The sequence below is a fragment of the Miniopterus schreibersii genome (genome assembly GCF_964146895.1).
Source record: "Miniopterus schreibersii genome assembly, chromosome: 7".
Classification (NCBI taxonomy): Eukaryota; Metazoa; Chordata; class Mammalia; order Chiroptera; family Miniopteridae; genus Miniopterus; species Miniopterus schreibersii.
Genome location: NC_138108.1, coordinates 13,375,285 through 13,436,232, shown reverse-complemented (window position 1 = coordinate 13,436,232; position 60,948 = coordinate 13,375,285). Strand labels below are relative to the sequence as shown.

The following is a 60,948-nucleotide window of genomic DNA, read 5'->3' as shown; positions in this document are numbered from 1 at the left end:
CCAGGGGACACTTTTTATTAAGAGCTACCAAAGGGTCCCGTCTAGAATGCCCTCTGGAGACAGTCCTGACAGCGAGACTCCAGATCTGAAGACTTCAAGGTCACAGGCTTTCAGTGCTCAGGTGCTTGGTTTAACCTTTGGGGGAGCCGAGGACTACAATTCCCAGGGTGCACCACTCCAGCCCGCCTCGCCCACCACGTTGCGTCTCTCCTCATTCTCGCCAGGCTCCCAACCCAGACTACAAATCCCAGAAGACCCTGCAGCACCGCTCTGGTTTCCGGGTGCGTCGGTCCCACTTTTTGAAGCTAAACTGTGCCGGTTAACGGTGCTCGCTGGGAAGTGTACTCAGCCCCCTCGCCTTTCAGGCCCAGGCGCTGCGATGAGGCGGACGGGCTGGCAGCGCGCGAATGCCGGCTGCTGACTGCTCGCTCGGAAGCGGAACTGGCTCCCGAGGAGTCTCCCGGGCTCGGGTCCAGGCCTTGCGGGCCGGGAAGGTAAACGGGAGAGGGAGGCGGAGGCGGACGCGACCACGCGCCGGCCTGGAGCGGGGGGCAGGCGGGGAGGGCGAATTCCAGCGGAGGTAGTAGGGGTGGAGGTGCAGCGTGGCAACCGGCCGGCGTGAGGCGCGCCCCCAAAATTAGAGTTTTAGGATGACCCAGCAGGGAGGGGAAGAGGGGCGTCCGTGTGGTGCGAGGGCTTCAGGGCGCGGGGCTCATTCGTGGGACTGCACCCCATGGCCCGGCCAGCCCTGGCCCCTGGAGGCAGTCGGCGCCCAGGCCCTGGCCGTGGAGAGTCCGGGGTGCGGGGAGCCCTAGCTGGAAAGTTAGGCCGGCGTGTTGGAAAGTTACCAGGGAACCCGAGGGCTTCTGCTGCGTCCCCGGAACAAAGCCTCTCCCCCCGGCGGGTGGAGGTGGGAGGCCTGTGGGATAGATGCTGTTTGGGGTTCTGGCTAAAGGGAATCCCAGCGGCAAGGAAACCTTTGAACCCCCAGAGACCTAAACAGTGCTGAGAGAGTGTCCCCCCATGGCATTATGAGCATTACGTGCCATTACATCGGGCGGGGGCTATTTCGTCTGAACCAATCCAGAGAAATTGGTGTCCAGCTCCCTGGTTCTAGAATATTGTAAAAGTGGCTCAGCTCATAGAAAAATGATTTGAGTAAGTCCATTTAAAAAAATAATCAAGGTACAAAACGGAGTGTATATAATGATCCTACTTTGTAATAAATACATATGTTTCCCAAGTATGTGACATGTGTCTGGCTATGGCTACTGTACTGTACTCTAAAGTATGGACAGTGGTTATTGATGGATGGTGAGATTACAGATTAATTTTACTCTTTACATCTTTATGTAGAATTTGAATTTGTACAATGAGCATGCATTACTTTTTCCCCCCTTTGTTTTTCCAAAAGAGCCACTGGGTTACTCTGAGGGGGTGCGTTTTGGTAGGCGGGCGCTGAGGCCAGCTGCTCTGTGGCTTGCGTCTGGCCACCTGCAGGTTGATTTGCCAAGAACGATGAGAGGGTTGAATTCGAGGGGTGAATTTAATGGGCAGTCTATGTGACGCTGATGCTTTTTTCCTTCTTCCAGGTTGGAAAGGGTCTGTGTTAGCAAGTGTCACACCATGGTATGTGGTTTTGATCTATGTCAGTCTAATCCATTATGCTCTCTAGTTTGGAGAGTTCTCGTTACCTGGTGGATTTGGCTTGCACTGCATACCTTCCTTGGGATCTGATAACTCAGTTGGCTTGGGGATGAGAGGAAGAAAACTATTGTAGCTGAGGTGCCTCTTCAGCTTTGGATTTGATCTTGCTTTTTGTTCTTTTGTCAGGGTCATTGTTCTAGCCTATGCTACTTAGTATTCCTGTGTGTGTGTGTTTTTTTTTAATTATAAAAGAAACTTTAATATATCCTTTGTTGTGTTCCTTGTGCATTTCCTGGGACAAAAGCTTGTTAAAATCAAGGTGGGCATGTGATAAATAAATATATTTCATGTTTATTTTAATTTTTTTTTTCTTTCTCAGCTTTTGCCACGTTTCTGATTAAAGTTTGACGTTCCTGCATAGGCATTTTCCTGTTAAAATGTCCTTGCCCCTTACAGAGGAGCAGAGGAAAAAGATTGAAGAGAATCGACAAAAGGCTCTGGCTCGTAGAGCCGAGAAATTATTAGCAGAACAGCATCAGAGCTCAGGCTTGGGCTCCTCTGTTGCTGCCCTTCCTTCCCAATCCAAGCAGCATCCTTCTCACAATCTCCCCAGCGATTCTGCTAAGCCAGTGGACCATGGTGTCGTTTTCAAGCAACAGAAAGCCAGTAGTTCATCTCATGGTGACCGAATACCTCAAAATCCCCACAATTTTCATCTCAGCACTCTGGAGCAGGCGAAGGAGACATGGAAGAAGCCAGAAGAGATGCGCGCAGCCTGCCCACACCACACCCCACCAAGTCACATTACTCTCACTGGGATCTCCCCTCCCTTGGCACAGAGCCCTTCAGAGGTTTCCAACCAGCAGCTCATGGGTTATGAGTTAGGTCCAGGTCATCCTCAGGTTTCACACGGGACCAAATCAACACCTTTTCCTAACACAACTCATGAACCTTTGGCCAAATCAAAGAGTTCCCAGGATACACCAGCTTCTTCCTCTGGACAGCTTCCCAGGGATCCTGAATCAGAGGCCAAGGCAGCCAGACCCACCACCTCAGCGCAGAACATTTCTGGCATCCATTGTGGCTCAGGGAGTGTGATTCCCAGGACAGAAGGGAGACTCCCACAGAAATTGGGGGCCTCACCCCACAAAGCATTAAGCTCCCAGGAGGGAACATGTGTAAGGGATGGAGACCGTTTCCAGGTGAAGATTGGGTACAACGCAGAGCTCATTGCTGTGTTCAAGCGTCTGCCCAGCAGACGTTTCGGTAATGAGTCTTCATTCAGTCGAGTTCTTCAGATATTTTGTGTGTTTTTTCTATTTCTGCAGTCACTTTTAATCTAGCAGTTTCTCATAAATATGAAGAGGGTGCATTGGCACATTCTGTCTAACCAGTTGTTAAAATTTCTCTATTTTAGCCCATGTTTTCTTTTGTTATAGACTTTCCTTCAAACAGCTGCCAAAATTGGGGGCTGCCACATGGCCATATGGAGAATGGGTGAATGTTTACTGAGAGGCCAGCTCCTCTGCCAGGTGCTTTGTAGGCACTGTAGCATTTAAGCCTGACAATTTTTTGAGATAGCTTAGATGTTATTTTAAAGGCAGTGGAACTGGCTCAGCAAGATGAAGTAACATGTTCAGGTTGGTTTGTCTGAAGGGCAGAGCCAGGACATGGCTAGGATGTGGCTAGGCTATGGCTAGCTCTGCCCTGCCTCAGTGCCCACTCCTTCTTGTACATGAGCTTTGTGGGATTACACAGGGTCCCACCTCTGCCCTCAGCCCCTGCTGAGGTAAGGCCTATAACATCCCAGAGCCTGTCTTGAATTTCTCGACATGGGATAAAGAGCATTACCCTTATTTATATTTGCTATTTGTCCTCTACAAGGAATTTGTAAATCAGTGGGGGTTTGTTCAGCCAACTGTTTTGAATTTAGAATTCATTCATTTGTGTTTCATTGCAGATCCTGACACCAAGACATGGAACTTCAGCATGACCGACTACAGTGCCCTGAGTAAGTAGGTGTGTCTTCACCCCTCACGTAGGAAATACTGGTATCAAAGATTCTCTGGAGTAGCAGATGTGGTCTGCTGGTTTGGATGGCTTTGAGGGCACCATCCCAGTGCTCTTCTTCCTTCTCACTATGGCCAACCTAGTGAGGCAGCTCCATGGGTGATAGTCACTGGTAATGTTAACAAAAGCTAGCATTAAATGGAGCCTGCTATGTTCCAGGCTGTTCTAAGCCCCCTTACATATGCTAACTCATTCCTTATAGGAACCATTTTACAGATGGGAAAACTGAGGCCCATAAAGGGTATGTAACTAAATAGGGTCACGCAGCCAATAAGTTATGCAAATCGGGTTCAAACCCAGACAGTCTGATTTCAGGGTGCCTGTTCCCACTGGATTGCTCGCTTCAGCCATGGCAGGCAGCCAGGCCAGCCCCTGCTCCCAGGATAGTTTACAGTTCAGCAAACAATGTAAACCCTCACAGCACTCTTTGTGCGGCTATGTAACTAGAGAGTGCAGGGAGGGGCATTGCCCAGGCAGGCTCCAGTCAAGGCCAGGCTTGGGGAGGCCAGGACAGTTGTTGGGACCCTTGGGTCCATGCACTGCTTCTGAGATTTTGTTGACTAAACCTACTCCAAGGTTTTTGTCACCTCCTGGTGCCTGAAATCTGCTCCTCTGCCCTGGGTGTTCTCACGTCTCCCAGCAGCCATTTCTGTCCCCTCTCTTTCCTCCCTTCCCCCCACTTGAAAAGGGAAACGATGAGGATGCATGGTGAGGTTGCTTCTCTGCAGATTTGGGGCATGGGTAGAATTCTCTGGAATCATAAGTTTCTGGGGGGTGATGACTCAGCTCCCTGCAGAAGTTCTTGTTTCTCTCCTTGGCCTCCCCCTCTTGAAATGTGTGACATTAGGTGATATCTTATTCTTTGGTAGCTGCCGGTGACCTTTTGGGGGGACTCATTTTTACTGTTATTTTAATCCATTTATTAGGTGTTGGGAGGGGGAGGACCAGTGCCCTAAGTTAAGATTGCAGGACTTGACATCTAGTGTTTTCATGGTTGCTTGGAGGAAGCCAGTGGTTTCCACTGTCATGATTTTGTTTGTTTTATTGTCTTTTTACCCCTGTTCTCCGACCACAATGCATGGGGACCTGAATGACTTCTGTGTTTGCAGATTCATTAGTTTTTCTGTGTGGTGTCGTTGCTTTTGGTAATGCTCCACAAACTTTGAAAACCATTTAATGGGTACAAAAATCTATTCATAGCTTTTAGATGAATTTTACTGATTATGAGTTGTTTAGCCCCTTTGTGTCCTTACCAGTGTTTTGCACAATTAATCTGCTGTCTACCGAGATACGCCTTGAACACTCTTGCAACAGCTGTGGATTTGTGCATTTATCTTATTATTTTTTAAATATATCTTTATTGATTTCAGAGAGGGGAAAGGAGAGGGAGAGAGAGAGATAGAAACATCAATGATGAAAGAGTCATTGATCGAGCCCACAACCTGGGCATGTGCCCTGACCGGGAATCGAACCTCTATTGCCTGGATCCCAGGTCCACGCTCAACCGCTGAGCCACGCCCGGCTGGGCTATCTTATTTTTAAATTTTTAGATAGGTTCATGATTGTTGCTAGTAGATTATACTTTTCATTGGTATAACCTATAAAGGCTGTCTCTGCCAGTCTTTCTGTCATTTTGCTTTGGGTATACCTCTGGATTTTGCCTTTTTAATTTTTAACCCTACTACACACTCACCATAGAACATGTGGAAAGTATATCAGCATGCAAAGAAGAAACACTATCCCCATAAATTCCCCACTCAGTTAACCACTCTTAACATTTTGGTTTTGTACCTTCCAGCCTTTTTTCTGTGCATTAAAATATAAATTTTTATATATGTAATGTAATTTTTATCTTGTGTTTTTCATTTAGTGTTCCAGCATAGCATTTTTATTTTCATGGTGAACATTAATGCTGAGCGATGAAAATTATTGGAACACTTTGACCTCCAAAAAAAATTTCATACTGTTGAACACAACTTTTTTTGATATTTTTGTCTTTTCCAGAATTTCTTCCAAAAATAATTATTGATTATATGATATATTTCATTGTATGAGTGTGTCATAAATTGCTTAAATCATTTTCTTTTTGTCTGTTTTAATTTGCTCCCAGGTGGGTTTTTTGGTTTTTTTCAGTATTAAAACTTTAAGAAACACCTTTATCCCTAAATTTTTATGTTTTCAATTGTTAGTTGGAGGAAATTCCTAGAAGTTGGATCATTATGATCATTTCTTAGGGCTCTTGCTGTATATCACCACATTGTTTTTCAGAAGGTTTTATTCCCAGTTGTCAATGCAGATATCTGTTTTTTATAAATAAAAAAATCGCTTTTTATTTCTGATTATTTGTGAAGTTGAATATTTTTCCAAATGTTTATTAGCCATTTTCCCCCCTCTTTTCAATTGATTATGTCTCTTTTGTGGTTTTAGTCTTTTCATAGAGTGTGAGCTCTGTTTGCCTTTTTTTGCATTTATCTGTACTCAGTAGTTTTGCCTTTCAGTTTGGTTTGTGTTTTTTGACAGTTTAGTTTTATGCAGTCAGATCTATTAACCTATACAGTACATCAGTAACAGATAAAGTGAGGTTCAAAACTGTGCTCCTGTAGCCTGATGGGCCTTTGTCTCTCTCCCTGGTTCTGCAGGCAGAGTAGGGGCCTGGAATGGGGTCAAGTGGACAGTTTCTGGTGTGTTGACTTCAGCAACAGAAATTATCTAATAAACTTGGTCATTCTGATGAAATCCCTCTTCCCCCTGTAAATTTCTGACTTCTAAGTGTTTTAATTTGAAAACATAAGGAGCAGAAGAGTTATGTTCAATAAATACTGAAATTTCCAAAGCCTCAATTAAAGCCCGCTTGCCAAGCTTCCCAGTCCAGCAGTGCCTTTTCTTGCCTACCTGCCACGTGCCATTCCCTTGGACCCTGTCCCTGCCCTCCTCCCTTGCCTGCCTGAGTGCCCCAGGGCCATGTGAAAGTCATCCACTTTGTCACTCCTGTTCTCTTCTTCTTCGGCAGTGAAAGCAGCTCAACATCTCTCCACAGTCACCCTGAAGCCTTTGGAAAGGACCAGCGGTGTGGCGCAGACTGGCCTGCCTTCAGCTCCCTCCCTCTCCTTTGTCAAAGGGCAGTGCATGCTCATCTCCCGGGCCCGCTTTGAGGCAGACATCGGCTATTCACAAGAGCTCATTGCATTGTTTAAACAGATGGATTCCAGAAATTATGGCAAGTAACTGACCTCTGCCTGATTCCCAGGGTGGGTAGTGGTCTGTGGTCTCAGAGTAGGGTGGTTTTCTCTCTGTTTGAACACTCAAAAATGACTTTCTTGGTAGAGCCTTCCTGATCTGCTCCTCTTATCATAGAAAGTTGAGGGATAAATTGTTCAGATAGTAAACACATAGGGGGCCCATTTTGTCCTCAAAGGCCTCCCAAAGAGAAGACCCCACAATTTTCCCCAGTTATCTTGTCAGTGTTTTCTTGGTAGAAGCAGAAAAATTCCTGCTTTAGCCATTTAAACCTACCTGTTTATATTTTGTCCTTAGAAGAGCTTGAAAAACAGATGGTTGCCAAGAAATAAATGCCTTTCTATAGACTAGGACAGTAGTTCTCAAACTTGAGCATGCATAGAGCCACCTGGAGGGCTTGGTAAACACAGACTGTTGGGCCCTGCCCCAGAGTAAATGCTGATGCCTGCTTCCCACCCAGAGATGTTGAATTCATTGGGTTGGGGTGGGGACTGGGCATTGGTAGTTTAAAAAATCTCTGTGGGAGTCTAATGATCAGCCAGGATTGACAACCACTAGCCACAGCCGTGCAATTTTGCTTTACTTTTTGCGAGGTCCTTCAAAAGCTACCCTGTTGGAATATGGGGCAGAAGTCAGCTCCAGAATTCTGAACTCCTAGGTTTCATTCTTAGCTTGGGCCATGTTTTATAAAATGGTGTGGCTTTTATAGATTGATATTCCCATTTTTGAAATTGTTTTAGCCTTCCCCTAGGCAAGTAGAAAATAAGCTCTTAAAACCTCTTGCCTTTGAGACAACTGGTTCCTGGAAGAAGCCTCTGCAGCATCTCTGACCACTGCATTGAGCTTTCATCAGGGCCTGAGGCTCCGTAAGGTGGGTGGTGCTGGCTATTGCATTGTTAACCCTTAGGCAGATAGTTTTAACTGGTGAGAGCGGCCGGTGAACAGTGTTTAGATGCAAGGTGCTGGGCCCAGCCTGAGCCATGGGACGAGCTTCTCACACAGGGGCCAGGGTTCTTTGCCTCTCCAGCCCCGTTAAGATGTTTGGCTTCAGTTTGGGGTGACCCTTAATAGGCAAGTACAGATGACCTGTGTCTTCTGAAAAGTATAACTTTGAAATTACTCACCTCACATAGTCTCCTGTTCTGGGAATGTGAACAGCTAAAATATTGGCCCTCAGCCCTGCCCACACCCAGACATCCAAAACCCAGTGTTAGATGTTTCGCCTTAGCTCCTATTCACATACTTTCCCCTTTGCTGCTCAGCCGCTGCCAGGGTCAAGCTGTGGTTAGGAAGGTCTCCTGTGCTGTTCCCACAGGAAGAGTAGTCTTTCAGCTTTGGGGCTTTGTCAGATTACACCTAGGCTGCCTTGCTGTCTCCCTGAACCTGACTCACTGTGTCCAGAATGCTCTTCCCCTGACCATCTTGCTCTCTCGGTGGCCGTGAAGAGAAGAATTAGCTTCTGCTGTCAGAAAGCATTTACAAGTTGAAGCTTTCTTGATTTTCTCAAGGCAGATTGGTAGGGAAACTTCTCTTAAGTACTTAGCCAACACTGGGTAGTGAGAGGCTCACCCTTCTTAGTTAATATTGTGTGTAGTTTATGCTGCACGATGCTAATCAGCAGATGACATCATAATAATAACAGTAATCATAACTTATCATTGCTTTTTTTTTTTTTTGAGTACTCATTGTTTGCCAGGCGCACTTTAATAAGTATTTTACATTTAAATTTAAGGTAATTGTCACGAGAACCCTGTGAGGTGGGGGTTGTAGTATCCTCATTTTTCAGGTGTGAGAACTGAGGCACAGAGAAGTTATGTGACTTGCCCAAGGTCACAGAGCTGGGAAGAGGCAAAAATGGGATTTGCTTGTAGGCTGTGTGATCACTCCAACCATGCACAGCTTATTTCTCCTGTATAAAATGGAGCTAAAAATAGTGCCCAGCTTAGAGCATAGTGAATCCCTTGGCACCACGCCCAGCTCAAAATAAGCACCGAATAAGTGAGAGCTACAATTATTTTCCCCTGTCCTGGAAATTCAGGGCACTTCTGACCTGCCAGGCCATCCCCAGTCACGTGTCCCTAGAGCATGGTTTATCCCCACCCTTACAACCCAGTATTGTTGTCATGACTGTTTGTCCTTCCTCCCTGAATTCTGTGAAAGCCTCACACGCAGTACTCTCAATTTCTGTATCCCCCGTACCAGGCACCGGACTGTCTGCCACACCATGCGAGCTCCCTGGAGGTTTATGAAGCCAGAGACTGAGTGAGGGTGAGGGCACAGCAGAAGGCAGGCTGTCATGTTTGCTCATGTGTTTCTTCTCATTGCAGATGCCAAGACCAGGAAGTGGAACTTTCTCTTGGAAGAGCACAATAAACTAAGTGAGATGCCCACCTTGTTTTATGTCATACTGTTGTTAAGCTTCAATTATCTGCTTTAAATTTGGTGTATTTTAAAAGATTCTCCTCCTTCCATCGTGATGACTTCACATGCTGTGTACAGGACAAGTAAAGGTGGAGATGTTCTCAGGCAGCCCCATCCCCATCTGCTGAGATGGTGGCTTTACGACAGCCCAACGAACACGGGGCCTCTGCTTCCATCAGGGGGAGGCGGTTCTAGACAGATTCCTGGGGCCAGGAACCCTCCCGCCCATCATAGAAGAATGGGGATCAGAGGTGAGCCAGGATTGCTTAGCTTAGATGGAAGCTGCTTTTACTGCTTTTACACTCCTTCTGAGGACAGGCTCTCAGATTGCTTCTAGGACCAGATGATTAATGAAGGTTGGAGAGTCTCTGCGGTACCGGGCTTCAGAGTGGGCTGAGTTCTGCCAGAGGCACAAGCCTAGGCCAGGGTGCATAGCATTTCATGAGCACTTCGGAGCCAGACCAAGGAAAGGGATATGTGTACAGATATAACTACAAGAAGGAGAAGCCAGCTTAGACTTACTATTTTCTTCTCTGCCCTGCTTGAGTAGGACAATAAATCCTAATATGCCTGAGAAAGTGAACATGGTTTAATCTCAGCCTGTCCTGAATGTCAGTCTGTCACCTGTCTTCCAAGCTGTCACAGTTCTGCAGTAGGTGTGGTGCTGGCATAACTTCCTCCTGCTGGACCCTGATGACTTGTGGGGCCTCCCAGCCAGTGTTCTCACCGGTTAGGCCAGGAGAGGCATGGCCTAGCCTGGGAGCTCTGAGACATTGGCCATCTTGTCCACCAGGCTGGGCTTCAAGGTAGAGGGAAAAGCTGGGTGTCTTCCCTTTGTCTCCTTCTGTGACTTACTATGGAACATCAGGTAGATAATTCAACATTCTGGGACCCATTTGCCCTTTTAGTAAAAAAAAAAAAAAAAAAAGGGCGGGAGTCTTTAATCATATCTGCCCTACTGCCAGAAATTAAATACAAGGGAAGGGCTTTTGATTCCTTGAGGAAAGACTTGTTACAAACTCAAGGTTAAGTTTGAATATGATGAGATACTTAGTATCAGCATACAGTAGCTGAAGCAGAAAGGATCTGAGACCCCATGGCTGCTGCTATTTGGAACTTATGATTCAGAGCAAACTCTTTGGCCAAAGCTGAATTTTTGGTGAGCAGTACGAGTGAGTTTTCCCCTCTCATCCCTTTGTCTTTCAACCACAGAAAGATAAATATGTTAGCTTTAGAGTCTTGACTTTCATGGAATGACTAAAAAGCAGGATACTTACAGCATCAGCAGGTGAATGTAATGTTGAAAACCATGACTTGTGACTCACAGCATTATATATAATGATTCCAGGTCTTTAGTGGGCCACATACTCTTTGGAATATCTGATGAAAAGGATGATTCTTCATCCGGAAAAATGCACATAATGGCCACACATAAAGTTTGCGTTTGTTATTGATAATTCCGTGGATCTGGAGTTAAGAATTCTAGATTCAGAGTTCAGATGGCTTTTTTCCATGCTGTCTTGTCATTCCAGTGTCCTGTGGAAGCTAAGACTGGTTCTCCCCATTTCATAGACTGGGAAAAGCTTAGACCCAGAGAGGAAATGGTTTTCCTTATTGGGAGCATTGCACTGATGTCCTATTGTAGTCATGTTGAACTCAGACTCAGACTCAAATTGCAATCTTGAGTTTGTAGCATGAATCATCTGGAAATATAGAAGCCATACCTGTGAACCAAGAGGCCGAGGAGACAAGCCCTGCAGAAAGAATGTCACGGGCCCCAGCTGAGGCCTGGTTCCCGCAGCAGCAGACAGCACTCTTTCTCATCCTAGGGCTGGTTCCTTGTGTTCAACGTTAGATTATTGACACTGAACCAGTGAACTTGTGCATGTGAAACTAACTGAAAATGACAGTAAGACCTTCTGAGTATATGAATGCTTGTTGATGACGTGGTGATAATTATTTTCTCCAGATTAGGTGACTTGAAGAGCTTTTCTGTTTCTTTTCTAAGTGACTTAAGGCCTTTTGCCCACAGTGAAATTGGCATCAGGCCTTATGTTTTCCCCTGACTGTCACAGTCCAGAAGGATTCTGCATCCCCCTCAGTGCTCCTGTCTTGTCAGCTGCTATTTGAAAACATTCACATCTCTCTGCTAGGTGGCTCAATAGTGGTCTACCAAAAAGATGTTTCATGGAAATGACTTCTAGATGACTCATGAAGCCAGATGGCACAATGCTGTTTCTCCCAGCACAGGGACGGGACAACAGCCACAGTTGTTGACTCAATGGGGACTTTCTCAGAAACACACCCAGTTGGTTGAACTGGCAGCATAGGGTTTTGGATACAGTAGTTGGTGGGAAACAGAGTAGAGGCTGGTTTTTTCCTCTCCAGGGGCCGGAAGAACATAAAGCTTACAGAACACCGCATTTCACACTGGCTGGATTGTTAGCCATGTCTTCGTATCGTCAGGTATTTGAGTTCTGAAGATCACTAGGATTGAATGAAAATGATTTCTGAAAGCCCATGGAGTGCTCAGTCTCCTGAAGTGTGCATGCTCAGGTTTAATTTGGAGGCATAAAGTATATTTCTGCATCAATGTGGACAGTCTCTTTTATACTAAAGCTGTCAACCTTACCTAATTTCTTATTCCAGTGATTCTGCTCTTGCCAACTGTTTCCAGAAATAAATGGTACTTACATTTAGTGAGGGACAGAGTGGATTTAAGTGTATTGAAAATACAGAGCAATTTAAGGTAGCAGTAGATGACTCAGTCTTCCAAATTTGCATCAGTATTTGCAGTGATAGCCAATAGGTGGTTGTGGCAAAAGACTTTGTAACACCTTGTGAAGACAGTAAGAAAAAACATGACCATGTGGAATAGAGAACTAACAACCTTAGAATTTCAAATAACATTGGGTAGAAATGAAATATACCCAGTTTCTCTTTGCTGGATTCCTGAGGACTACGAGCCCCTGTTTTACTGTGACTCTCCCAGGTAAAGGATAGAGAGGGTCTGTAAACAGTGGTCACTCTTCTAACTTGATTTTTCAAAGGACAATTCTAAAGGGAAGAACATTAGAAAGCTACAGCCCACAGGACAGCAGGCTGTGATTAGCAGTTTAATGATGATTCTACCGACAGTGATCTCTAGGTCTGTCATCTTTTCTCTAACTTTGTAATTTTTTAACTTGTCTTCCCCTGCGCACCCTCCCCCCCACAAACTGTATGTTTTATTGTTGTTTGGAAGTAGCACTACCGTCCTACTGGTCTTCCTCAGATGGTCTTCCTCAGAAACACTGTCCCAATTTCTCTGGAGACGTAAACGCAGGTGGTCTAACTCCCAATACGTGGCTATACCACCGTGAGGGTCGAGAGACACTTTAATAAGACCGAGCCAATAATTCAAGTTTCAAGAAGGGAGACAGAGACAAACATGAAGCAAATCACACAGGGTTTATTTACCAGTTCCCAATGGTTGTTGGCACCAGCAGGCCACCCGGAGGATCCGCTGAAAGACACGCACAAGGTCTGGGGGTGCGGCCGCGACGGCGTCGGTCACTGCAGCCCTCTGGAAGTTCTCCTAGAGAGGTGCAGGGCAGAGCAAGGCAGGGTCAGCTTTCCCGGAGCTGGGGATGAAGTCTGTGGAGGGCAGACAAGCATCCAAAGATGTGGCTGAAAAGCCCCTGCTTTTAACAGCTGGGTTGAAGGTGTGGTGCGTCTTCAGTGTGTCTTATCAGGGTCCCACAGAGCGCGGGCCTGCTTGGAAGCCAGGGCTACAAAGTGTTAATCTTATCGTGGCACGCAGGCCTCACAATTACACTCGGTCACACAAGATGAAGTTACTTATTTCAAATCTAACACACACATCAAATTTATATTCCTGACTCTAATACACACACAAATCTATTTCTATAACAAACACATAGCAGCTTCTCTGTACGGAGTACAGTGCTTCTTTACCTGTTGACAGCAGGTGACCTGGACTTCTCTGACTTCCCAAACATTGAAACCAAAATAAAACATAAGGAGAGTGGAAATGAGACAGAATTTTTTCATTCTAAGTCTTACTTTTTCTGGGCTGATTTTTTTTTTAAGAATATAGGTCCTTATTTATTTGAATAGGAATACTAAAATAATTTTTAAATTACTTTAGATTAAAAAAAGATTGGTCACAAAATCACTTTATAGTTCTTTCCAGTGTTTGTGTAGTATAGAAAATCCATTTTGTGTGACAGACTGCTCTCATATTTGCAGAAATTAGGGAGTACCGAGGGAAAACTTGTTCTCTAGATGCATCTGTCAGCCCCTGATTTTCTCTGCAGTTAGTTTTTTGAGAAGATGGCATGTGGCAAAATTTCAGCCACTGAACTTGGTATTTTGAAGCCCCTCTCTTTCCCTAGATCTTTTGGACATAACACTCCAGTTCATAATCCTCTGTTCTTCCTTCTAGTTGAAAAGGTGCGCTGCCTTCCACAAGTACAGCTGAATCCTCTGCCCAAGACGCTGACCCTGGCCTTCGCTTCTCAGATGGAGAAGACGTCTCTCAGTCTCACAGCGGACATCCCTGAGGCGGACCTCTCCGGAGTGGACCCCAAGCTTGTGTCCAATCTGTTGCCCTTCCAGAGAGCTGGAGTCAAGTAGGTTCCTGATCTTCCTCTTGCCCTCTCACTCAGATTTCACCCCTTACCACCAACCAGGTTCAGATGCCCCTCCTCATTCTCTGAAGAGGTGGGGGTTGGTGTTGAGGGAAGGGGGCTGTGAATTCCATTGGGTTTTTGTTTTGGTTTGTGTGTAAGAACTTAGTCGAAAACTCCCTTAAACTTATGGAGCAAAATCTCTTAGATACATATCAGCTTCCTCTAATGACTGATCTCTCTCAAGAGACTAATGAGTTGAGGCTCAGAAAGACAGCCTCCTGCCTAATGTCACTGGGCTCGCACAAGTGAAACTGGGGCTTAAATCCTGTTTTCTGGTGAGGAGTACAGTGCTTTTGTTATGCAAATGCCGTGTAGAGGAGGTGTGGGCTCTGTGATTGTTTTCGTTTACCCAGGTGTTTGCTTTGCTTTGTTTTCATTTTGGCCACTTGGTTCCTTAGCTGGGCTACCTACAAGGCAGTGAAAAAGGAGAGACTGTGAAATTCAGGGGCCCATTCTGCTTTGAGAATGACCAAATGGACTGAACCGTGTGGACATTGTAAATGGTTGCGCTGAGGAGGCCACAGCACAAGGCACTGTGGGTTTGCTGCTTCCATGCTCCCTGACTGCCTGGCCGCCAGTTTTGTAAATCGAAGTGAGATATGGAATACATCTTTTCACACTTGCCCTCCCTCCATCTGTCTGGGTCATGGGTTGATCCCGGAATGGTTTAGGTTTAACCAAGGTAGGTGTGCCAAGAGGAGGCTGGGCCTGTTCAGAGAGGTGAGGCGGCAGGCACGCCACTGGGCTCCCTGCTTTTCCATTAAAGGAATGTGGTGGCCACAGGCTGGGGGATGCCGGCAGGGATGCTCCCTCTCGCTGGGCTATTGTGACTGCTGAGAGGGCAAGGAAGTGTCATGATGTGACACCCATTGTCTCCATGAGGTGCTGGCCTCCTGCCACCCACAGATCTGCATGTTGTTTTCTACCTTCCTCGAACAATGGCCTTTGAAGGGTAGAAACACTATTTCCAGGGAATTTCAGAAAGGCCATGTGCAGCCTAGAATTTTTTTTTTTTTTTTTAAATATATCTTTATTGATTTCAGAGAGAGGAAAGGAGAGGGAGAGAGATAGAAACATCAATGATGAGAGAGTCATTGATCAGCTGCAGCCCGCAACCCGGGCATGTGCCCTGACTGGGAATCGAACCCTGATCGCCTGGATCCTAGGTCAATGCTCAGCCGCTGAGCCATGCCTGGCCGGGCGCAGCCTAGAATTCTTGTCAGCCATACCAGCTGCTAATTAGAAGAGGGTACACTTTCTGTCTTTACTGTGTGAGGAAATAAAAAGAGCCAGGCATCTGGCTTATTATCAGGTTTCTGAACAAATGATCAGTTTTTCAGGAATCAGGTAAAGAGGGACTGGTGTCTGGAGCAGGAGACCAGAATCTGGCACTCGGGATCCCTTCAGCTTTTCGCTGCGTCATCGGTGACCCGAGCAAGCCATCACTGCTTGGTCTTGATTATTTTTCTCCTTTTTGTCAAATAATAACTATAAAGGAACATTCCCCTGGTCCTTAACGATGCTGTCAAGCACTGTTTTAAGTGCTTTACTTTACTAACTTTATTAACCCTTGAAACAGTCTCTGGGTAGATCCTGTTGTTATTCCCACCTGTGGCTGGGGCACAAGGAGGCTAGATAACTTGCCTTTAAGTGGTGGCATGGGGATTCCAACCCAGGCCAGCTGTTCCCCAAACTGGCAGCAAGAGCTGTTGCACTGGAAGGGTTTGGGACCCTGGAGACTGCTGGCTAGTGAGAGCCTCGCTGAGGTTGCTGCTCCCTCTTAGACATCTGCTCCACCCTTTCCTCTGGCTGTCCCCCTCCTCCTCTGCAGCATTTCCTGTCTTTGCTGGCTCCTTCCCTCTGCCCTATGCTCACAACGTCCTCTGGTCTTCATCTCTAATTTCTCTCCTCCCCTTCTAGGCAGATCTCTCATGTGAACTAGACTGCCCCTGCAAGCCCCCACTAGAGACTATTTCCCATTGTCCTTTCACACCCCCGGACCTCGCTTGCATTGGGCTGAGGTGACTCTTACTGCAAACGTCCTCCCTTGGCTTCTAGGTCCTGATTGTCTTATAGAGCTGCTTCCTCCCCTTTAACCACCATTTCACATTTTCCCGATTTTGACTCCTTTTTAAATTTTATTATTCTGTCCCCAGTCGGCTCCTGCTTTTCCCTCTTGGGGATCAGGTGTCTTCTCATGAGCAGGGCCCATGCTGGCTGGTGCAGCAGCCCTCTCTGCGCCATGTGTATCACTTTACCTGGTGGCCCGTAAACTCATGCCCCTGGGAAATGTGTTGTGTCACTGTCCTTACCTTGCCTGCTTTCAGTTTTGCCATTGCCAAAGGAGGCCGCCTGCTGCTTGCTGACGACATGGGCCTGGGGAAGACCATCCAGGCCATCTGCATCGCGGCCTTCTACCGGAAGGAGTGGCCGCTCCTGGTCGTGGTCCCGTCATCTGTGCGCTTCACCTGGGAGCAGGTCTGTGCTCTCTGGGTTGTGTTTTTAACAAAGAAGGTTCTCCTCAGGGTTAGAGGAATCAAGTATCAGCTTGGGGACAGGGCCTGGGATCCTTAAAGGTCCTGTTTCAGCTGAAGGCAGGAATGGAGAGGAATGGTCTCCTGAGCTGGGCTTGTGGTCTCCAAGGTAGAATTCCGTTACACCTCAGGGGGGAAACCCAGGGAATCAGAGAGCTCAGACTTGCTTCATTCTGTCGGTAGACACTTCCTGAGCACCTCTTGCACCCTTGTTAGTAGCACCTTTCATCTCTACCACACCTAGTTTTCGAAATATTCCTCCTTTAGTTCCCCTAATCCCATAGCCGTGTGCAATAGACACAATAGATGTTAACCCATTTACAGATGAGAAAACTGAATCTCGGAGAGGGTCAGCTCCATACTTCCTGCTAATGCAGAGCAGTACAGGGCCTTGAGGTCGCGTCTCCTGACTTCTTGGCTCAGGGCTTACTCTCTCTGGAAGGTGGTGAGGACAGAATGTTCACTGTCTACCAGATACCTTTATGGCTAAAGAATCTGACACAAACTCAGCCTTATTTTCCTTTGTCTGCCATAAATCCAGGGATCAGAATGGTTCTGTGAAAAATCCATATAAGCAAACTTGATGAAGAAGGAAGCCCCATGGTTTATGTTACTGCTGGCAGCAGGTGACCTCACTCCTTCATGTCTTCCTAAGCCCCCCATGAGCTGCCTGTAGGGAAGAGGCAGCTCTGCCTGCAGCCGCTCAGCCTGGTGCCCAGACGTGCTCTCCCAGCTGGAGAGAAAACAAAACTTTAAAACTGTGCGTTGAAACAGTACCACATTCTTTTCCCGTCCTGTAATCTGAATTCTGCCAGTACCTCTAGAAACTAATAATTCAACAAGATTTGTTTTGTGTGTTACATTCCCATAGCATCCTCAGAAACTCTAGGGAAGTGCCAGATGGTCAGATCAGGCTGGAGAAGGAACCAGCACTCCCTGTATCAGCACCGCGTCAGCCTGGGCCCGCGGGAGAGCACCCAGACACTGACATGGAGGCCGGTGGCTGTCTGCTGACCCTAGGCACTGACTTTGGCTAGAGATGGCAGCATTTCTGGAGAGAGCAGGTGCTCTATAGAAAGTATCATCATTAGTGCCTTCAGTGTACCAAGCTGTGCTCAAAATTCCTCCTAAAAGAGTCATATTCTTTCTCTGCGGTAACTCGCCATCTAGTTGGTGGTCACAAAAATGAAGTCCACAGGCACCACAGAGTAGCTGCTGTGACTGCACTTGCTGGGAAGGAAAGAAGTGCTCTGCTAGTGGGAAGTGGAGGGAGAGGATGGGCTAAGAGGAAGATGGAGATGGTTGCTGTTTGTGGGGACAGGGTTACGGCCAGTGTGGGAAGACATGGAGGAACAGAGGCCAAGTTGATTTTTCAGGGAACATTGACATTGGTCCACACTGAGAGAGTGCAGTTAATGGGTCGGCTCAGGTCACAGCTTGTAGCTGCCGGGCCGGGTCATCATTCTGGGTTTGTTCTCTCCTGTCATCCGCAGGCCTTCCTTCAATGGCTGCCATCTCTGAACCCAGAGCACATCAAGGTTGTGGTGACCGGCAAGGACCGCCTGACAGCTGGCTTGGTCAACATTGTCAGTTTTGACCTTCTGAGCAAGTTGGAAAAACAGATAAAAACTCCTTTTAAAGTTGTCATCATTGTAAGTGACTTTGTGGATTCTTTAACTACTTTATCTCGGTGGGAACTTTCTTCTTAAAAGCCCCACAGACTTTCACATCTGTTCTCTCATGGAGCCCCACTCGGGCTCAGAGAACAGAAATCGTTTTCATTACATCTTCACTTCTCTCAGTTGGTGGTTCTGAGCCCTGGCTACATGTTAGAATTTCTGGGAGACCTTTTTGAAAAATGCGATTTAGTAGGTCTGTGCTGGGGGTTTCTAGCCCATCTCTCCCTGACGTGAGGTCATATGTGGAGGCCCAAGTGTGGTCTCAGGATGCCCAGGGCTCCAGGAACTGAAGCCCTGTGCCTTCATCTGGTGCCCTCTCATTAGAAGGGCTCAGACATGCTGTTCAAACAGTAATAAGTTTTCTTCCAGCCGATGGAAAGGCACTCTGTCCCCTCCCAGAAAAGCACTCTTTACTCCAGTCATTTTTTTAAAAGATGGCCTTTACTCAAGTCCTGCTCCCAGAGGTGACGACACACCTTTCAGGGACTGGCTTTCCTTCTTTCAGTCTAGAGAGACTTGGTGCCAGCCCCTCTGTCAGCACTCACTGTGTGCCATGGCTCACAAATGAAAGTTCTGGAAAGTGTGCAGCTTCTTCCAATCTGCCCCATTCGTCCAGTTCCCACCCTCAGTTCAGGGAACCACTAACAGACGTTTAGGGCGAAGTCTGTGGTGGATGATTTCCAATGGAAGTTTGCCTGTGGTTTTCCTTTTGGCAAAACAGTGAAACCCAGTGCCTCCAGATGATATGAAAGGTTCTTCTTTATTCAAATGTGTGAATTTTAAAAGCCAGTGTTGTTTTCCTTCCCTTAAAATAGAACTCTCTACTGACTGTGCCTTCTCAAATCTTGATACTCAAGGTTTGAGTGCATATCTTATCTAGAAGGAGAGAAAGGAAAGAGCCTTTAGGAGGCCCATAGAAGTGGAGTCTGAGTTGCACAGGTCAACAGGATTGCAATAGAGACTTAGTGCTTTGAGTTTCCCAGTGTGGGGCTGACTGTTGGGGGGAGAGGTGCATTCATCCGTGTGTTCACCTGACTGACAGTTGAGTACCAGCTCCGAGCCCTGCACAGTGCTCTGCAATAGGGAGGGGGGGAGGATAGCCAGCCCCCATCCTCCATGGAACCACAGTCCAGTAGGACAGACGTACACACACAGGTCACTAGCATACACTTTAGTGATTTCATAGACTTGTGAAACAAGTACTGGGGCAGCTCAGAGAAGGCTCTGTTATGATTTGGACACGAGAATAATGCTGCGTTCATAGCATAAGCAAACTTAAATGCATATATTTTCTCAAAGCTAAAAAGGTAATGAATCTTTGGGGGAGCCATTTCTGGTTTGGCACAAATTCAGTGTGGCCTTGGAAAAATGTGAGCATGCATGTGAAATGAAAATGTTAAAAGAAGTACCTCAGGCTGATGGTGACGGTTCTGCTATGTGTAGGAAGAATAGTCCCTTCAGTTCCCATGTATGTTCCTGTATCAGGTACTTGCTATATAATCGCTCATCTTCCAATGGCCCCTAGGCAGAGACTGTCCCCATTTCTCAGCTGATGAAAACCGACAATGAGAGAGGTTACATAATTGGCCCGTAGGCATGAAGCTGGCAAAGTGGAGTCACTGATCAAAGCTGGATTGCTCTGGCTGCAGAATTCCTGTGTTTCTGTTTCTGACTTAACACTCAATCTGCCATGTGATTTTTAGCAAACCATTTGCCACCATCGATGGTTTGTTCTTCAGTTAATTAAGATTCCTGTCTTCTTCCTAATCCAGAGAAATATTGTAGAAGGGAATAAAGTGACGTTTCTGAGATGTCACACTTCTTAGATGTCACTTTTATATATGAAGGTACAAGCTATTCCTTGTTGTTAGTTATCAGTGGTTGGTTATAATAGTGGTACGTTGTTACCCGTTGGTTAGAAGGGCCCATTCCCTTCCATATTCTTTGGACTTTGTGCTGTTTTCTCTATAAACCTCCTTTTCTTGGCTCTCATGTGGGCTTATCATCGGACAGGAGTATGAATGTTACACCCCGGGTTTCTGGGAATAGATACAGTGACATTTGGGGATTCATCTCACATTCCTCTATATTGTGCTTTTTGAGGTCCCTTTTTTGGTTCATCTTAGCTGAAATAAAACCAGGGTGGTGGGTCTTATAGGTCATCTTTAGTGATAGAGCCAGGATCTTCCTGGTATCCCTGTCCTAGGGCGACTGATACCATTGAGTGCTTATCAAATGGCAGGACTGTTCTAAGGGCTTTATGTGTGTTAGCCCATTTAAGACTTATGACAACCCAGTACATTGGGTCCTGGCATTATACCTATTTTACAGGTGGAGAAACTGGTACTGTAGAGGTTAAGTAGTTGCTCAGAGTCACATAGCAAGTAATTCAAATGTGACCAAAATAGAAAAATTTTCCCCAAATACTAAGAACATATTAGTTCCTCATTGAGTTTTAGAAAACGTGACATTTTCTAATTTGCTTATGCACAGAATGCAGAGCTATAAATAATCAAGCTCCATGTTTTAAGCATGGCAGTTGGTCCCATGAAGACAGGAATCCTGTCTTCTTCCCCTCTCCAAGGTCCCACAGTACTTTGTCACACCTGCCTCAGTGACAGCACTCATAGCATCGTCTGATCAGTTGTCAGTGTGGCTGACGTCCTTCCTGCACTGCAAGCCCCTGGGGGTGAGGGCTGAGCCCCAGCTGCAGTACACACACATTGGGTCTGCAGGGCACACAGTAGGTCTGCAGGGCACAAAGTGGGTATTCTGCACACTTTGCTTTAGTGCTGGGCAGATGTCAGGTGTGTGTTACAAAGGAGAAGCCACCTTTCAGCAATTTGTTCAGTGTAGCCTGTGGGTGGGTAGGGCAGGGAAGTTGCTAACCCCGCTCTGTAGATAGAAAACTGTCCCAAAGAGAGGAAGTGACTTGCCTGGCATATAGTGGAGAAACTCACCAGAGCCTGGGTCCTTTCCCAGGCCCACAGCTGAGGGATGATCCTCAATGTAACACCTGCCAGAGTAAAATTTACCATGGGCTCTGTTTCCTTCCACACAGGATGTGATCTTGTTCACCTTTGTGACTGTTTCTTTTCAGGATGAGTCTCACTTCCTCAAAAACATTAAGACTGCCCGCTGTCGCGCAGCTATGCCCCTCCTCAAGGTGAGTCCTGCAGAGAGTGGACTTGGAGCCAAAGGCCGCTTGGCATTGAGATCCTGCTGTAGTTTGCTCCGGCTGTTAAGGGGTCCAAGGAGAGAAGGGACTGCAGGTTGGGACCGTGGGCCATGAATGTGACTTTGTGTCCATTGAGGGCATCTCTGCTCAGGGCTGTGGTGCTTGATTCCATTTCCTTCTGGCCATCCTGCTAAGGAACTCGTGGTCAGTGCAGGCGTCCCTGCCTCTCAGAGATGAAGTCCTGTTGATGGTCACAGGCCAGGCTGGGACTGCACTCCAGATCTTGCTGGGCTCCTCCTGGACAAGGTGGAGGGAACAGCTCTAGCAGCGTATCCCTGACAGCTCAGTGGAAACTGCCTGTCTTCTGAGTCACTGTGGGGCAGAGCTCTCACAGTGCTCTGGAACGGAGGGAGATGAGTTATACAGACTTAGAACTAGGCCAGTGGGTATCAGCAAGAAGCGCTGGCAAAGCTGGGGCATGCCCTGTAAGCCAATGCCCCTTCCTCAGCTACCCTCAGCTGTTTTGTTTACAGGAGGTCAGCTGGTGACATCCCTTTCTGGGGTGGTCTGAGCTTGCTCCTGAGCCCTTTGGCTGGTTGAGTCCTGACTGCCGACCCTTGTTTTGGGAGGCTTTAATATGCTTCCTTTTGAAAAATGTTAAATGACCTTGGTACTGTGGTTCCAATATTACAGACATAACTAAAATTAAATCTGTACCCCTGATTGTTTAGACAAACTGCACATGGATAGATTATATCATTAAAGGTAGAATAGAAAAGCTTTTTAGTAACAGTCTTGTTAATGCAGTCACTGCCTGGTCAGGCGTGCTGGACCACATGCTGGCATCTGAAATATGTGATTCTGAGCCAGACCTTTAAAGCAGCATTTACATCTTTAATATCTGAAGTGTCATATTTAAAACAAATCTGTTAACTGCTAACTAGTATATATTACTCTGCATTTGCTGTAGAACTTGGATGGATTAATAATAGAATAGGAGCCATGGATCCAGCCTGTTGTTTGTGAAGGTGTCTTAAAGCCACTCTCTTCTGTAACGTTGACTACAAATGATGCTGGACTATTGTCAGGATTGGGTGCAAGTGGGGATGAGGCATTTTGTATTATTCTGTTAACCAAACCTTTCATCTCTCTACTGTATTTTCATCTAGATCAGAATTTCTCAACCTTGGCACTAGTGACTTTTTGGGCTGGATCATTCTTTGTTGTGCAGAGCTGTCCTGTGCATTATAGGATGTCTAGCAGCACCTCTGGTCTCTACCACTAAGGGCCAGTTGTACCCCCATGTTGTGACAACTAAAATTGTCTCAAAATATTGCCAGACATCCCCTGGCTGGCAAATCACTTTTTCCCATCTCTGTTGAGAACCACTGATACTCTAAGGAAAGGACTCAAAATATTTTTGGAACAAGAAGAGAGTTGGGAAGAAGTAAAATATGCCTTTGAAAAGCCATACAGAAAGGGGTAAATGGAGTCAGCTGTATGGTGATGGGTAGTAAGTAGACTTTTGGGGATTGTCACGTTGTAGTGTGTACAGATGCCAAATTATAAAGTTGTACACCTAAAACTTATATAATTTTTAAAAAGTCATGTGAAGACCTAATTTAATACCACCTGATTGCTCCTCTAACTCATGCATCTCTTAGAACTATATTCTGGTAATATATTTCAAAATTTTTAATATTTAAAGTTTTTTCAGCAAATGTGCCTGAAGTGGTAATTAGTTTAGGCTGTGAGATAGCCGGGCCAGATCATGACCAGAAAATGTGGGTTTCGTAAATGACGGCAGCAGCCACTTGCAGAGGAACTGTTGCTTAGGTTGTAAAAAACTGTTGTCATTGTCCCCTAGGAAGTGTGACAACTCTCTCCATAGCACTATTTGCCTGGACTACTAAGCAAAGTTCTATTTTTATATGTAAATGTGATAGGCAGGACAGAAAGCTATAAAGAACACTTTTATAATCATCGTTAATCCCTCCAACAGTGAAAACCACTGTTAAGAGTTTAGCTGTTTTTCTAACATGTCAGTCATAGGATAGGATCGTCATTTTTTAGTGGCTCTTGGGTGTTCTGTTCCATGGACACTTCATAATTTGTCCCTTAGTGTTGGATATTGTTTTGCTATTATAAATAATCCTGCAGATGAACATCATCCATATATTTGTAGCTTTCTTACTTTAAGACAAATTCCTCTGCTCAGTTGCTGGGTCATAATTTTACCTTCTGGTAGATGCCTCTGAAGTCGAGGCATAACTGTCTCCACTCCCACTCAGCCTGAATTATGGGGTCTTTTTCTCTACCGAGCACACTGAAGGTTAGCAGTGTCTTCCCTTTTGAGCAGTAAGGTGTGTTTGGGTTTTCTTTAACTGTGTTTTATTTACAGTGCTTTTTATTGTTGCAACACTATTATGACATTAGTAACAGTATACGATTATTTCTTTAGAGGGAAAAGGCCCCCAGAATCTCTGTTCTTTCCTAATAAATAACTTTTTTTGTGTGTGAGTAGTCATCTTTACCATTTAATCTATTGATTGGCTAGAAGAGATGAGAATAGTGGTCTAAAATGTATGAGCTTTTTCTTTTTCTTTTTTCATTAAAATAGTTTAAGTAGATGATACAGGCAAATAGTACAAAAGGGTATAGAGTGAAAAGTAACTCCTTTTCCCACCCCTGGACCCCCAGTCCCTGCATCTCTCTCCCCAAGGGCAGCCATAGTTACCACATTTTCAAGTTTACCTCTAAAAATTAACCTGTGCCCACGTGAGTCCACAAGTGTGTTTGCTTTCTCCCTTCTTAGTGTTCTACATCCACTTGTGCACCTGCCTTTCCCCCCTTATTAGTGTATCTTGGGAATCATTCCACCTCATTCCAGATGGCTTGGCCTTATTCTTCCAAATGGAATTGGGTATAAGAATGAGACTGAGCTTTGGGGACCATGACTTCTTTCCTAGTCTGGGGTCTTGGTGAAATCTGTTATATAGCCAATCAGAATACTTATTAAAGCAAGTTACTGGCTCAGCTGGAAAAAGTAGAGGTAACAACAGAAATTGATGAAGAATTCCCAGACTGCTTCTTGTATGAACTTAAAACAACTTCAGCTCTTTTCTCTGCAATAGAACATTATCTTGGCTCATATTTTAAAATCTGTATGTCTGATTTTCTTTGGCAAATTGTATATTCCAACTTGTCCTGCTATCTACCTGCAGGGCTGTCCCATCCCGTGACCCACAAGGAAACTAAACCTGGCCTTGAAGGTCGTCTGCCCCCAACTCTGTCTGCTCATGTGAATCACATCATTTATCTCACACTAAATAGAAATTATTTTTACATTGTTCCATTGTGGGTTTCTTGGGTGCTGCTTTCTTTCCTTAGAGAAGTTGACTGCAAAGTGTTCAATTTAGTGTCGATTTATGTAGTTTAATGCATTTATATCTTCCTAGCATAGAAGTTCTCAGAGGTGGAGGGTGACATGTAAATCATAGCAGCTAGGCATGATTAAAAGCATTATGGGTCAGAGCAGTGACAATACGAAAGTGTTGGGGCTGAGCAGGGAGCAGGCTAAATCATCTTATAACAGATGAGACTCTATTCTGATTTCCTTTCAAAGCTGGACTTTTCCCAAAATGCTGCCTCTGCCTCCTAACAACCACAAACGTCTATTATCAATGGTTCCATCACCCCCTCATGTGGGCAGTGTGTGGGAGAACCGAGTCAGTATTAGTCTGTTCTGTAAAGATCTGACAGAGGACCCTGGAGTGAATTTCCATCACCTGATCTGAAAGCCGCTGCCCAGGCTCCATCCCCAGGCAACAAAAGCAGTGACCTGGGGAATAGGTTTGGGATGATGGGCTGATTTTCTCTTATTGATAAGACTTTTCATTTTCCCTGTTTCATTAAAATAGTCTTGAACTAAGGCAAGCGATGCTATAGACTTCAAGAAGCTCATTGTTATTTTAATGAGTCTGCATTAAACTGTGCCGGAAATTAGAGGGCCTGGGTAATTGAACTGTGGAAAATTATAGCTGGAGAAACTCATAGCTCTTCTGTCATAATGGAATTCGGTATTGGCGGCTGCTGAGAGGGCAGAAGTGCATCTTGAGAATTGTATATACTGTATATTTATAAGGAATCATTTCTCTTCTCTCTGTTGTGCCTTTATTTATTTATTTTTATGAGGCAAGTGTATCCATTTGAAACCTAATTTCCTCCCCTAGGTGATTTGCTGCATGCTATTGCCTTATACTACTTTACACTACTGTCATTAACTCAAGGTAACAGTGGTTAACAAGCTGTTTCTAGACAGCTGAGCTCCACAGTAGGTTCCCTTCCCAGAGCTGAAATGAATTTTACCTTCGGTAATCTTCAGCGATTACGTGTTTTAATACAGTGGGAAGTGTCTTTTTTTAAAATTCTCACCTTTTCCACCTTAATAAGAGGTGGGATATTTGGGTTTAACCCCCTTGGGTCAGGTTGGTGTTGGGTAGTGAGAAACCTGAAGTTCATCAACCAAATGTTTACTTCCACTCTGCCCATTGCTGAGCTGCTACAGACAGACCTGGGCTGAGTAGGGTAAATGAATCTGGGTCCTGCCTTTAAAGTCCTTAGTAACTGCAAAATGAGCTTCAGTCAGGGACCTCTAGGTTCAGAGCATTGTGCAGCTGAGTTAGTGGGTGACTTTTTCCTTCCTCTAAAGAAAATCAAGTGGTGGCTTATACACTTTGTCCTGCTAGTGGGGTAGGGCTGGTCCTAGGTGTCATTATCTGCTCCTAAGTTCAACCTGGATGTCAGGATCCATGCGGGAAGTTCAGGCCTGTTGCTGTCACCAACCCCCTTCCACTTCCTCTTCCAGTGCTGGATTCTTTGGGTTTACTCCATGGTCCCCAGGATACTAATTAGCTTCCTCTCAATAGTTTTCAACATATGGTGAAAATTTGTTAATTACTTACTCTGTGCCAGGCACTGCGCGACGGAAAGGAAGGTGAACACAGCCTAATCCTTGATGTCAGGAAGCTTGCAGCCTAGTGAGGGAGACAGAAGATGCAGAATTCGGTGTCATGAGCTCAGTGCCAATGTAGAGATGGGCAGTGGGTGCTACAGAGGCTGCTTAGGAGATGACATCCAGCTGCTTATACTGGTCACGCCATGAGGCTCTTGGAACATGCATGTTCTTTTTCTCTGGTCATAGTACCTTCTCTTAGAGATCCCAGGTTGTGGGCCACACACAGTTCTAGAGTGGGGCTAGTCATGAGTGTACCTGGAATCTGGATCCACCTTGGTCCTGAGATGATTAAACTTGAGGAGTGCTAGCAGTCAGAGTACCCAGGCAGTGAAAGGTGTTTTTACTAGTTTCCACGGCATTTTACTATCCTTGGGGCCCCCATCTCACTAGGGCGTTTGGGATATTCCCCATGTGCTCCTCTGTGTTCTCAGTGCCTTTGGCTGTTTGTTTTCTAGGTTGCTAAGCGCGTGATCTTATTGTCGGGCACACCAGCCGTGTCGCGACCTGCAGAGCTATATACTCAGATCATTGCTGTCAAGCCAACTTTCTTCCCTCAGTTCCATGCCTTTGGACTTCGCTACTGTGACGCCAAGAAGGTATTTATTCTCTTTCCTCACCAGCCCACCCATCTGCCACCCTGATTTTCACACTCACCTTTCTGTCTCTTCTTTTTGGCCATGGTATGATCAGAAGAGCTCTGACCAGGGAGCTGGACTAAGATTTTAGCTCTGTTTTGCCCCCAGTTCTGACTTCGGAGTGTGCTTGGGATAAGATGAGAACAATCCCTCCTAGTTTTAATGCTGATGGTGATTCTAGGTTAGCGTTTTCCAATGGAGGGACCAGTGGCTAATGTAGGTACATGGAGCTTGGAGAACCAGCAGCTCGTGCAGGAGAGAATGGCTCTGAAGTGAGCTGGAGGGGAGGCCAAGGCCCTAAGGAGAGGGAAGAGAGTAGATGAGGCAGGTGAAGGTCACATGGCATGGAGGAGTATGAAAAATTCTCTGAAAAGGTGAAAAACTTACTCTGTGCAGCAAAGGCAAAGGAAGCCTTTGAGCAGGTGGAGTGGGAGCGTGATCTCTGGCTGCTTTGGTGAGCTCTCAGCCGTGAGCCCTGAGTCACCGTGCACGTTAGTTCGGTGAGCACAGTGCCAGTGCAGCAGGTGCCTCAGGAGCTACAAGCTGTGCAGCCTCCATTCTCCAGAAATGTCAGAGGAAGCCTTGTAAACACAGAGGCCACTGCAATGAAAATCTCGGTTTCTAAAACCTCAGGTTTTTTTAAGTGAAAAAAAACAACAAAAGTGTATTTAATGACATGGGGAATACAGAGTGGAAAAAATAGGATACAGAACTTTCCCTGCCGTCCTCCAGTCCTTCCTGCCTCCCTCCCTCCCTCCCTCCCTCCCTCCCTCCCTCCCTTCCTTCCTCTCCTCTCTCCCTCTCTCACATGTGACTAGAAGGTAATATACACCAAAATGATTCTTTTTATAAGCAGAGAAAATCAACATTTTAAAAATGTTTAAATTACAGTATTCACAGATCCCACATTCCTCCTGTTGAGCCATTGAGTCCATTCATGTCCATTGATCTGATTAAGCCCAGCTGAGCATGGGACACTGTTCTCACAGGTTCCTCTGTCTCTTCCAAAGCCTCCTGCTTCAAAAGGATGGCCTGCCAGACAAAGGGCGACTGTGGAAAGATGAATTTGTCACTGTGCTTTCCTCTTGGTCCCTCAGCACCTCACTTTTGAATATAGGTCATAAAAAATCTAGCTACTACAAACATTCTCTCTTGTAAGCCAGAGGAAAAGGGTCAAGGAGGTTGACAGGAGGGAGAGGGGCCAGTTTTTCCCTTTTATCACTGGATCTTCTCATCAGCCCACAGATTACGGGTCCTGTGCATGGCGTGTGTGATCTCCATCTTTGCACAGGTGAATTTTGCCAGAGATTCCCTGTGCTGGGACTCTTTAGACATGGCACACACCTTGGCTGGTAACATGTCTGCAGTTTGAGGGCTGACTTAAGTGAACAGAGAAACACGGAGAGAATGGGGGTGCTGCATGTAGTGGGGGGCCTGGCTGTGGTTCTATCGCAGCTGCAGTTTTCTCGTATGGACTTATCAGATTTGACATCCTAGCACCCTTGGCAGTAATAATGTTGCCAATTGCCTCTTCAAAGTATGCTGGAGCTCAGTTTGGCCAGTGGATGGCCAAGGAGGTCTGCCCCACGCAGTTGTGAGGTCTTTCTCTGAGACTGTTAATACATAAATGCCTCCCTCACATAATTCTTTCAGCTCCTTTATACTTCTCTCTGCCTTCAGCAGGTTGAACGAGGCCTCCCTGCTGTGGTTTTGCAGGAGCCAGGCCACCTCATGGTGTGGTAGAGCATAACCAGAGCTTCCAGGATGTCCTCTCTGTCCTTGTCTGTGGTCATGTCTTCCTTCCAGGTCAGCAGTGTGTTCTCGGCGCACCCAGCATGTTTCTTGGCCTGAGCTGGGAGCCTCTCAATGTCAGGCAGCCATAGCCAGGTTCGCCAAAGCCTGTGTACATTTCCAGTGTTCTTCCCCAAATATAACCTGAGAAAGGATGGCCCAGTGAGTCAGCTCCTTGTTTGTGTGGGAGTTCACCTCCCCCCCCCCCCCCCCCCCCCCCGTAAGCAGTTAAACTGTTTTTTTGTGTGATTGGGCTGCTTTCTCTTTGGGAAGAGACATAGTCTAGGACCTCTCCTCCTCCTTGGCTTTAGTGCCTTCACAGTCTCAGACCCACCAGTGGGATACAGCTCATCTGTTTGCTGGTGTGCTGGGATCTTGCTTGGCTCTGACAGATGGAAGCACAAGTCCCAGTCAGTGTCCTTGCTGACAGCTGGGGTGTAGGTGGGGCTGGCTTCCTCCTTCTTCCTGAGCCCCAAGTAGCTCTCTGATCCAGTCTCCAAATTATCCATAGTCTGAAAACCAGAGGAAAGATTCACTAATTTCTCTTTCTAATTTCTACTTTCATAATGATGGCCAAGGTGATGAATTCATCCTTCATCATTATAATAAGGTCAGACTTCTCAAATGCCTAAAGTCTTCCCATGAGGCTCCATGGGGCCCCGAATTCAAACACCAAACATTGACTCCTCTCTCGAGTGCAGATCACATCTCCTTGTTCCCAGTCGTTTGCTGTGACTGTAAACTCTGTGCCACGCCCTGAGCTACCTGTGCCCTCTTTCTTGTGGGCATTGCCCTTGCCACAGAGGACTGGCTGGACTCCAAAACCTCATTAATAGAGGCACTAAGGATTCCCACTTTGTGATCAAGTCACAAATATACTGAGCACTATTTACATCGAAGACACTGACCTTGGAGAACTGGTTGCAGCTCACTCGTTGCCCATGCCATTCATGAGGGGAGAGCTTTGCAAGTTCATGATGTAAATAAGATTGTCTGCCTTATTTTTAAATACTTTTTTTAAAAAAAATAAAACTTTTCAAGTACTTTAAAAATAACCACTTATATTCAAACATAGTATTTATAATGTAAATTGTAGTGCTTTGCAAAGTTAATTGCAAACTATTTTTAGCTTGTTATTGAGACAGGAAATTTCTATTACTAAATATACTTCTTTAACACTTTAAAAAATTTGTGATACACTCCATAGATCAATCCAGATTGTATATAGTTTTCATGGTCCCTCAAAACCCTTAAATGTGATTTGTACCTTTGTCCTATTTGCAAGTAATCCACTTTCTGAATTGGATCTTCTCCTCCTGACTCTCTGGGCTCATGGGGTAGTGTTCAGCCAGTGATGGAAGGGACTGAAGATGGAATTCATTGCCTTTACTCCCAAACTGTCCCTTCCTAGTCTCCCTCCACCGTCTCCCCAGTTTCTCGTGCCATCCTCAAATTCACTGTTTCCCTTCTTCTTGCTGCCCCTTCCTGACACCACCCAATAAAACAACCAGGGACAGTGCCTTCCTCATCTTTGTGTTCTTTCTCCCACCTAGCCCAGTGCCTGGTGCATGGTAAGTTTTCAGTGAAAGTTTGTTGGATTGTGATTATTCCGAAGCCCAATTTAAAATCTTTGGTATTGGGTTTTAACCTGCAAGATGAATATTAGAACTTAGGAGCACAGTATACAGATTAATTATGATATCCTGTGTTCTCAGCCTGATTTTTACTTCATGCAGCAGTAGGCCAGGGCTCCTCTTTTGTGTGTGTGGCCAACTTGCATAAATAGAAGCCACTGGAGAGAGTGCCCCATGCTGAGCTTATTATCAACCCCATAGCATGAAGGCATTTGCTGAACTTCCAGTTGATTTCGGAGTATTTTTTTAAAAAAACAAAACAGTTTTTGATTATTTTATTTCTCTACCTTTGACTTTCTCTTTGTATTCTCAATTCAGCAAAGGTTTCTAGGACACCTACCATGTCTCCACAATTATACTAGGTCCACTGGCCCTAGAAAATGAACAAGGTTCACCTTAGGTCACAGTGCAGGGGAGGGGGAGGCAGGAGGGGAGATGAGTGGCTAAAAATTAAGGAAGCAGACACCTTGGCTCCCTGCTTTTTTATAAGTCTGTAGAGATCAGTCCTGTTTCCAGGAAGATTGTTAGTGAAAGATAGGGTTTTTATTTTAACTGGTGACATCTTCTCTAGCCATGTGGCAGGGACTAGACGGTCTTGCTCACTGCCTCCTGTGAGCAAATGAGGGAGCTGGGTATGTGAAGGACCACCTCTGGTTTCAGCCAGATGGGCAAAAACCTGGGTTCCGGGCTCCTCTCCTCAGTCCCACCACCACCACCACAGTTTTGGTTTCGACATTGCTCTTAGATGTGCTGGTGCGACCCTTACTGAGGAACAACAGGTTTTAAATCCCTATAAATCTCATCGAGTAACGACATCGGTGACATTAGGTATTACATTGTACAGTGGACTCTAGGTTAAGACGTGGGGAATGTTATTTCTGTATTTAGTGTACAGGAAAGTCTAACAAGTGAGTATCTTTTTTTTTTTTTTTTAAATATATCTTTATTGATTTCATAGAGAGGAAAGGAGAGGGATAGAGAGATAGAAACATCAATGATGAGAGAGTCATTGATTGGCTGCCTCCTGCACGCCTCCGACTGGGGATCGAGCCTGCAACCCGGGCATGTGCCCTGACCGGGAATTGAACCCCAATCGCCTGGATCCCAGGTCGATGCTCAACCGCTGAGCCATGCCCGGCCGGGCAAACACCTGACATCTTGCATTTGCTGGTAGAAAGCAAATTAGTGCCCAGTGATAGAATGCCGTGATTCGTGATTTTTGCCCGCCTCATTCCTGCTTCTTCCCTTTCCTTCTGTTTCTCATATGGGGTTTTATTCAGCCTTTAAAACCACTTCATGTTTTCTGCGGTGACAGCCCTGCTACTTGGCCCTGGGGAGTCTAAGAGGCTGTGTGTGTGTCTGTCCTTCCTCCACAGCATAACTGGGGATGGGATTATTCCGGCTCCTCCAACCTGGGCGAGCTGAAGCTCCTGCTGGAGGAAGCGGTCATGCTGCGGCGCCTCAAATCTGATGTCCTTTCTCAGCTCCCAGCCAAGCAGCGCAAGATGGTGCTGATGGCCCCGGGCCAGATCAGCGCCAAAGCCCGCGCGTCCCTGGATGCCGCGGCCAAGGCAGTGACCACCAAGGACAAATCTGTGAGTCTGGCTGGAGGCGGGGGCTTGGGCGGTGCTCTGCGGAGGTTACCCAGAGCTCTCTGAGCCTACCTTTCAGTCATCTCTTCCCGCCTCCCTGGGCAAGGACAGTGAGCCCTGGTCATTTTTCAGCCTACCTAGTCTACTTAGAAAATCTCTTAATTTGCAGTTTTATGCTTATGTAGATCACTGTTGATGGGTGGTCATAAAAATAAACCCCAGGGCAACTGTGGATGATGATATATATTCTGAATCCCTCAGAGAAAGTTGGAATTTATGCTTAGTGTATTCTGAGAATGCCTCAGTATAGGAACAGTTGTTAGAAATTAGCTCTACGTGTATTTGATATCTATCTATATATATATATAAACTCTAACCATCCCATGTCATTTGCTTTAGTCAGAATCACAAATTAACGGTTATTTAACAAAATTGAGTTATCAACCCCTCTTAATCCTTTGCCTCCTTATTATAGTCATTTATGGTTGGCAGGAAGTTGGCAGGATCCCCATTTTACAGACAGGGAAGCTGTGGCTCATGAGGGTGTGATTTGCCTGAGATCTCATGACTTCTGTGTGGGGGAGCTGAGGCTGTATCCAAGCCTGTTACCCCTATGGTGGTTTTATCTTTTCAAGACACTTTTCATTTCATATCTATCGTTAGTGCCTTACTATGTTCATACCACAAGATAATCTGCACCAGCTCCATTTCAGTCCTCTTGGGACAAAACCTTGCAATTTTCATTGCTAAGAAAATAACAGTCATTGACATTTTTTGACATTATCATAAAGCATTATCTGGGCTTTATTATCCTGTATAAAGAAACTTAGATCTAAATGAGATCTCAGCCTTCTGGAAGATTGAAAATACCTAAGAGTAACAAGAGACAGAATGTGTGTTTTTTTGTTTTTTTTAATGTTGTACCCTGTGCTTGAGCAGACTGACTGGTAACTTTGAAGAAACAGAGAGGGTAGGGTAGAGGATACACGGGTCAACAGTCAAGCTGTATTTAATTTATGCCATATTACGAATAATAATCTGGGTGGCCTGGAGGAAAGGAGCAGGCATAATCTCCTGGTGGAGTTTTCAAAGTTCCACAATGTTGATGTGAATGTACAGACCAGTGGTTCAGGAATTATACTTCAATGGAACCATGAGTGGAGCCACAGTGTTCTTTTGCTAAAATCAGTCTTGGTGGTCTTTTCTAGAGATAAAAATTCAGCTAATGGAAATTTTTTGCTCAGTTTTAAGTTTTTTCGTATAACTTCCCTAAACTATTAAGGTCTACTAATTTCTATCCACTCATGAACTCCGCCAGATAAGAAAGCCAATTAATAAGTACAGCAAATAGAACATTAGTGGGGAAAATTCAGACATGTGATGTTTTTAGATGTGAAGATCTGAATATCAGATGCTATGCTTTAGTTCCTTGTGTGTGTGATGGGAGTATGTCCATTGGTATTTTGTGGCTCCCCCAGAGGGACACCCTTGCCTGTACCCGGTCTACTTCCTGAACCAGGTTGAGAACAGCCAACATAGACAACTGAAAAGGCAGTCAGTGGGCATTAGAATTGAGGATGAAATCCCATTAACTGGCCAACAGGCAACTGTAAATTGTGCCATGTGGCCAAAAAGAAAACGAGATGTGTGGGAATTCTGTACTTAGTGCAGCAAGGATTGAAGACATTTTTTAAACTTTCTGCTAACTTGCATCGTTCCTCAAGTTAGGTGAGTGGCTCTTCCAGCGATTTCAGATGTAACCTGAGAGTTTGATTTTCTGAGTTTACCAGCAGTGCTGTGAAATTGTTCAGGCTGAGCAATGGGAATCACAGTGTTGGGTATTTTATAACTGGTAGCTATGCAAATCCCTTAAATTATTTGAGATATGTTGATGTTTTCTTACCTAAAAAAGGAAGCTATGGCCTGCCCCATGGCTTGGTGCTGGAAAATACATCAGCAGGATGCCACCTGCTCGGAATCGCACCTGTAGGGCTATTATCATCTCTGCTTCTTTATCATCCCAGAGCCTTAATCGTCTTTTGCAGATTATGAAAATGAAGGCTAAATTGAAGTATAATTCTTCAAGAATCCAGCAGAGAGAGCGCCTAGAGCTCTTCCCAGTCCTATCTTGAGAGTTGCTATCGGCTTCCATGGGGTCCTAAGAAAATGAAAAGTATGTTCCTGAAAGAGAAGTTGAGTCGATAGAGATTACCTTCAGTGTGATGCTGAAGCCAGATACTAAATTAATTCTGATAATAAGATAAATCCTTGAAAATGTGCTCCTCCTCTGTGTTCTTTCATGTAAATTCATCTTTATAATGGAAAACCCAAGTGGAAAACAAGTTTATGAGCTTTGCAGTTTGGAACATCAGAACCTTTCTTAGCCTAAAGCCACGGATTTGGCACTGCCCTAACTTAACTCAGGAAGGCGAACCAGTGTCAGCTGAGAGCTGGGCTTGATGGCATTGACATCCTTCCAAACCTTGACCTGCTATGAAATCCTGAGCCAAAAGAGTTAAAATGGGGAGTCATGTTTTTATGGTTTTGGTCAAATAAGTAGGCCCTATGGGATCTATAGAAAGTCACCCCATTTTTATAGTTACCTTTTAAAGTTACCTTTTAGGTTTCCCTGCAGTTTTGTACAATTTGGTGGCTCCAGCAAAGCACTGCTGACCCATCAAGAAGGATTTTTTCTTTGTTCCCTCACACCTTCCCATCTGGAGGAAGACATTTTTTAAAAAGCATTAAGTCACAGAAGCCCAGGTGAAACAGCCAATTTATAAAATATAATGTACAACTAAAGCCTTTTCTCATTTTCAGCTGAAATAATAGATACTCTTCAACTAAGAAAAGCTGGCTCTAATCATCTTTTGTCTAAAGACATTTTTTGATCAGCAAGACCAAGAGCAGAAAATGGAACAAGTCCATGCAGACTTCCTGGTGACAGTATCAGTTCACCCTTCTGCCGCTTGACAGTCCGTTCAAATTTCCAACATAGAAAAAGAAATTGGAAACCCCAGTGGGTCTAATTTAATAAAAGTCCAGGAGACAGGAACAGAAAAATGCAGGTAATTTAAAATTTCCTGGCCCGTGGCTGGCAAAAGAAATGAGATCACTTATGGACTAGTATTCTGTCTACTCAGTTTGGGGGAGTTTTTTAAAGATAAAACTGTTGAGCCCTGGCCAGTGTGGTTCAGTGGTTAGACCATCGGCCCCTCACACTTAAGAGTCTTAGGTTCAACTCCAGGCATATACCTGGGTTGCAGGTTTGATTCCTGGCCCTGTTTGGGGCGCATGCGGGAGGCAACCAGTTGATGTGTCTCTCTCACATCAGTGTTTCTCTCTCTCTCTCTCCCCCTCTCCCCTCCCCCCTTCCTCTCTCTGAAAGTAATGGAAAAAATATCCTCAGGTGAGGATAAATAAATAAATAAATAAAAATTTAAAAATAAAAGACCTAGAGGGAAGACACTATTTAAAAGAAGAAGCTTTTTTGGCTATTAGCATTTTTGCTAGTGAAGGAGACAGCTGCCCTACCGTCTCTGGGAGCCTAGAGTGATAGTAAATGTTACCTTATATCATGAGGAAACTGAACATCTCCTGTGTTAGCATTCTTTATTAGGATTTATTTAGATGTAAACTATAGAGAAAACATAGTTTTTTCTCCTGGGAAGTCATTTACCTTATGTGGGAGACAGTCCAAAAACATGTGAATAAGGGTTTTGAGATGATACAAGAATAAACTAGTTGTGGTCAGTTGGAATTGATTTAGCAAGTCTTGGATGGAGGTGAGCTTTATCATTTGGGTATGGACACAGCTTGGCAGAAGAAAGGGGGAGGCAAAGAACATGTGCAGTGACATGTCCTGTGTAAGTTGTCCCCAGGCTGTAGTGAATAGGTATATATGCTTAGCAAGGCTGCACTTCAGCCGATCATGGTGCAGCTCTACCTGAAACGCCTTTCCAAAGCACCTCCACGTTCCTTGCCCCCTTGGGTTCTGACACCAGTTCTCACAGGTGACAGAGTGGCTATTATGCCATGTCTCCGATGACAAAGCTGGAGCTCAGGTAGTTCCTATGACTTCGCTGCAGTGAGTGGTAAGTCTCTGTCTCCTGGCTCTGGCTATTGGTGTTAATGCTTTAGGATTTGTAATGCTCATAGTGGCGATAACTACATCGGCTTAGCCCTTAGTCCTCAGAATGGGAGACTTTCAACCCTCAACTTCTCTTTCTACAGAAAGGACAGCAGAGAGAAGCCCTTCTTCTCTTCTACAACAGAACAGCTGAAGCTAAAATCCCGTGTGTTATGTAAGTGGTCACTGAGTGCCAACCTCTCTCTCATCTTTAAAAAGAAATACCTGTTTTCTTAGTCTGCCAGAATGGTTGTACTGTGAGATGGGATCAGAGAGTCCAGTTACTGCCACCTTGAACGTAAGGGTCAGGGCACCAGAGCCTCATCACCCACAGGCATGAGCAGGCTTGCCCCTGGGGCGCCAACAGGATGTGTGTGGGTCCCTGAGATTCCATTGTTACCCAAGTGAACTGGAGTTACTGTCACTTACAGGAGGGGGGGGTGACCCAGACACTAAAGGGAACTTTTCATTCTGCTAGGAGAACTGGGATCTCTTGCCTGTAGGAAAATATCAGGGGTTTTGTGAAAGACTGAGAAAGCTGCCTTATGGTGATTCTCTGGTCTTCTCCAAAGACATTAAGTTTCAGCCATTATTTACCTATGTAAAAAGGAGAATCTCAAAGTTAGTTCTCCTTCCACCTTATAAACTAAATCTGAAATAATTTCTATTCTTAAAATTATTCACTGACTTAAAAAAAAACTCAATTGTCTTTCTTAAGAATCACCCACTCATGTTCAGATAGCACTGTGGTGGAAGCTTGAGGCTACTCTGATGACGTGCAGTTTGTCTCATTTTTTTATTGTTTAACATTCACATGAGACTCTGGCAGGATAATGGTCCAAGTGATTGAATTTCAATGAAAATGAATGTGGTGTGAGTTGAGCAGTGCCAGATTGGCTGTGGGGACCAAGATCTGTGGATAAATCGAGACACACAGCCTCCCCACCCTCTCACTCAGCTGCCAGCTCTCCAGCTTCTCCTCTGCACCCTTAGTGAGAGTGAGTTCACCGCTGTTACTCTCATCTAAAATTCTCCACACAGGCTGCCAAATGTTGGCCAGCTCTCCTTTGCCCTCTGGGCACGGCCCTTTTCATTTATGACACTGTGAGGAGACTAATGAACTTCAGATGTGTTTTTGTGGCCTGGAAACTTATCTTGAAAAAACAAATCCGAATTACCCCCACTGACCCATTTCTCACATGCTGCCGAAGAACAGATGGCAAGGGTGTCAGTCCTCTCCCTCACTCCCTCAGCTCATGACCTACAAAATTCAGGGTTTGTTGAGTGCTGGGCCTAGAACCAGTCATTTTCCTTAGAAGTTGTAAATCTAATCATTTTGCCACCTTATAAATACACTTGGTAATACCTTGTCTTAGTCTGTTCAGGCTGCCATAAAAAAATGCCATAGACTGATAGACTGTGGTGGCTTAACCAACAAATATTTCTCATAGTTCTAGAGGCTGGGAAGTCCAAGTTCAGAATCTGGTGAGGCTTCTCTTCCTGGCTTGCACACAGCCGCCTCCTCACTGTGTCCTCACGTGGTGGAAGGGGCAAGGGTGCTCTCTGGGATCTCCTTGATGAGAGCCCTCATTCCATCACCTCCCATAGGCCCTACCTTCCCGTACCATCACATTTATGAGTTCTGGGAGGGGTACAACACTCAGTCCATAACATACCTATACGTACTTTTTCAAAATTCCATTGTAAATTGTATAGTGCTGTATTGTTTCCAACAGTTCTGAGATCTGTTAACTCATTTCATATTTACAGCCTCTTTGTGAAATCAGTAGAAGAAGTTATTTTGGCCCCATTTTTTAAATGCAAACTCTGAGTAAACCTCATGGAAATCTCTGTACCTGAGAGTCACATAGCTAGTAAGTGGAAATTAGATTATAAATCTTAAAACTCATCCCTGGCCAGGTAGCTCAGTTAGTTAGAGTGTCATCCTGGTATACCAAGGTTGTGGGTTCAATCCCCAGTAGGGCACATACAAGAAGCATGGATGGGTAGAGCAGCAGGTTGATTTCTTTTTTTTCCTCTCACTCTCAAATCAACAGATAGTGAAAAAAAGAATGATTAAGATGGTAGATTTTTTTTTAATCTTAAAATGAATTTTCTCTGCTAGGTTTTTTTTGTTGTTTTTTTTTTGGCTGCTGTCTGTTTCCATTTTAATGGGCATCTTTCAATACAAAAGCCAAGGTTATTGTGGTAGGCAGATATTTCTGGCCTGGTGACTTAGGGATGTGTGGAAGGGCAGAGCAGTGAAGCTGTGTCTGAGACATAGAGGGGCGAGAGGCATTAGGACTATTTGGGCCTGTGGTAATTATGAACAGGCAAGTTGATCTTATGGTCTTGTGACTTCTTAATACTGTAGCAATAAACATTTTTGCTTATATCATGGCAAATTTTATGTCTCTCAAACTAATTAAAGTAGATTCTGTTTAGTACCAACGATTCACAAATTGAACTCAAATACATACCCTGGCTGGCCATAGTGTTATTTGAAAATAATCCTTAGATGTTTAGAGGACAGTCTACTTACCTTTCTACTACCTGCTTGTAACAGGAAACCTTTGAGATTTATTCTGCTCTAAGGAGGGCAATGTCTGTTCTCTGCCCAAACACACCTACTTGTGTGGATGGTCTCAGGCAGAGCAAGTGCACCTTCTGTCCCTGAAGCTCACCTTCCCACTGCCCTGCCGGAGCAGCGACCTGTGCTGGGACTGTGAACCCCCTGCAGGGTGCTAGTCCTGGGTCAGCCTCCAGTGTGTGCTGGTGGGGTGACTTTCCCCTACAGTCCTTCCTTTAAGGCCACCGCTGAAGATAAGGGCAGGAAGTCAAGAAAAAAACAGTGTGCCCTGGCCGATGTGGTTCAAGTGGTTGGAGCATCATCTAGTACACCAAAAGGTTGTGGGTTCAATCCCTGGTTGAGCAGCATGCAGGAGGCAACCGATCAGTTCTCTCCCACATTGATGTTTTTTTCTCCCCCTCTCTCTTCTCTCTCTCTCTCCTCCCCCTCTCTAAAACAAATTTTAAAACATTTAAAAACAAAAAACTATTAAAAGAAAAAAAAGAAAAATCGCAGTGCATAGAAGAGAAGTAAGTTAAAGGAAGAGTGAAGCCCCTCTATTCCTTTGCCTCAGGATTGAACTCACTTACCACTGACTCATCTGCTGGCCCTGTACTTGGCAGCCTAATGGGAGGGAGCTAGAGAGCTCTCCCTGACCTTCTCGCCAGGATTATTACTTAGGTCTCAATATTACACTTCCAGAAATTTGATTGCTGTCAAGAATCCCTTAATCCCCTGCCTTGGCATTTTCAATCTATAGACGACACTTTAATTTGTATTGAAAATACATTATAATGATGGTAGCAGCCAGAGTACAAACTGTTAATTATCTTCGTGATCCCAGGTAATAAGAATGTTTCAGTAACATATCAGAGATACATAAAACATAAAGACACTTCAGTTTGTTTGTATATGGGAGAGGGCAGGAGTATGGAAGAACTCTCTCTGCACGTGGCAGAAGATGACTTGCTTCCCACAGCTCCTAATTTTGCATCTGTTCAAGTGACCTGGCATGAGGGAAAGGGAGAGAGGTGAGCTCTCAGGGAAGGGAGAGAATGGGCAGGGCAGATTCCCCGAAGGTGTCTGCTACAGGTACAGTCACTTTTCAGTAATTAACCTCAACTGGATGAGCATATGTGTAATTTGTGGTGTCATTGTCAAATGCAGTGAATATATCCTGGACCTGCTGGAAAGTGGGAGAGAGAAGTTTCTAGTGTTTGCGCACCATAAGTTGGTTCTGGATGCAATAACTAAAGAGCTTGAGAGAAAGGTAAGCTCCCTTTGAAATTCCCCACTCGATGCTTTCATTGTTTGTGGCGGCTGCTAAGTTGTTCTGAGCAGGCTGAGGTCAGATCAGCAAAGAAGTGAGATGATGGTTTCCAGAAACAGTGCTGAAGAATTATTCTTGTTTGTAGAACCACGAGGCGAGTCAGAGTATTTCCCCAGCGCTATCATTTAACTCCCTCCGTTCTCTGTACAGATATCCCAAGAATCTTGCTTTTTGAACATCTCCCTGTGGGTCTTCATCATTCTGTGTAAATAATTAGGAAACTGACAAGAGATGAGGTAGCAGAAATTGTTCTCCTGTGGAGACAAGTATTTGTATGAATATCTCCTCTTTCTTCCTTTTGTTCCTCATCACTGTCGAAATGGCTTGGTTCATTGTACATGGCCATGCGCAGACTCAAACGCAGAGTTTTGTGCCCCTCAGTAAATCGAGTGAAAAATACCTAGAAGATTTCCTAGGATGTTCATGAAAACTTAACACATCATATTTTTACCCTTTTTTCATTTTTGGTTAAATTTAGGATCATAAATTACCTTTTGTTTTCCTTCATCTTTTACATTTATTTACTATTTAGAGAGATATATGACAAACTCCTGTTTCCCCCATCCAGATTTAATAAATGAGAAGTTTTGCTGTATTTATTTCAGTTTATATTTTAAGTAATAACATATGTGTGCCCCCTCAGTAGCCCTCTAATTCATTCCCCTTTCTTCCTCCCCACGTATAATCTGTACCCTGAATCCTTCCCTGCCCTGTTCCCACAGCAGGTGCAGCACATCCGCATCGATGGTTCCACCTCCTCGGCAGACCGAGAGAGTCTGTGCCAGCAGTTCCAGCTGTCGGAGAGGCACGCCGTGGCTGTGCTGTCCATTACCGCCGCTAACATGGGCCTCACCTTTTCCTCGGCCGACCTGGTGGTGTTTGCTGAGCTGTTTTGGAACCCCGGGGTAAGGGGCACAGAAGACTTGAAGTCCCTGGGCATGCTCATGGCTGCAGAGGGGAAGGAGCTAGTGTCAGTGGGGAAGACAGGTTTCGGAGAGCTGTCTCTGGGGCCAGTCGCATCTTCCTCCGTCTGTTTCCATTAGCCCTCAGAAACATTTATTTTCCACATTTATTGGCTAGCTCTTAGATCTTCACAACAACCTCCTACATAGTAGTACCAACTCCATCTTATCGGTGGGAAAACTGAAGTTTCAGAAGGCTAGAAGGAATCTTAGAAGTCATCTCTCCATGAGGAAATTGGGGCACAGATAGGTGCGTAGCATTCACCAAAGAGGAGCCCGTGGCAGCACCAGGCCTCAGCCTAGGCCTCTGGCTTTCCACCCTGTGACCCTTTTGTCAACCATCACTGTGAGCTGCTTTGGCCATTGGGGCCACAACAGGGTGACCGCAGTGGGTGTTCCCTGGACATGGCCATTGTACCCGCTGGCCTTATCTGCTCAGCTGAGGGCTGTGACAGCAGATAGAAGGTATTTGTTTGGATTCATAAAATGTTCTCCTGAGCTCCACAGGGAGTTTGTTTCCCTTTGCATGTTCTCACATAGTGTGGCTCTCACTGGCCATGCATGGTGACCACTTTAGTGATGGGTGGACTTTGAGGTGGAATGCATTTTATACTGGAAACAATGATCCTGGTTTTCATTGTTCCTTGCAGAGCTTCCGCTATATAAAACCCGCCCTATCTCCATCACATGTGGCTTCTCCCTTTGGTGCAGTGTGTTGATCTAGCTAGGAGATAACTGTTCTTATTTCACGGAGAGAAGAGTGCATGTGCCAGTTCCCTTTGTCTGCCCTTCATCACAGCCTGATGGCAGAGCTGATGCTCACTCCTCTTCATAGTGCCTAGCGCCATGCACAACAGGAGAGGCCACCCACAGCTACTCAGCTGCAGGTTTACTTCCCTAACCCGTGTTCCATTTGGTTCTTTTGTCAGGTGGTGGGTCATTTGTAGGTAGAGGCTCGTGGGCCCTCCACCCTGAGACACAGCAGTGAAGTCCTTTGAGGAAGAACGTTGTGGGGCTTGGGGGCCAGGGCCTGCCTGCTGTGGGGCTGAGCTGCTTTGGGCCTTGACCTACTCTGACCCCCGGGCTTTGCAGGTGCTGATGCAGGCTGAGGACCGGGTGCACCGAATTGGACAGTTAAACTCCGTGGGCATCCACTACCTGGTGGCGAGAGGCACAGCTGATGACTACCTTTGGTATGGCCAGCCACTGGCCTGGCTCTTGGGGTTGAGCAAGGGTGGTCACTGAGGATGTATGTCCTTTCCTCCCTAAGGGCTCTGCTTGTGCTAAGGGCTTCTTCCCACTTTCATCATGACCACGTCTGCTCCTTCCCAGTGTTCCCTGGGGGCCTGCAAGTGCATGAGGAAATCATGCAGGAATAAGGGGGTGTGGCTTCTTCCCTACTGGCCCGAGACAAGGAAGGAGAACTGATGGTGATGAAATATAGGTCAAATTTGCAAAACATTCAGTTTCCAGTTGTGGAGGCACTTGCTGAAACAGAGTGACAGCCCCCTTTGTCCTTCATGATGTGCATTGGGACAGTAAGGCCCCATCTTACAGCCGCTGGACCCCTGGGACAAAGTGGCTCACCCTGGGCCATGTGGTGCTTCATCAACACAGCTGTGGGTTCATGTCTGTTAACCTAAGGAAAAAAATCCCAAAGTGCTCTTTCCCAATCCCATTTCCCCCTTCCTGGCTGTAAGTTTCCCGATTATCTTTGTTTCCACTACTCATCTGCTTCCAGCCTTATGACTAAGGGGTCCTACCTCTGCAGTGTGTGCTACTCATCCCTACTTCCTTCTCTTGATTTGGTGGGTTTGTTAACTGGGCAGCTCATAACAGCACCAGGTTCAAAATGTTGCAACGAGGCAGCATTTATTTCCTACACATCTTCTAGTAGAAAGAATTTTGAACCTGATGTTATGAGCCCAAAATTGGTTGGTTCACAGTTGAGAGGAGGCAGATACTTCAGGTGGGCATCTGTGCCTTGAGAGAGCTGAAGATGTGAAACAGTAAGCATGTCACTGCTCCCCGGAGAATAAGGAGGGTGGCCCATGTTCATCAGTCTGCAGTTCTGTGTAGGTTGGACTCAGTGCAGCTCATTTCTCCCCAACAGGCCCCTGATCCAAGAGAAGATTAAGGTTCTGGGTGAAGCTGGGGTTTCTGAGGCCAATTTTTCAGAAATGATGGAAGCCACTGATTACGTCTACAAGGTAACAGCAGCATGTGGCTCCTCCCGCGGGGGCAGGAGGAGGCATTAAGCTGCCTGCCAGCCCTCGGGTCCTGAGCAGGAAGGTGTGAATCACTCCTGGGGCCTCCCCCAGCCCAGGAGCTGAAAGTGATGGTCTTCGGTGATTCTCAGTTCAGTCTATGTGTGCATCCTTTATGGGCGGCGATGGCACTGACTCCTCCTGCTTTGACCTTCCCTCAGAGATTCTCGTAGCACCACGGCTTCCAAATGCTGCCCTTTCCATTAGGCCTTCCCTGTGGCAGCTGTTGAGTTATTGCAACAACCCATAGCAGGGCTGCCCCCCTGAACGTGTCCCCAGCACAGAATGAGGAATGTTCAAAACCAGGTAGTGTTTTTATAGAACTTACTTCTCCTCAGTCATTGCATTTTATTCTGATTGTCTCCCATTCTATAGAGGTGTAAACTGAGGCATGCATAACAGTGAGACTTGCCCACAGTCTCAGGCTTTGTGAAGCCAGCCCAGGGTACCTGGCTTCCCAGCTCCGCCCAGCACTGCTTCTGGGCCAGCCCCTCTTATTACCTAGGAGAGGAAAGGGCCAGTGCCTCCTTCCACAGCCAGGTGGGCCTTGCTGCTTTAGTGACAGGTAATTTACTGAGCAGGCCTGTGCTCACCCTCACGCAACGCCTGCCTGACAGGGAGATGTGTAGCCCCTCCCTGTGTGTTCTCTCACCAGCCACCGGCAGGGAGTCAGGGTGGAGCCTGGGTTCTTTCATCTTTCCTTTTCTTTCTGATGAAGGACCCGAAGGAGCAGACGATCTATGACCTATTCCAGAAGTCCTTTGAGGAGGACTGGAGCAATAAGGAGCTCCTGGAGGCAGTGGAGGCCTTCGACCCGGGAAGTGCCTCCGGAGCGTGTGGCTCCCAGGACTCGGGAGACATGCTGGACGAAAGCACATCGACGGGCAGTCCAGTGAAGAAAAGGAGATTTGAATTTTTTGATAACTGGGACAGCTTTACCTTTCCCCTGTAAAAGAGGCAAAAAAGCATTTATAAAAATCATGGAATTCATTAAAATAAAATGGACCTCTTTTTTTTAGAGCCTGTGCTCCTCTTGTCTTTACAGGGGAGCCAGTCTCCAGTTGCAGCGAGTTTCTAGGCCACGGGTCAGTGTTTCCTTTCCAACATCGGAATGTGTGGGTTTGTTTGGGTCTTAATTAACCTCTGCTTTCCTGCTTGAGAGAGAAATAGAGAGTAGGTGGTAGTCGTGGTAATTCATGTTCTTTAAATAATGAGGTGCTTCCTCCACAACCCCCAAAATATGAAGTTTTAAAATTGGTTGACTCAACAAAGATTTATAGTGCACTTGGTGTGTGCCAGGCACTGTTCTGGGTGCTGGCAGTAATTCGCCGAACACGAGAGAAAAAGTGTGCACCTTTGCAGAGGTTATCATATCACGGAGAGGCAACAGTTATACAACCTAGGAAGAAAAATAAAGTAAGGAGGTAGGATTAACAGCAGGAGTTGAGAAGCTTTTCTGTATATAGCCAAATAGTAAGTACAAGGTATCTCTCAAAAATACATACTTACTTTAATAGCTGATTGCTCAATTGATGTTTGTTTCTTTTCAGATTTAACCCATTGGAATTAATAATTATTCAAAATGTGTATATATTTTTGAGGGGACACCCTGTATTTTTGGCGTAATGGACCAGGTCATTGTTGTTGGAACTACTCAACTCTGCCTCTATAGTGCGAAAATAACTAGAAAATCTGAAACAAATGATTACGGCTTTTTGCCAATAAAACACTGGTATGGACACTGGAATTTGAATTTCATATAATTTTCATGTGTCACAAGTTATTACTCTTGATTTATTTTCAATCACTTAAAAATGTAAAAACCACGCATAGCTCGCAGGCCGTGCAAAAGCAGGCAGTGGACAGGGTTCGACCTGCAGACCATAGTTTCCTAGCCCCTGGTTTAGAGCGGCACTGGCCAATATAACATAAGCCGCATATGTGATTTTAATTTTCTAATAGAGTATTTCAGAAAATAAAGGATCAAATCAGTGTTTTATTTTAACCCAGGAGATCCAAAATTCTGTCATTTCAACATACAGTCACTAAAATCCTCTCTCTCCTTCCTGAGGTCCTCCAAAGCACATTTAGCCTCCACAGCATGTAGCCTATGTATTTTCAGGCGTGCCATTCGAAGTGCACCTCTGAAATTTCTTGAGAGCCTTTTCTGTGTGAGTTAGTAAAAGACACTTAGATTTACTTCTGTAGAGACCGAGTACCTCTGGGTTTAAGGAAGGAATTCTACACTAGCTCCTTTCCTTCTGTACGCCACGGCTCAGCCCAGACACCACCCCTGCCCCCAACAACTGCTGTGTTTTCTGGAAATGTCAGTTGGAATGAAGAAAAGAAAATGTGGGCCCATCTCATCCCACTTCTGTCCCTGCCATCAGTTGTCCCCTTAAAGGGTTTTACTAAAGGTACCCCCCAGGTCGACTTGCACTGTCTCTGCCTCCCTCACCAGTCATTAAGTAGAGTCTTGTTCCCTCAGTGACCGTGGTTAATTTCTGCCTCTAGGGCCCGATGTCAGGAAGATCCTGATAGCCTTGATCCACTTGTGCTTGAATTAATCATGTCTTTTCCTTCCTGGCTCTGCACAAGCCTTTTTCTAGGTCAGAGGGAGAGCTGGGAGTCAGAGCTGGAGGTGCTGTCCCCTAGCCGCTGTCTGGTTTCTGGGTTTTGCCTTGTCTCTGCATTCTTGTCTGTTGGAACCTTGATGCTTTATGAAGCTCTTTTTAGGTGAAATTTAAACTGAAAAGTGGATAAAAAGAACTCTAACTGCATTTTTTACCCCATCCTCTCACTTCTTACCAAGTTCAGGATTACAAGGTAAAAATGGCTTGGAAGCTTAAAGGGGTCCATTGGAGCAGCCTCTCATACTTGTTTTACTTTGGCTTTATGTTTACTTTGGTTTTCCTGTGGGGTCTCCGTGAAGGAAATGGATTCCTAATCACAGCGGAAAGCATTGAGATGCCTGTGAGTCACAGTCTTTTGGATATTATGACAGCCAACAGTTACTTGATTTTGTAACACCTGCTCACATTCACCCCCCCCCGCCCCCCGCCAACCCATTAAACAGATTTTGAGTACAGGTACTCTTCTGTTTCTAATCTCCCTTTTGGGGGATAAAATACAGTACACTAAGGAGTTTACAAAACAAATTTACAGTTTAACAAAATATAGGATAAACACCTGTGCAATCATGACCCCAAGGTTATGAATATAATACCTTCTAGAAGCTTTATTGTTTGGCTTTTAATGTTTAGATCTACAATCCACCTGGAGTTTATTTTTGTACATGGGGCGAGGTAAGGTCAAGGTTAATTTCTTTCCATATGAATATGCAGTTATCACCACTTATTGAAAAGACTTTCCCTTTATATACTGCTCCGCAGTGGCTTCCTTTTCACTGTTACAAATTTGATGTGAAAATTTATCTAGAAATGTATCAGTAAAAAATGACAAAGTTCTACATTCTCATTCCTTCTATTCTTAGTCCTACTTCGTAGAGGTAATAACTAAACAATCTGGGATGGAGCCATTGTTAGTATATTCCCAATGCATATAATTATACAGAAATATACAACAGGTCCTCAGATAAAACTGTTTTGTTCTTCATCCTTCCATTATAACATTGATGAGATATCATAGGAAGTAACTCTTGTTTATGTCAATTAGCCTATGGTAAAATTGGTTTCTTTATATGTCATTTCATTCACTTACGGTCACAGAACCTACTGACGACATTGAGGGCGTCTGTATGTAGAATTTGTTTTGACAAAAACCATATTAAACATATTGAAAATGGCTTATTTCACATAATGTATCTGGCCATTTTTTCATATTGACCTATCTTATCTCTTTTAAGGGTTGCAGAATAACTCCATTCCTGATGGCTGTGTTGTCTGTGTCAGTGCTCTGTGAAACCTCCATTAAAACAACAACAACTAGAATGCATTTAAGTAAATCTGTGGAGAGAAGGAAGGAAAGAATCTATGTGCTGAATGCATTTCAGACACCGGATTCTTCCTGGGTATCCAGGACTCGGCCCTGGCAAGCTTTGCTCCCTCTTGCTGAGTCAGCCCTTTCCTGCATAGCTTGGGCCACAAGTTTCTTAACAATTCTATACAGGCTTTGCTCTTGGCTATGGCCACCAGTGGAGGGGTGAAGTACCGGCAAGAGTTCTCTAGGCAGGAAGTGAAGGAACAACCTGCAGCCTGGGTCTCCAGAATAAACCCTTTCTGTCTCCAGCATGAGATGAGTTTGGGATAATGCTTGCCCCTCAGATTTCTCTGAAGGATAAGATGTTCCATATTCCCCCAGGAGAACTGGTTGACTCAACAGCTAAAAGAACTTCTCTGGAAGCGACTTTTATTTTTCTAAAAGCGAAAATGAATTTTGAGTGCTGCTGAGGAGGAGGGTGACTCACCAGAGATTTTTATTGAGACGTTTATGGATACATATTACAGTTAACAATCTGTACACCTGATGGTCCTCTGATGGGGATGGAGATTTATTAGCCCACAGATAAGACAAATTGAGATTTTATGAGAGGCACAATTCTTTGAAGCCACTGAGAGCTGATTTCATGAGAGTGCTATTTGTACATCCTCAGGCTTGCTATTTAAAAAGAATTATTCAGCTTTGACAAAATTGCTCTGAACATGAGCAGTTTCCTCCAGTTACGAAGTGTGTCATTTTCAGCCATTCTGTTGCATTCTTACTCATGCAGGGGACGGTGGTGAGGAGATGGTAAATGTTCTGAACGATGAACTGAGCTAGACTCTGGAGCCAGCCCAGGAGATCGCGTGGGGCTGGTCATGCTGCTCGCCCAGGGCAAGTGAGCTTCACTGCTTGGCCTGGAGGCAGAGACTGAACGTTAGATAGCTTTTTTAACACTCCTTCTACTAGTCCGTTTTTGCACCAATGTGAATACATTTTTGTTTTATAGTTTTCTGGGGGCAGGGCATAGTTTTGGTAGAGAGGTTTCCAGAAATCATCCCCCAAATGCTGTGTGTTTCTCTACTAGGGAGGGAGGGACTTGCTCCTTGGGCCGCTTGCTATTCACCCTGAACAGGAAAAGGGTACATGAAGCCTGTGATGGAACTGAGAGACCTTGAGCACATCCTGCTCCCCTGGGAGACATCAGGCCGCAGTAGCTGTGACTGTAATAGGTTCATTTTGTTAAAGGTGAAGAAATTAAGGAGAAAAGGGATGGGCATATTTTTAAGGGAAAGTAGAAAGCAGATCAGTTGCAGTCCCTTGAGTATGGCAGAAGAGGAAATAGCATTAAAAAGGCATCAGGAGACTTTGAAATCAGGTCTTAATCATCATCTTAAAAATAATCACTTAGAAATGCCCACTAGGCACTTAATAAAAGTTATTTCATTCTCCCAAGAACCTTACAAGGGGTATGGAGTACTCACTTTGCAGCTGAGGAAACAGCTTGAATGGTGATATAGTAGAAAGAGGACTGGTCTGTAAGTCATTTATTAGCTGTATGACCTTGAGCAAGTCATTTGACCTCCATGGGCCTCGGTTCCGGTATGGGTTAATTATCTCTAAATCCTTTTAGTGCTGACATAACTGGATTGACTCAGACAAATTAAGCCCTTTACAAACCCTTCTTGTCATCACACCATGCAGCTACCATTTCCCTGTTCCACGGGTGGGTGTCCACTACCACAGACATGCCGGGCTCCCTGCTCAGGCCTGGAATGCAGAAATGCACACATGGTCCCCGCCTTTGTGGAACTGACTTGCGGTGACCTTGGGTGGTGGTTTTTTAAAACAGACTTTATGTTTTAGAAGAGTTTTAGATTTATAGAAAAGTTGAGCTACTCCACAGTTCTTGAAGATGTTATTAACATCTTACATTTCCCGTTATTGACACCTTACATTAGTATGGTACACTGGAGTGGAGCCTCGGATTTTAGGCAGCACTGCGCCAGCCTCCCGCACAGGGCCTGCCGCTTTTAGAAGCTGCGATGCAGGGAAAGTGTGATTTGGGTCCTAAGATGCAAGCACTCCTCTAAGCCAGCAGCCAGTAAGTCCCTTAAGACTTTCCTTGGCCATAAAATGTAGGGAATGGTACCTGCATTGCAGGATTTGTCAGATGTAAGATAATGTGGATGTGTGAAGGCTCTTCCACTAGAGTTCGTTGCTACAATTTGTGAATTACCGTAAACCTCGTTGAGAAACTTCTTGCCACACTCCCCAGAAGGCCGCGCGTTCGAGGAAACCTCCGGACCATAGAGCTCCGATCCTAGCTAGGCTCCACACTTACCACTTCCGTTCGTCGGCCTAAAACCGCGCCTGCGTACTACGCTGCTTCCTCTTGGGGTCCGACCGGCTTGCGGCAAGATGGTGAGTGTTGTTCCTGGTGAGGCCTGTATGTTTATCCATCCGCATCTGTCCTTTCTCTGGTTTTCTCGCCCAAATCGACCTCTGCTCGCTTGCCCTGCCCTATGTCCTCGGCCTCTGTGCCCTCGCCGTTCTTCTTGGACGGAGACTGCAGCGGAGGGGCGCGGCGGCTTCTCCGGTTCCGGTTAAGAGGGAGCCCTCGGTGCAGCGGGCTCGCCCTGGGCCCGCCCGGGGTCCTGGTTGCACCGGCATGGAGTAGGGGGAGCTAGGTCATAGGCGGGGCTGGGTGGGTGGAGGAGTGGTTACGGAGGTCCTGGGACCTTGGGGACGGAGGGCAGGCTCTAAGCTCCTTCGTCTTAATATCGCTGGCCCTTTTCTTAACTCTCAACAGGCAAAACGCACCAAGAAGGTGGGAATCGTCGGTAAATACGGGACACGTTATGGTGCTTCCCTCCGGAAAATGGTGAAGAAAATTGAAATCAGCCAGCATGCCAAGTACACTTGCTCCTTCTGTGGCAAAGTAAGATGGTCTCTGCCGGGGAAAGGGGGGGGAAGGTTTCCTTTCTAGTGAGGCCTCTTTAAGTTCATTAACAGTGCCGGTTCTTGGTTGTTGACCAGTTAAGAGTTGTGCACACTGTGCATGACAGCATTGCTGCTAACTTTAGGTTTTGTAAAGACGTTTTTCACTTAAAAGCACTGAGGAACTAAAGGGTGAAGAATGATGAGAGGCCCAGCCTACGCCAAACCTGCTTTGTGGAAATGATTCTGTTGGTTTTGTCAGCTGGAGTTGCCAGAGATTTCCAATTAATATTTGTATGTCTCCTGTGCGCAAAAGTACTTGATTACGGAAATCCTTGTATTTGATGTCGGGGGCAGTCTTTCATCTCTCTGGCAGTATCACCTTGATGAATGCAAATTTTGCATTAGAGAACTCAGAGGTATTAGAAACACCCATAACCTCACTAAATGCTCCAACTTTTATTTTGTAGTGTAAGTTAGACTCCTGGGAATTTGTAAGATAAAAGTTTTATTTGGTTCATAGGGAAGATTGGTTGTCTTTTACAGACCAAGATGAAGAGACGAGCTGTGGGGATCTGGCACTGTGGTTCCTGCATGAAGACAGTAGCTGGTGGTGCCTGGACCTACAAGTGAGTCCATGTCTTTGTGGTATTTGAAAGTATGGACCAGTCATAGTCCAGGTTTAACACTGGGCTTGTTTTAACTCTACTAGACAGAAAGTAAGGATGCTTTTGTTGTTGTTTTTCTGGACTCTGAGTTACGGTTTGTTATGAGTTATTTAAGGAGTAGAAAGAAAACTACTGAAATAAAATTAAGTCTGATTCATATTACTTTAGAATTTTAAAGTCTTTAGGGACATCATTGCGAGCATTGTCATGATATCGTACAGGTCCATTAGTGGGACTGAATGTATACTGAACTTTGACTTGCACTGCAAGCTGTTTTTATAAAAATTAAGGGCTCACTTAGCTTATTACTGTGTGTGGGAACTTGAGGCCATCTGGACCACCACACCTTTGCTACTCTGAACAGTATTGCTTGTGATCATGACAACTGCCAAGTGATATTAGCTCTCTATGCTGAGTTTAACTCTCTATGCTGATTATTGATTGAGTGGCCTCTTAAGTTTGTTCATTTCTGGAAGTTGGAATTCCTTGGTTACTCTGAAGGGGTCTAATCTTGGAATTCATTGCTGACCCTGAAGGCTGAGGTATTCTTCCTCTAGCCACTGTTTTGACTTGTGCTGTCCAATGCACTAGCCACCTCCATATAAAATGATTTGGCTAGTGTGGTTGAAGAATTGAATTTTTAAGTTTAAAACTGAAGCTCTGTAAAATTGGAAAATGTTGAATTAATTATAATGGATATATGTAAGCGCCTTGTGGGTTTTTATAAGGGCAGAAGGAAAGTGGGGATTGGGGTGTTCTCTTGGTTGTGATAGTAAAATCAATTAGCATTCATCTATACTAAACGATATGGAGTGGGATATGTGTTTTTCAGGTACAGGTACAGTTCCTGAATCTTGCAGTAAAACTTTTTGTAGTCATTTTAATAGCTGTCTTTCCAAAATGTACTTTAGTCCCATCCCCTCTACTGCCTTAAACATTGTTTTCTTATTACCTCTTATTTATTGTACCAATTTAAAATTTATTAGTTTTTTCTGAGATTTTGTTTATTCCCTTTTTAATGAGTTTAGGTCAGTCTCTTGCAACCATTCTTCCATGTTAATTTTTGAGTGCTCTGTTGTCTGAGAAATCAGATGCGTGAGGATTGCCTATCTCATTCTGCAAGAGCTTGAAGACATAACTCTTAAAGGGTGCCATCATCATTAAGATTGTAATGTCAGAAGGAGGCAGATCTCAAATCATTTCACATGTTGACATATAAATTATGTTGGCACCACATTTGTTTTTCTTTCCAGCACCACTTCTGCTGTCACAGTAAAGTCTGCCATCAGAAGACTGAAGGAATTGAAAGACCAGTAGAAGCTCCACACTTTGAAACATTGCTAGCCTATAATAAATGGGTTAATTTATATAACAACATTATTTTGGTTTGCTAATTTTATTAATGAGATGTTCTGATTTACATTGGATTTTTATGTCTGTTTTTGCCGGTTCAATTTCTTTGAGACACATTGGTTCAGATTGTATAAACTTGTTTTTAATCAGTTCTTTTTTTTTTTTTTTTTTTAATGTTTCTAAAGGTATGGTGGACATATACTTCCTCTTAACTTTTAGTGTTTTGTCTGACCATTCTATCAGCATCTTCAGAAAACAGTGAAACAATTAGAATTTCAGAACAAATGTTGCAAATCATTCCATTCTCCAGTTTTCAGTTTGTACACAAGGATTCCCAGGAATTAATTACTCAATTTGCTATAGATCGTCACACTAATAAAAAATAAAGTTGCTTGTAGGTTTTTAAGAGTTGTGAGTAGTTAAGATTATGATTAACCTTGTTTTACCCCCTTTATTCATCCCATCTGAGGTGCTCTATAAGACTTGTGCACAGATTTGTCCCTTGACTTCAGCACTGGCTCTTGTGCAAATTACCTCTCAAAGGAATACCCTTTGCCAAGCTCTTATTAGACCAATAGCAGTAACTTTAGTTTTTTGGGGTGTTTTTTTTAGTTTATAGTTGCCCCTGACGATTTTGTTCCCTGTCGTATCCCCTGCACCTTATATAATTCCTTGCATGTTGTAGGCTTAAATGATGAGTAAATGTCTGTGTGTGTCAATTTTGTAACAAAATGGTGCCAGTTTTGTACTGTGAAACATCAGTAAGTTTTAGTAGGATTAGGACCAGAATTGACAAGGCAGGATTGTAGGAATGTTTTACACAGATCTTTAGGAATCCTCAAATGGCTAGGATTTCACATCATCATAGGGAGTTGATTTGAGAGAGAAACATCAGCCTGCTGCTCTACCCATATGTGCATTCATTGGTTGACCAGTGCATGTGCCCCAGCTGGGGACTGAACCTTAACCCTTGGTGCATTGCAGTGGTGCTCCAATCAACTAAGCTACCTGGACAGGGCCATTTCGGCTTTTTATGCCACTGAACCAACAAGCAGGAAAGTGAGTCCCAGACAGCACCTTTACCACCCAGCTGTCTGCTCCAGGAGATTCCCTGCCCTGTATGGGCTGTAGCAATGGGTTCCCTTGTTCTCTGGCTTCTGGTTGGGCTCATTAATTGGAAGGCACCAGCAGAAGACTTGGCAGATGAGAAGAAAGTGGAGTTGTGATATTTATTTCCCCTGCTTCTCCCAGCGTTGGTTCAGATAGATGTTCTATTGAAGACTACAGCTCCAGTAGGCAGCTCTTTTCTGTATGAGATTTTGTAGCTCTTCCCTCCCTTTACTGCTGTAGGCCTAGGGTAGTAATGGCTTCCTGCTGTTACTAGTCCTAGTGGACTTCTCTCTTTACTCCTGTAGGGCTAGGGTAGTAATTGCTTCCTGCTGTTCCTAGTCCTGGTGGACTTCCTCTCCTTAATCCAGCACGCCTATAGTAGTAATGGCTTCCTTCTGTTACTAGTCCTGGCGGCCTTCATCCATTGTTGATTTCCCTTAACCCTGACTGCACTGTTAACCCTAGTCCCTTAATTCAACTTTCTGTAATTTCTGCATTTGAGTGTCCCATCTGTTTTCTGCCAGGACCCTGAACAAACCTGATGTTTCACAGTAACCTGTTTAGACATTCTAGAGCGGAAATCTGCATGTTTTTTCCTATCCTATGTCATCAATTATTTCTTCCTTATGTTCCGTAATAAGATATTTCTCTCCCAAAATCTCTTCCCTTGATCAACTTATCTCCTTCATTCTATTCAGTTATAGTGTGGTTACTAATAACAAGATGCTTTCCCTTGACTACAAAAGGGTGGTCACTTGACACAACTGGTCAAACATTATTTCTTCTAGGAATTTATAAATTGGGCAGTCACACACACAGGCGCCTAGTTGAGTCTTACTGGAAGTACCCTAAGAGATGATGAATTTCCTTCTCTAATATTACACGAAGTTGCCCTGCTTCCTGCTTAGATGCAGATTAAGAGAATCTGTGACTAGAAAGGTAAGTTTAAAAATCCAGAAGCACAATAAATAGTGGAAAGGAATGAGTAATTGTAAGAGACAAGATAAAATGAAGAGTTCTGATGTGTAATTGGAATCTCAGAGGGATGATAATGGCTCCGAAGTTTTAAAAACCAATAAAAACTACCAAGCCACAGATTTGAGAATCCCTGTAAGCCTTAGGCTCAATAAAAAGAAAATCACACCTAAGGATGTCATAGTATGAATACCAAAGACGAGTGTGAAAAGCAGCCAGTAGAAAAGGAATAGCACTAAGACGGTTGACTTGTTAACAGTAGATTCTATAAAACAGTGGACATAGCTTCAAAGTTCTTCAAATTGTATGTTCAGCAACCATATTCAAATAGGAAGGGGAGATAAAGACTATCAGGCAACCAGCATTTATCACCACAGACCCATCCATTGGAAAGAAAGTAACCTAAGGAGGAGACATGAAGATGCAGGAAGGGGAAATACATAGATACATACAAATTAATATAGACTATAAATAATAGCAATAAATTTGGGGGTAATATTAAAATGTGTCACAACAGCATATACAGAGGTGGGCAAAAGTAGGTTTACAGTTGTAATACAAATACACAATACAAGAAACTTGTGTATTCACATCTATAAACCTACTTTTGCCCACCCCTGTTTGTAAATAAAGGGTAAATAGTGTTAAAGTGTTCCAAGATTCTTGAATATTCAGAAAGAGGTAAAATTACTAATCAAGTGTATGTTGTAATCTCCAGTAGTCATTAAAAGATTAGAAAATGAGGTATTAACAAATTAATAGAATGGAAATAAAATTGAAAATCAGAAGGAATGGGGAAAAGAACTAGTAGGACAAATAGTGCATGTAACATGGTAGATTAGGCATATGCATGTATACACACGTATCAGTAATAACAGGCTTCAATTAAAATGTAAAGATAGTCAAATTGGGTTGCAGACACAATATAAAGATTTAAGTGATGGCTCTGAAGATGTTCATGAGGAGCAAATTGAAAAATTAATTGAAGAACTTATAGAAACACTGATTAGAGAAAACTAAGGAAAACTGATAAATTCTACAGTCAGTGTGGATGTCCAAGAAGACCCAGCAGCTGGAATGATGAGCTGGAAAGCATATGAATTCGTTAACTTTTAAATAATAGATATTTTTGTGGAGCAGAAACTTAAAATACCAAGAAATGTTTTAGCAGCTTAAAATATAATAGTAATGCTAGTAATTTTTTAAAATTAGTCTTTCGCTGGATGGTGTGCTCAGTGGTTGACCCATGAACCAGGAGGTCACGGTTCCATTCTGGGTCAGGGCACATGCCTGGGTTTCGTGCTTGATCCCGGTAGGGGGCCTGCAGGAGGCAGCTGATGGATGGTTCTCTCATCATTGATGTTTCTAGCTCTCCCTCCTCTGAAATCAATAAAAACATTTTTAAAACAACCTTTCAAGCTGAACTAGAGCCACTTTCTTTGTGGTTTGTTCTCCGTTACTGAAGCCTGCCGTACTGTTTTGTTTCCTGGATTGACATTAAACATGATGTATCCCTAAAAATGTTAATGGAAAAACAATAATCATTGTGTATATCAATCACTATGTTCACTATTGATTTTATGTTCTGACTTTGGAAAACAGCCTTCATAGGATGTCACAATATAGTCACTAGTTCTCTAGATATTTTTAAAGGTTTATATAGTGCACTTTGGCCTTGGAACCCAGTGGATTTACATATATTCTTTGGGAACCTAATCTGTAAATCAGGAAAGTACTTAACCACTTCAACAAAGCAGAGAAATTGGTCAGCATGTATTGGCTGCAAGTATCATATATAACGCTAGGGGGTGATACAGTATAATGAGGAAAAGAACATAGCCTGACAAGTGTTAAGGTTCATCTTGAGGGCAAGATGTAAAGTTACATTTTAGTAAGTACCAAGTTATTTTTAAGTTTCCATAATGTCAGTGTGACCAAGGTAAAGAAGAAAGGCCAAAAGAGTTAATTTTAGGACAAACAACCTACTAATATGTAATTAAGAAGAACTTGGGTGTATTTTCTAGGGTCTGCTAGTTTGAAAACTTGAAATTAGTATTTCATTTTAATATTTTATCCAGCACTTTTCAAATTAGGGTTTACAGGTCTCTGACCACATTTTCAGAGTGTAAAGTAATTTTTTTTCTTTAAAGAGGTCAGTACAGAAGAGTGTTAAATACACTGTCAAAACACTTGGCTTGTAATTGAGTAACTAGAGTAATGAAGACATGAACCAGTGAGGGATGCTAAGTGAGTGCGCCCCCCTAAAGTGGGTCAAAAGGTTACATTAATGCAGGGAGATGCCCTAATGGTGCTACCGCTGGGCAGAGCCAATGGGATGCTCAGTGGAAGTATGCTTTGAAAAGGAGCCAGTAGGAGAGGGCTGCTCTGTGTAGAGGGAGCTGTGTGTGTGTATGCACACATGCACACGAAATGGTGCAATTTGCTAAGATACAAAGGCTAATACAGGGGTGACGTGCGGATCTTTTTCCTAATGTTCTTTTTTCTAATCTTCCCTCCCAAGCAACTATTCAGCTGACCAACTTATGGCTGTTCTGCTTATAAATTTCCCTGCTTTAGGTTCTAAGTTGCGATTAGCGGGGGGGGGGGGGGGGGGGGGCGGTTATTAGGAAACCTAACACATGCACCTTGCTGTGAGCCTGGCTGTGTTCTAAGGGCTTGACCTGTTTAAACTCATTAATCCTCATGACAGCCCTGCACTGGATAACTGGGACCGTATTTTACAAGGCTCTTCATGACTTTGCTCCTGTTTCCTCTAAAGCACCCACCATGCAGAACAGTTGCGAAGAAGTTACATGTTTATTGGTTTTAAAGAAGTTAAATGTTATGTCTATGATCACACACTTCAGAGAGGGATAATGGGAAAAAGGTGAGCTTTGGAGGCAGAAGTTGTATTACCCAACTGGCTTAACCTCAGAGAATGGTCATTTTCTCTTCACAGATAAAGAGACCAAGGTTCTCTGAGAGTGGCATATTTGTGAAGGATTTTGGTGATAGGAGTACCAACCTAGGCAAGAGACAAAGACAAAAAATTAGAGGAACAACAGAATGGGAAGGAAAGAATGTTTTCAAGGGATAATGTTAACAAGTACAGACTGGGCCCCACTGATTAAAATAGGGCACATGCACATTCAGACTAGGGAATCTGAGCCTATTTTATATAGGAAGACGAGTGCAGAGGATGGACAGCAGAGGGAGCCCTTCATAATTTTGCTCCTCAAGTCTGGGCCGAAAGACGAGGGCATTTTCCCTGGTGCTCCCCCACCGTGAGTTTGTCTCCCTCCCCATGCTCATCTTTACGCATCTCGCTGCCTTCACCTCTTCACTAGAAGAGGGAACTGAATAACTGCCCCAGTTTAGTCACACAACTGATAAGTAGTTGATTCAGGATTCCAGTTCTTAGGGCTCTGGCTGATTCTAAAGTGCAGCCTTCTCAATTCAGAGTCACGTCTCTGTGTCCCTGAATCTTTTATGGGCTGTATTCCTCCTCTGCAGATGCAATCCTGGGTACAAGTGGGGTTAAAAAGAATCTCAGAGTGGCATAGTTGGTTCATGTTAGCAGGGGCATTTTAAAAACAGTGCTTTAACTCAAAGGAGATGCCCACACCCAGCAAACCAGTAGGAGAGAGTGTCGGGGCTGGTGGCAATGGCAGTACCAAGGCTGTGAATTTGAGCTTTAAAATCCCCCCATAATTTCCATTTGCCTCCTTTCTCTGTTTCTTATGAACAACTGACATCTTAATTTTACGTCCAAAGCTTTGCAAATACACCTTCAAAACCCTACCCTGGCTGCCCCTTTTCCACCTTCCCTGAACTCCACTGTGGCACCCCTTAGGGGCAGTACTCAAATTCCCTCCTGTGAGTGATGCTGGGTCAGCACATTTGGCACCCCCCCCCCCCCAACCCAAAGAGCTCTAACTTCACATCTTTAGTTGCTACAAAATAAAGTCCTATCTTCTCTTCTTGGACCCCACCATGCAGCAGCTTGGCATGGGACCAAGTCCTTGGGGCGCTCAGCAAAGACTTGGTGACAGGCTGATGGATGGGCTCCCACCTCTGCCTGCTCTCCAGTCCACTCCTGCAGGCTCTGGTTCAGGTCCACCGTTTGCTGCCTGAGGATCTGCTTTTCTTTGTTGAGTCAGCACCAATGAGTCAGGGCCAAGATCAGCTGGGGTTAGGGGTAGTACTGCAGGACTCTGGGAAGGGAGTAAGAATCTAGGGCCCAAAGGAAGACATGGCAAGGAGCACCTGAATGAAGGGTGCTGGGGTTGTCGTCTGAAGAACCTAAGCTGGGAACTGACCTGTTGATGTCATTGACTATTGGCTATTGGTGAAATGCCACATGGCCATATTGGAGTTCAACAACGTGGGTCAGCATGATCCTCTCACAGGAGGTACAGATATTGGTGAAGAATTATACAGTGTATGATGATCTGCTATGTAGGCAAAGATAATCTTAGTGTGAATGACATGAACCAATTGAAACATCTGCCCTAAGATGTCAAAATTGGTATGAAAAACAGAGACCCTTCCACAGCATTAAAAGGAACATCTGTTGCTGCCCACTCCTTGACACAATTTCTCAAATCCCCCAAGCCATGGACTAGGTTGGAATCTCCATTCCTTGAGAAACAACCACACCTAGTCATGAGAGGGTCCTTGTACTAGAACATCACAGAGGGGTCTCTGCCCACTCTCAGCTCATCACATACCCTTTGTGGTTCATTCCATTAACCACTGCTGATTTAGGGCTGATTACTGCTCTAGATGGCAGAAAGAAAAGGGGGCACAGCTCTTGTCCTCAGGGAACAGGGCAAGCTTCCTACTGGTAGGAGAAGACTAGCAGTAAAGCCAACAAACAAAATAAGGTAAGCACTGGTTTGGTCTGGGGGCTGTGGAACCACAAAGGAGGGTCACTTAATCTAGCTGGGCAGTGTCAGAAAAGTCCACTTGGGAAAGCTGGTGGTGGTGGAATCTCATTCTTACAGAGGGGTGGGAATTATGCAATTGGTTGAAGTTGTGAAACGACATTGGGAACAAAATGTACGTCCTTTAAGAAGGAAGTGTTCTGTCTTCGTAGTATTTCTCACTTATTAGCAAGCATCTAAGGATCCTGGGTGAATAGTTTGCCTCCTTTGTAGCCAGACTGCCTCTGTCAAAGAATTCACTCCTTCAAGAAAGGCCCCTGAACCCCACCTTGGTCACTTGATCCCCCCTTGGAACCTGGCATCCTTTAACCTGCTAGATCAGCAGGAATGAGGAGGTCCAGGTGAGTGTGAGGGAGAGAAAGCAGAGATCAAAGAAAAGATCAGAAGATGGAGGCCTCCCCCTGCTCCCTGAACTGTGCAGGCTGTTTATAGTATGCTGGACCAACTTTGGCAAAACTATAAAATCTATGGCCTGCAGTCCTCCCCCTGTCCCCTCAGCAGGCTCCCTCACCCCTGTCCCCTTGCCTAACTTTTAGCTCAGTGGTCTCCTTTTTGACCCATAGGGACTGTGAACTCTCTCTCAAGATGAAAGGATTAGGGAGCTGATGTGTTACTCTCCCCAGGGGCACGTTTGTGCTTTAAGCATAAGGCCAATTTTGAGAACTGCCCAATCTGCAGAAACATGATTAAGGGAGAGTATTGGCTCCATTGCTGGCCATTATGGAGAATCCCAGAGAGCTATTTTCTGACCTCTGGGGAGAGGACAAGGCATAGCACTGAGAGCCCTGGAGTCTCCTTCCCTTCCTCGTCATGACCTGGAGGTGTAATGTCAGCGGTAGGAGATGGCTCTGGCTTTAGAAAACTGGGCTACAATTCCAACTATCAAAGGCCTTCAGTGACCTTTGACAAGACTCTTCACCCTTATTATGTTCAGTTCCCCCCCCACCCCCCACCCCCCACCCCCGTGTGTTGAGTAGGGGTAGAAAGGCCTGCCCTGCCCACCTCATAGGGTGGCTGCAACACAAAGGAGAGGAAGCTAAGCTAGTGCCAGCTGCATGGCATGGTAATGCCACAGGGAGTGGTGTGGAATCAGAATGGAGATGTGGAGTCTCTGAGGACAGGTGCTTCATGAATGACCAGTGGAGGATTCTTTTTTTATTCTCACCAGAGGATATTTTTTCCATTGTTTTTCAGAGAGAGGAAGGGAGGAGGAGAGAGAAACATCGTTGTGAGAGAGACACATTGATTGCTTGCCTCCTGCACTTAAGGATCAAGCCTGCGGCCAAGGTATGCGCCCTTGGCTGGAATGGAGCCCAGGACCCTTCAGTCCACAGGCCGACGCTCTAACCACTGAACCAAACTGGCTAGGGTGAGGATTCTTATCTCATGATGGCATGAACTCAGATCACCAGCTAACCTGTAGTAGCAACTGGGAGTCATTCAATAAGGATTAAGTGGTCCTAGAGGGAACTGGTCCAGAGGGTGTGCTTGAGCCCCTCTACCTGGATTTTTCTTTTTTTTTAAATGAATGATATTTTTTCGTGTGCTGTTCTAAAACTTTAATTATTGATTTTTAGAGAGAGGAAAGGAGAGAGTAAGAAACATTGATTTGTTGTTCCACTTATTTATGC

The 60,948-nt window shown here is 44.8% G+C and overlaps 3 protein-coding genes across 3 annotated transcripts; 2 read left to right on the top strand and 1 right to left on the bottom strand.

The window, feature by feature from the left end:
- Positions 1–261: 261 nt before the first annotated feature.
- Positions 262–44,406, top strand: SMARCAL1 (SNF2 related chromatin remodeling annealing helicase 1). The gene is made up of 17 exons (XM_081142361.1): positions 262–494; positions 2,027–2,913; positions 3,608–3,658; positions 6,728–6,934; positions 9,282–9,332; positions 13,823–14,009; positions 16,397–16,547; positions 18,097–18,255; positions 21,383–21,448; positions 26,933–27,073; positions 31,914–32,132; positions 36,363–36,433; positions 39,995–40,097; positions 40,880–41,062; positions 42,212–42,312; positions 43,233–43,329; positions 44,105–44,406. The coding sequence occupies exons 2-17, from the start codon at positions 2,085–2,087 to the stop codon at positions 44,336–44,338; spliced, it is 2,850 nt and encodes a 949-aa protein (XP_080998487.1). The 5' UTR covers positions 262–494; positions 2,027–2,084; the 3' UTR covers positions 44,339–44,406.
- Positions 28,331–29,412, bottom strand: TTC23L (tetratricopeptide repeat domain 23 like; the record flags this gene model as incomplete). The annotated part of the gene is given in 10 exon segments (XM_081142845.1): positions 28,331–28,473; positions 28,613–28,661; positions 28,665–28,690; positions 28,693–28,842; positions 28,845–28,970; positions 28,973–28,996; positions 28,999–29,131; positions 29,135–29,185; positions 29,189–29,223; positions 29,226–29,412. Coding segments are annotated over 10 exon segments (924 nt in total).
- Positions 44,407–47,159: 2,753 nt separating the features above from the next.
- Positions 47,160–52,310, top strand: RPL37A (ribosomal protein L37a). Its single transcript, XM_081142362.1, has 4 exons — positions 47,160–49,749; positions 50,138–50,266; positions 50,812–50,894; positions 52,187–52,310. The coding sequence occupies exons 1-4, from the start codon at positions 49,747–49,749 to the stop codon at positions 52,248–52,250; spliced, it is 279 nt and encodes a 92-aa protein (XP_080998488.1). The 5' UTR covers positions 47,160–49,746; the 3' UTR covers positions 52,251–52,310.
- The last annotated feature ends 8,638 nt before the right edge of the window (positions 52,311–60,948 follow it).

Excerpts from the sequence above, each read along its gene's own strand:
- RPL37A (XM_081142362.1), top strand. Across the intron at positions 50,267-50,811 it reads CTTGCTCCTTCTGTGGCAAA|ACCAAGATGAAGAGACGAGC; the intron begins GTAAGATGGTCT and ends TGTCTTTTACAG. Across the intron at positions 50,895-52,186 it reads GGTGGTGCCTGGACCTACAA|CACCACTTCTGCTGTCACAG; the intron begins GTGAGTCCATGT and ends TTTTCTTTCCAG.
- SMARCAL1 (XM_081142361.1), top strand. The coding sequence starts at position 2,085 with ATGTCCTTGCCCCTTACAGAGGAGCAGAGGAAAAAGATTGAAGAGAAT. Across the intron at positions 14,010-16,396 it reads TTCCAGAGAGCTGGAGTCAA|TTTTGCCATTGCCAAAGGAG; the intron begins GTAGGTTCCTGA and ends GCCTGCTTTCAG. Across the intron at positions 21,449-26,932 it reads CAGCTATGCCCCTCCTCAAG|GTTGCTAAGCGCGTGATCTT; the intron begins GTGAGTCCTGCA and ends TTTGTTTTCTAG.